The sequence below is a fragment of the Sycon ciliatum genome, chromosome 1, assembly GCF_964019385.1.
Source record: "Sycon ciliatum chromosome 1, ocSycCili1.1, whole genome shotgun sequence".
NCBI lineage: Eukaryota > Metazoa > Porifera > Calcarea > Leucosolenida > Sycettidae > Sycon > Sycon ciliatum.
In genome coordinates, this window is record NC_088643.1 from 49939141 (window position 1) to 50010975 (window position 71835).

Consider the following 71835-nt stretch of genomic DNA (forward strand, 5'->3'; position numbering starts at 1 on the left):
GCCCGTTGCAGGAGAAGCACGCAAATCTTCAAATGCACTGGATGTGTACCCACAGATTTCTCTTTATAGCAACGATAGGGGATCTGATTCTGATTGAAACAGATCAAGACAAGCGCCAGATAACTGTCTAATCAACACAACTGGCGAAGCCATGTGAATCGACCCCCCAATGCACACTTGGTCTACACCACACGGAGTACATCGGAATAGGACGGCCAAGACAGTCACCTATGCACACCCTACACTTGCTGGGGTAACCAATATAGACAGCACGCTGCTTTGATAAAAGCAGACACTAGATGCACTGGTACCTTGAAGTGAAATTGGAGTTATGTTACCAACCAGCCTCGGCAACTGGGTACTGGGAACCCAGGGCCAACAGACGTACCAACAACCTCAGCCATGAAAGCTTTTATAGTAACGACACACTGGATTGTGGAGCCGAAACTACAGTCCATTCAGAAAAGATGAGCGCTGGCTTGGGAGAGCTCCCGTATTTGGCGATTTTGTGGTACACTATGCAGTGCCGCGAGATTCGAAACTTGAAAAAGGGTCCAAAAAAGGCACGTCAACTGGGGCTCGAACCGCAAATGTACTGTTATGCAAGTGGAGTGAACGGCCTGGATTTTCATGGTTTTTCTCCAATTCAGTGCTTTGGGGACAAAACCTGGCCGAAATCCTATTCTTGTTATGGCTTGCTTTTTGGAGAAATAGACTTCAAAAACACGGCTGGAAGAGCATTCCATGGGGATTGCCAAAAAAATCGTGCCGAAAACTCAAAAATTTGCCCCATTTATGGCCAAAAGCTAGGATATTTTTTTCTGAATGGACTGTAGTCCAACTTCCGAAATGCTTTGGCAAGAGGGTAGCCTTCCGACAGGTTGGACACACACACACACACACCATTGACCATTTGACGCCCATCGCCGGAGGCGATGATAGCGATGCTACAGCAGAAGCCATAGCAGCTTGTGCTGGGATTGCACCATTCAACAGCTTTCAAGGCTAAAGAATTGACCGCCACTACGAGGTGATTTGGCTTTTTTTAACATGGTTGTAAAATGACGTTTTTTCAGTCACTTCTAGACAAGCTACGTCCAAATGAATTGTTGCAAGTGGAAGTGCTATCCTTCATGCCCGTTGTGTCCAAAAATGGGAATGATCCCACTTTGGAAAGTGTCTTCAATCATGTCCTACTTTAAAAGTATTCTCAGGATTCAAATAATTGGTGTGTCATTTTTTAACAAATTTGTAAAATGGCATCACAAACTGGGATATTCGGTCATCAATGTTCTGAAGTTGATAGATATCACTTCAAGGATTGCTAGTGGATGAAAATTAATCTGTCACCAGAGGAGTGAACTGCATTGTGTGCTGCGAAAGCCGTGTTTTTGTATTTGTAACTAGTGGCTGTGTTATACGGTGGAATTGGATAGGTAGCATAGCATAGCAGCCATGTTTTCGTTCTCACAGAGTGTATTCCGTGACCTACTGTTCTTCATTACTGTCTTTAGTGATGGCAAGACGGCCTGACGTCGTCCAAAGGCCCTGCGGAAGCAATTCACTGCCCTCCTCGTCCAATCAGGGGCTCATTTTACACATTTCACACAAAATGGCAAAGCACCCACCACTAGTTACACCGACGTAGCAGGGAGAATTAAATTATATGCACCAAATTTTCTGGTCAATGTTGATCTACGATAAACTGGCTCTCATTTGCCACCACCCATGTTTCGATACAGCCATTCGGAGCAAAGAAACAGCCAGAAGAAAAGCAAATTTTACACATTTGTTAAAAAATGCCAAATGTTAAAAAAAGTCAAATCCCCTCGTACTCAGCATGATCTGCACCACACAGCTATGAAGTGGCTTTTTCTGGCCAGTGAATCCCTACTTTTTGGTCTTTTTCATTTTTTTTCACGGACACACATCACACCACATACTCCGGCATGCACTGGCTGTTGGTAACCACCCAGGAGAATGAAAGAAAAGTCAGGAGGAGTCTGAGAAAGAGAAGAAAGATGCGTGTGACCATAATCGTCGGGAATCGAACCCGCAACCTCTCGATTGGAAATCGCTGCACATACCACTGCACCATATGGCACACACACACACACACACACACACACACACACACACACACACACACACACACACACACACACACACACACACACACACACACACACACACACACACACGAGCATGTGCGCTCACACATACAAGCACACACACACGCACACACACACACACACACACACACACACACACACACACACACACACACACACACACACACACACACACACACACACACACATACACACTACTACTACTACTATCAATCAGCTACCCCTTGGGGTCACGCCGCCCTCCACTCAGAGAACTGAGCGCAAGGCAGTGGCACAAACAAAACAGAAAGTACAGCAAAATGAATTGAAAAAAAGGAAATCAAAACAAGCTGCCATATTGGTGGAAAGGGACTCACAAACAGAGGAAGGAAATATCACAAACCAGATGAACAGTCTGCTGTAACGTAGGTCCACTATAACATGCAACGACTGAAGAAAGGCACAAAATTAATGTGAACATGATACAACATACACACACACACACACACACACACACACACACACACACACAAGCGCATAACTATGCGCCGAACATGCATTTCGGATAAAGGAAGCGCCATGTGCCGACAGGGTTCGGAAATGGAACAGATTCAACTAAGATACTCAAGTATGTGTATTTTCTTGGTGACATTCATGATTACATTGCAGCGTTGGGGCTAACAGAATCAACAGTGTCCTCCTTATCATGTGTGAAAACAGATAGGCCCACTGTGTATGAAAGAGACTACAAATAGTGACCCTATTTTACCGGATGTCCTGGTCCGCGGATTGTTTGAGAACAGGACTGGTGATTTTACTTGGCACGGCAAACATGGTGTTTCTCTTTGCTCTTGGTCTTCTGCTCTGCGCATGTATCCTATCTGCTCTGTGCACATGTCCTATCTGCCATAGGTCCCGGTTGCCGTTGCCAGGCCGGTGTCGAGCAGCACTCAGTCGATGATAGCGCCGGTCACCGGCAACAATGATCGAGGCATGCTTCAGTCAGAGATCAAACAAGGTAGCGGTAACTGCATTGCTAGTATAGGTCTTGTTCTTTGTCTTGTGTTGTGCTCCTATGCCTGGCGATGTCTTGGAAGAATGGGGGTACTGACAACCAAACAGGTTGTGCTGAAATCATCACTTTTTGCTGTTGTTGCAAACGCTCTCTCTCTCTCTCTCTCTCTCTCTCTCTCTCTCTCTCTCTCTCTCTCTCTCTCTCTTTCACTCTCTCTCTCTGTGTTTCCCACTCTGCTTCTGCCTCTCGGTCTATGTCTCTGTCTGTCTGTCTCTCTTTCTCTCTTTGTCATTAATTTTTATCAATATTATTGATACTACTCTCTCTCTCGCTTGCTCTCTTTTTCTCCCCCATCTTTGTTTTGTCACTTACGCAAGGTCTTCGACCCATTCTCCTCTGCAAGGATGTAAATGGAAAAGCTGGCTTGGCCGTAGCAGCTATCAGCAAAGGTATATTTGTGGCGTTCGTCTACAGAAATTCACCGGCTGCTCAGGTCGGACTCCGCTTCGGTGATCAGATTCTGCAGGTGAGCCGTCTGTTTGTTTGTGTGTGCATTCATCCATGGGTGCATTCATCCATGGGTGCATTCATCCATGGGTGCATTCATCCATGGGTGCATTCATCCATGGGTGCATTCATCCATGGGTGCATTCATCCATGGGTGCATTCATCCATGGGTGCATTCATCCATGGGTGCATTCATCCATGGGTGCATTCATCCATGGGTGCATTCATCCATGGGTGCATTCATCCATGGGTGCATTCATCCATGGGTGCATTCATCCATGGGTGCATTCATCCATGGGTGCATTCATCCATGGGTGCATTCATCCATGGGTGCATTCATCCATGGGTGCATTCATCCATGGGTGCATTCATCCATGGGTGCATTCATCCATGGGTGCATTCATCCATGGGTGCATTCATCCATGGGTGCATTCATCCATGGGTGCATTCATCCATGGGTGCATTCATCCATGGGTGCATTCATCCATGGGTGCATTCATCCATGGGTGCATTCATCCATGGGTGCATTCATCCATGGGTGCATTCATCCATGGGTGCATTCATCCATGGGTGCATTCATCCATGGGTGCATTCATCCATGAGTGCATGAATTTATACGTACAGGAATCTGTAGCCGGTCAAGTCAGCATGAACTGCTCAACCTTGCCCCCGGCTTTGCGCCTCATATGGGCGACTGTTGATCTTCAGCGATTTCATCTCTTCAATTGCCTGAAAGGATGCCTTGGACACACACACACACACACACACACACACACACACACACACACACACCCACACATGCACGCACGTGCACACACACACACGTGCACACACACACACACACACACACACACACGTGCACATGCACACACTTGCACAAGGAAGGTGGAATGCAATCTAGTTGCAAGAGAGCCTCGGGAAACCGCACTAATTGCAACTTCTCTGCAAGGATTCGCAGCGACCCGGTGTTGGGTTCAGTTTTTGGACAGGGTAACCAATACTAACCATCCTGCTACATTGACACAAATTATAATGGTCCCAAGTTTGAGTCCTGGTGGATGACAATCGGGTTTTCTTCTTCCGAGTTTCTTTCCCCTTTACCTCCATCCTGCTGATGAATAGCCCTGTATTGGTATGACTGTATGACTGAGTGAACAGGTGAATGCTTTCAGTTGGAAAACACACTAGGGATTGAGCCTGTAGTACATCGTGCTTCATGAACTCCGGCATTCTGCCCGCTATACTCAGTTCTGGTGTTCAAGATACAAACATATACCGGATTTTCCGGAGTATATAAGGTGCGCTTTGAACACCAGTTAACCCCCCCACCCCCAAAAAAGTCGGTGCAGCTTATACTACGATGATCAAAATAGCGGTGACCAATAGGGTAGATGTCTGTATTTTGTGACAAACAATCTGGGTGCGGCTAATACTAATAAAATGCTAATACTTCGGAAAGTATGGTACAACAAATAAGGACCACTTTCATGATGTGTGTGCATACTGTAATGTCACATATTTTCAGTATACCTTTATTTTCGGTACTTTTGGTGCATCTGTTTCATACCTAAAATTTCAATACACCGAACAAACACTAACACATATAATCCAATGAGGAACTGCTTCCCTGTACCGAAAATTTCAGTTCACCTAACCTAGCCTTTTGCTCTCATACCGAAAATATTGAGCACCGAAAATTTCTGAAATTAGAGTACCGTAAAGTCGCGGATAAAAGCCGGGCTTATAAGCACATAAGCCGGTTTCTGCATCAGGCTTCAATGCAAACCAGGCTTGTATGCAAACCAGGCTTATATGCACCACTGATATTTTTGCCAGGCTTTTATGCACATCGGCCGATCCGGGCTTGCATAGAACTTACTTAGAAGCCAGGCTTCTACGCGCGACACGCGTAGATCTACCACTGACTACCGGTATGGCGGCCGTTTTACTATGCACTGTACATAGTGCATGCACTCTTGACCTACCCGATCCGCGCTTGCATAGAAGCCAGGCTTCTACGCGCGACAGGCTTATATGCATTTGACCCGTTTGATTTTCAGGCTTCTATCCGCGATGTGCTTGTATGCAAACCCGGCTTTTATCCGCGACTTTACGGTATGTGTGTGTGTGTTTGTGTGTGTGTGTGTACATTTATTTTACCTGCGACCTTCTTCACTGCAGATCAACGGGAAAACGGTTGCTGGGCTGAAGGCCACGGCCGTTGAGAAGATCTTCAGCGAGGCTTCTCCAGAGCGCATCGAGATTGCTGTCAGAGACAGGTGAGCAGTTGTTCATGTCAAGAGTGAGGCATCATACCACTCAGTAGTTGCCAGAGAAGACATACAAAATAGGCAAGCAGCATACTATATATTGCATTCCCAACTCATCACAACCACGCGCTCTTCAGCCGAACCATACAGACACCAGCAAGGACACTTCCGTTGAGAGATAATATTGTTCCACGCCTTTCGACAGCTGTTTCGCTCCCTGTCGGAGCTCATCAGTAGAGGATGATAATGATGATAATGGAGGAATGATCATTCTTATACACCAGAAATGGCGCAAGTGCGCGTTTTCCACATATAACAAGGGCATATGCAAGCTGCTAAAATGGTAAAGTGTGAGAACAGTGATAAATATTCATAGTACGCGTGTAGAATGTGTATACTATATAGGTGCAATAAAGAGTGCGTAACCCCCCCCCCCCCCAAGAGTGTGCAACTCCCGCATACCCTGTTGTCGCGACAGAATTCCAAGTTGACGTCATGTTTATGACACCACAAGTCCATGAATCACCAGGATACGTCTCATCATGAAAACGACGTCAACTTAGAATCTGTCAGGACAGCACCCATAGCGGAGTTGCAAACTCTTGGGTGTCGTAGTCTTGGTGCAATCAGGATTACACCCGTATGGCTGCTACGGCTATCACCCTGGGAAGTATGGGACATGTTCATGGTACAGGTGAAGCATCAGTCTGAGGAAATCAGCACTAGTATATGACTTCGTTATTCGAGTTGCTTTGTTGCTGATTCGGTGAACAAGATCCTGAGAGTGTATGCTGTGGTGGGGAGTTTCAGATTTAATTAAGTTTTTCAATTGGCTAAAACCTGCTGGCTACCCTTCTTCATATCATGTGCATTGCTTCCATTTTTTTAAATCTATTTTATACAGATATCTTGCTGTGGTAGTTGTGATTGGTGTCAACATTGTTATTGGTGTTGTGTATGTGTCCCGTGCAGGCCGTTTGAGCGCACTGTGACCATGCAGAAAGACGCTATGAATCACGTCGGCTTCGTGTACAAGAGGGGTCTCATCACAGCCATTGTCAAGGACTCTTCTGCCGCTCGGTATGTACATACATGCGATAGCAGCGCAGTGTACAATGATCAGCCGCTGTCTATAGTCGGGTGTGCTATCATCCACCAATGTGCTCTTGCCTGCACTGGTGGAATGCTGATAATTCGAGCCGCGAATTACCAGGGGAAAACTTCTAATTATCCGGATATTCTAATTCTCTGAACATGTAGGCACAGCACATCGTGCATGTCAAATAATTAATTGCTTGCATTGTCACATAGAGGTCTGATAGTGCACTATAGACACTGGGTCCACATGCTCTCAACTAGCCAGTTCGGCCTGCTGACGGGCATTGAACTCACCATTACAGTGTGCAGTGAGCCGTGATTTGCACCCTGCTTGCTAACTTCAAACTATGCTGGATGATAGCCACACACATTCTATGTAAACCAAGAATTACGGTACAAGCGTGGGTTCGCGCACAGCCAGTCTCCAGAATTGCCGGGCACAAACACAGGTTGAATCATGTGGTGCTAAACAAACGAACAAAAAAACAAAAACAAAACATGGGTATGTGCACATCTCTACCCTTACAATAGTGGAGCCCATACTTCTAGTAAGTTGCTACCCTCGCCCTTTCCTGACACAGTAACTCTCTTCTTTGGTCCGGACTGAGGTTTGTTCTTGTCATTGCTGTGCTGCTGGCTGTGAACAGAAACGGTCTGGTCATCGACCACTATCTAGTGGAAGTGAACGGACAGAACGTTGTCGGAATGTCCGACGACGACATCTCGAAGATCTTTGCCGTCTCCCTGCCGTCAGTGACCATCACCATCATGCCAGACTTTCTCTACAATCACATGGTCAAACAGTAAGTCAGAGAACAAAAGCTGATGTGCTGATGCGTGCATTGTCTGCTTGCTGCCATTGAACTACTTCATCTTGGTTGTACTGTTCAAATTGGCTGATTTGAATATGCTACATTGAATGGACATTGAATGGACTACAAGAATATTCAATGGATCTGATCTTTGACCTCAATTTAGCTTGTCTTTGGGTCGATTCTAGGCTTGAACTCCTGGAATCCTTTAAAAAAAAGCTTGGGTCGAAACACCGGCGCTCATCGAGGTGCATGGTCTACTGTAAATCATATTATTTTAACGACCCGCAAAGTTAACGATTTTCTGATTTTCGAAGGTTAACGGTTTGAAAAGTTAACGGTTTTTTCAGACAGATGCAATAATACTAGGAATGCTCGTCAAGGACATTCATTGTTGTCCATCACACAGTATACCTCGATGTCAGGAAAATAAAGAAAATGAAATTTATCCAGCGCAAGAGCGTAAAAAATTCAAATTTTTCGATCTCCTGTCGCTTCGTCAAAATTCATCTGAGAGACTTCGGAGTTGTTCGAGCCGACTGCTGAACGTCTCTGCTATCATCTAGATCTTTCGATTGTTGAATTCCGTTGAGAATTGACTGAGTTACGATCCGTTGAACACACGCTACATGCCATAATGTGAAATGATCGATTTCAATCGTGCGAGGCCCAAATCATACGACTTCTGCTAACGAATTTTAAAATAACGACAAATCTTTGCTCGTTAACTCGTTAGATTTACTTGTTCGTTACATATTCATGATTTACAGTATAATTATGCTACTTTTTGTGCAAGTAGTATCGGCACCAGGGCCCAAAGTTGAGCATTGTCCAACTTTCAGCTTGCTGGCCCTTGGTGCTTTACCGTCCGGTTTTTGGTACACATTGCATTGGTTCACACTGCCACGTTCTGCTGGGGAGGGGGGTTACAAGATGCGCTCACCCCTTCCGTGTACGTACTGGAAATGTGTGAACCGACCCTAACCTCTTGAATTCAGCTCACAGTTCCTTTCTGCTATGTTTCTATTAATGTGCACAGCATCGGAAGTCTCAAGAAGTACATGGATCACTCCATCCCGGAGATCTGAAGCGAACATGAACTGTGCGTCTCAACATGACAAACGACTTAAAAAGTGCAGTCTTCCATTTCTAACAGCACATATTCGTGTATACTCAGGACATTCGTACAACCAACATTGATCTATTACTCCCCATTCCCTTTCATTTGGTTGCACTCGACGTTGAGTTAATCTGCATGCGGTAATAGTGCAAGAGTCAATACTGACGCTTGCAGACAAAAACTTCCCGTGCCCTGGATTGGCTTGGCTTGGCTTCTTGAGAGCGTATTGGCTAGGTTCTCTGCTGGCTCTCAGCCTTCTTTTACTGAATTCTTGTTGCCACCATCTCTACTTAGGCATCTGCATTTTTGCTGTAAGGCTAGAGGTATATGGTGACCACGGCCAATCCAGTATGTCGTATAATATACGACATGATAATACCTGATAATTTTTAGCAGCACAATATCATGATACATGTACATGTAGCAGCATAATCATCCCCATTTCCTATAAACATGGAGACCAAATTTCTTTTCAAACATCAAGGAACAATATTCTAGGTCTCTTCCTGTGCAATAACTAACTTCCGCGTTGAGTGTCAAATCTCCCCATTGCTGAAGACTGCAAGCTGTTTTTGATCAATAAGGCCTCACCAGTGCAAGTCTGACTTACTGATGCCAGACAGTCGTGGGTCTGTTGCCAACAGGCTCGGAAAAGCTCTTGTGTAATCAACTACTATATTGAGCTTATAATTATCAGATCCACTCTGATCTAGCTATCAGTACTAGCAAGAGTACATAACCCCCAAAATTGTGTGCAACTCCACTATGGGTGCTGTCCCGACAGAATTTCAAGTTGACGTCATTTTGATGATGCAATGCGCACTGTACACGGATTATCAGACGAATCCGGAACCTGTGGTTGACTGAAGCCGATCGATCCTGTACAAATTATTGCAAAGAAAAACGTGTGATGCGTTGACACCCGTACACATGTTGTAAATCACTGGTGCAAGGAGCATTGCGTCATAAATAATGACGTCAACTTGAAATTCTGTCGGGACAGCAGGGTATGTGGGAGTTGCACACTCTGGGGGGGTTATGTACTCTTGGTACTAGCAACTATCACAAGTATAGCAAGTATAGTGTGTTCTGCGTCTTTTGCAGGAATGCTTGGTAAAATATTATTTTCATTATTAAATTTTAAAATAACGACCTACTTCAATACGTACGTAGGGATGTCAATGGAATTTTTTTAATTTTTTTTATACGAAAGTCCAGTAAAACCATGAGGAGGGGGATGAATAATAGTGAGGAACGAGGACAATGGGTAGATGGTTGTGAGAGAAGCAGAATGAGAGATAACATCACATTGTGGGGAGGAAGGAGGGAGGATGCTAGTGAGGCGCTGGTCTAAACCGTTTCATAGGGCGTCGGTGGCTGTCTGCCAGTTCAGGTGCAGCAGATACTTGTTGCACTTTCCCTTGAAGGACTGGAGCTGTCTGGGTTGCGGCCGTGCTGGTAGGGTGGTCGCTGGTAGGCTGTTCCACAAGGGAATAATTCAGTCTGAGTAAGAACCCCGGAGGCTGCTACGAGTGCGCACGGGCAACGTTGACTTGAGCTGGAGCGGATCGCAGTGGGCAGTCTCTGTTGCTAACCTAGTGGATCGACCACCCACTGGGCGGGGGTTGGCTGGGGGTGGCAGGATGGGCTTCAGAGGGCTTGTTGTTGGGAGGCAGGACAGCTTGAAGGTGAACGAAAGCGCAGCAACCAGTCGGTGATGTTTCAGGCTGGGGAGCCTGGGACAATAACCTTCAGTGCCTTGTGCTGTATTTTGTCCAGCCTGGATGTGCATGAACCCATCCACACCAGGCAGCAGAATTCCATCATTGGCCGCACGAACTCTTTGTAGACCGCCGTGCGGCCGCTAGAGTCCAACAGGGGCGCAACCTTTTTCAGGAAGTGAAGGCGTTGGGCTGCCTTTGAGGCCACGACCCGCAGGTGTGCTGAGTAGGACAATTGCGAATTGAATGCTATGCCCAGAAGTTTGATTTCCTTCTCTTCAGGAACAGTCATGCCATTAAAGAGCACTGGTGGGGGCACTGAGGGAGGCTTGCGGTGGTCAATGATGAGGGCCTGAGATTTGGAGGGCTCGAAGGTGACCTTCCACTTGGAACCCCAGTGGAGATGGCGTCCACTGCTTCCTGGAGTTGTGTAGCAGAGTCGGATATGCTGGCGGTGGCAGAGATGGTACAGTGTCGTGTCATCTGCATAGGTTGCAAGCTCAGCACCAGCAGGCAAGGTATCCTCACAGCCATTCACATACAGGTGGAATAACGTAGGTCCAAGGATGCTACGTTGTGGTACCCTGCTTGGATGTGGTGCAGGGAGGACTCTTGGCCGCCCACAACAGAATGCAGGCGCCGGTTGTGCAGGTAGCTTTCCAGTCATCCGAGAAGCGGGCCGTCTAGATCGTACACAGAAGCCTTGTGCAGCAGGCCAGCATAGCTGACTTTATCAAAGGCACCTGCTATATCTATCGCCAAAAACACGGGCGGCTCCTTCTAGGCCGGTTGCTCTGGACCATTCACAGTGGAGCTTGATTAAGACGTCAGCCGTGCTCAGGCCCCTTCTGAACCCGAACTGTTTCGCGGAGATGACATTGTAGGACTTCAGGATTGAGAAAGAGAGAGAGTACATGAGAGCGTGTAGTTCAGCAAATTCATGTAGCAGGTTTACAAGGCGTCGGTTGCTTGCATCCAGTTGCTGGTCAACAGGTGATGGTGGACCATCTTCTTGAACTGCAGCATCCCGTCCTTGTATGGCTGCTGTGCGAGGATTCTCAGAGGCAGGGAGTTCCACGTGCTCAGCACGCAAGCAGGGAAAGCCTTGGCCATGGTTGAGCGGGAACGGCGAGGCAGGCTACACGCCAAGGGAAAGTGGTGTGACTGGCGTCGCTGGGCGGAGAGACGGGTGCTGGGGGTTTCATCCGCCAGCTGGAGAGGTTTGGGCATAATTGCTTTCAAGGGGCTCGGTGGGAGGAAGCAGAGCTTGTACAGAAAGCTCAGGGCAGCCACCCTGCGCCTATGCTCCAGGCTTGGTACGGAGACTCCAGGGCATATCAACTTTAGTGCCCTGCGTTGTACTGCGTCCAGGCAGGCCAGTGGAGCCCCCCATCCAGACTAGGCAGCAGTACTCCATGGTTGGTCGTATGAAGCCGTTGGCGTGAGAGTTGGGATCATCGGGAGGTGTCTCTGCTGCTGCCATCTGCTTGTTTGATGGTAGACCACCACAAACGGTCACCCAGGCTAGCTTTGGGGAGCTTAGTGCGCAGGGTAGCCATACGGCCCATTATCCTATCCATGATAGGAATTGACTGTATTGCGTGACCGATCCTTTCAATGTTCTTATTGCTTCTTATCTTTACTTTTACTTTTCCATCTGGATTCCTCTTTGGTTCCTTTCTTCTCTCTAGCTATTCTCTTGCACCTTCTTGCAATTATTCACTGGTGTGCTTTGAACGAGAGAGCTTGGAAGCTCAGGTCCCTACGCTATGCTTTTTTGCCTTGATGACCTAGACAAAAAAAGCATAGGGATGTTATAAATTCTTATAAATTTCTACTTTTTGTTTTTAGACATAACCTGGGATTCGAACCCGCACTATCGCCCTGCATGCATCCCCCCCATACACTTCGCATACATACTAATTCTTCCAAGTTGCTTCACGTAATGATCTTGTATTTGAAAGCCCTATTTGAATAAGCATTGTGGCCAGCCGTCTTTGATTGGACGGTACGGTACGGGACAGGTACGGGACAGGTACGGTCGAGGGTGATACGACACCATCTACCGCCTTGATGACGGCAAAAAAAGAATAATGGAAGTTTCCGGAGGAGGAAGGAGGAAACTGTAGTTATCACCAACCCTCACCGCGCCCAGCTCACGCCGCTACGGTGTGCGACCTGAGCTGGGCGCCCTGCCCAGTATGGAACTGTCCTCAAGCCAGTCACGTATTTGGCAGCCCAGTGAGCTGTCTACCGGATCGCAGCGTTTAGAAGCGCCAAATGCGGCAGGGCCAGTCTCAGGCTGGTCGCGTAGGCGGCAGGCCGGCGGGCGACCGGCAAGGCTGCATTCGCATTTGGATCACCGAAGTGATACAGGTGCTTCGACGGCACTCCGTGGCGCATCAAGGAGGCATCTGGGGCCCAGGCAGCCCACCCGTAAGCGCACCACCGTATCAGGTATGCGCAGGTGGAGCAGCAGAGCAAGATGTGTGCCGGACACTCACCATCATCCGGTCGACTGCATGGTTGTGCGACTTTACACAGCCGTCACTCATTACTTGCTATTGCTTGCAGAAGGCCAGAATTTCCCCGGCCGGCGCATGTGTTGGCGCACGGGAGACGATTAGGACAATACGGCGTGCGGAATACTTCGAGCTGGCCACAATGCTTCCTTCCTGTCCTGCCCACACGCAGCCAGCAGCCAAACGTGTTAGAATCGATCAATCCGATGGCAATCACTGAGTGGAATTGTCATTGGCGGCTCCTCTTCTGGCAAGAGAAAAACTGAATCTCTAATCTACTGGGTCGAGGCCTGGCAGACTTTCAGAACCATCGCGCCTTGCAACACGAGCTTACGCCCTCTGGGGCCCTAAGTAGTCCGACAAGAAATTCATACTGCACGGCGACAAAAAGGCAGTTGGAGCAGTCTGAAATCCGGGACTTGCCGAAATCCAACCGTGACGGAACTAGCCCACTTCAGCCCCCGCATGGTAGCAGAACACAAGGCTTTATCTCGCTGACTACCCATATTACGGCCGCGGACGCTCTTTCACGCGGACGATTAGTCCATTTCCTCTCATCGGCTCCCTAATCCAGCTGCTGGACTCGGCTTAGTCCCGAACTCATGCTATGCGGGAGCAACTAATCATGGCAGCAAACCGGCTGAACTTCTTCTCAACCAATGCGTGCCTCCTTTTTCATTCGCTGTGTAGTCTATCTCTCTCAGCACACGTGGGTAAGCACGCAAGCACACACACACCCACGCACACGCGTACATACATACATACACACAGACATACATACATACACACACACACACATACTCTCTCTCTCTCTTTATCCTCCTCTCCTCCATCCCTCACCCTGCTTCGCCTCTAATTGCTGTCGCTCCCCTCCCCTTCCTACTCGTACTAGGCGGCATTACACCAAGTTTCAGCATGTGGGGTCTACTTTGCTGTTTTGGGGCTTTGTTTGGACATGGCGAGCTGTTATCTTTTTCCTTGCGGCTGTCGTCGCTGTTGCCATTGTTGTTTAGATACCACGGCGAGCCGGCAGTAAGTGCCGGTGTTGGCGGGCTGGCGACCTTGTCTTACTTTCAGTAATTAACACTTTACCCGAGGTGCGACGGATTAACCCGTCACGACCGCGCAGGGCATATTGCAGACACGCGTATGTGCGTTACACACACACACTCACACATTATGCGCACCCGGCAGGCAGGGCGATTGGCCCATGCTGCTTATTCAGTTGTACTAGCGGAGGCAGGGGCAATTCCCCTTCGTAATCGCCCGTGCGGCGGAATACCCGGCGGCCTGATACGGCGGCGGTGCGAGCAAATGCAGGGGTGGTTCCCTTTTGAGCTCTGTTTGTGGCGGCGGCAGAGGCAGGGGCAGCGCCCCTAGCCCATGCGGCGGTTGACCCGGCGGCCCGACATGGCAGTTGACCCAGCGGTCCGATATGGCAACTGACCCGGCGGTCTGATATGGCGGCTGACCCAGCGGTCTGATATGGCGGCGGCGGCTGACCCAGCGGTCTGATATGGCGGCTGACCCAGCGGTCTGATATGGCGGCTGACCCAGCGGTCTGATATGGCGGCTGACCCAGCGGTCTGATACGGCGGCTATGCGAGCAAATGCAGGGGCAGCGCCCCTTTGCGTGTGTTGTTTGCGGCGGCATTGGTCAAGGCAGGGGCAGCGCGCCTCGCTTGGGTGGCGTTATGCCCGGCGCTGCGGCTATGTTTGCAAAACGCAGGGGCCGCTCCCCTTTGAGCTTTGTATGTTCACAGCTATGTTTGCAAGATTCAGGGGCAGCTCCCCTTGGGGCCTGGTACAGTTATGTTTGCAAAAAGCAGGGGCAACTCCCCTCCGAGCCTTGTATGTAATCGTTTACAGCGATGCTTGCAGAAAGCAGGGGCAGCTCCCCTTAGTGTGTGGTATGTTTACAGCTATGTTTGCGAGGAAAAAACAAAAAAAAGGGCTTGGAGCTGGGCATGTTTACGGGCCACGTTTGCAAAATGCAGGGGTAGCTCTCCTTGGAGCTTTAGCTAGTTGACAGCTACGCGACAAAATGCAGGGACAGCTCCCCTTGGAGCTTTGGATGTTTACAGCTATGTTTGCAAAATGCAGGGGCAGCTCCCCTTGGAGCTTTAACTAGTTTACAGCTGTGCGGACAAAATGCAGGGGCAGCACTCCTTGAAACTTTGGATGTTTACCACTATGGTGGCTAAATGCAGGGGCAGTTTCCCTTGGGGCTTGGATGTTTACAGCCAGGTTTGCAAAATGCAGGGGTAGCTCCCCTCAGAGCGTTGTAGGTTTACAGCTAGGTTTGCCAAATGCAGGGGCAGCTCCCCTTGGAACTTTGGATGTTTACAGCTATATTTGCAAATACAGGGGCAGCTCCCCTTGGAGCCTTCTACGTTTACAACTATGTTTGCAAAATGCAGGGGCAGCTCCCCTTTGAGCTTCGTAGGTTTACTGCTAGGTTTGCAAAACGCAGGGGTAGCTCCCCCTTGGGAGCTTTGGATGTTTACAGCTATGCTTGCAAACTGCAGGGGCAGCTCCCCTGGGAGCTTTTGAAGTTGGATGTTTACAGGTGTGGTCGCAAAATGCAGGGGCAGCTCCCCTGGGAGCTTTGGATGTTTACAGCTATGTTTGCAAATGCAGGGTCAGCCCCCCTTGGAGCCTTGGATGCTTACAACTATGTGCGCAAAATGCAGGGACAGCTTCCCTTTGAGCTTTGTTGGTTTACAGCTAGGTTCGCAAAACGCAGGGGTAGCCCCCCTGAGCTTTGGATGTTTATAGCTATGCTTGCAAAATGCAGGGGCAGCTCCCCTTGGAGCCTTGGAAGAGTTTACAGCTATGTTTGCAAAATGCAGGGGCAGCTCCCCTTGGAGCTTTGTATATTTACAGCTAGGCTTGCAAAAATGCAGGGGCAGCTCTCCCTCGGAGCGTGGTTTGTTTGCAACTGAGATGGGGAGTGCAACCGAAGATCTCCTTTCGAGCTTGCTTGTTCGCATTTGCTTGTTAGCACCGTAGCTCGGGCACCCAGCAGGTCCTGACTGGCCTCTAGCGCATACTCCCACTGCCACATTTATTGCCTGTTGCAGGATAGGGGCCTCACCCCATACTTTTTTTGGACGATCGGCGGGCGGGAAGCCGTCATCGACCTAAGAGGCAAAATACAAGAATAACTGAGAAACTAATAATTGTATACAACGCGCCAACCCTTTGGCTCTGTTGTCGGCTCTGCGGGGGGGGGCACCCAGGTATCCCCCTCGTGCGAACACCACCTGTGGAAGCGGAAAAGTTGTGACGGCTTATTCATGAGTGCCCAGCACCAGCAGGACCTACCAATCAGGGGAAAGCCTAGCAGTCCTTCATGGCAATTCCCTTGGTAGACCCCCTCAAGCTGACACAGGATCTGGCCACCAGGAAGGGGCCTGGACGGCAGCTCCAGGTCACCGGAAGGTGGTCAGGGTTGACCCGCAAGAGATGCATATGCGGTGGAGCCTGTGACTAAACGGCCACCCCTTGGGGCCAGAGAAAGCGGTATTGAGGGGCAGGTGGTCCTTAGTTGGAGGCTTGCACCGCAAACTATGAATGTGTGACCTTCCGTGCCCGGCGAAGGTGTCCATAGTACCAGGCGGGTAGCTAGTCACACTTGTATCCAACACGACAGCCCTTCGGCTGTTGTCTGCCCGGCTTGGGGCGCCCAGGTATCCCCCCGTGCGAACACTACCCGCGGAAGCTGACAAGTCGTCAGCGTATGGAGTAGTGCTCAGCACCAGCAGGAGCTACCAACCAGGGGAAAGCCTAGCAGTCCTTCATGGCAATGCCCTTGGTAGACGCCCTCAAGCTGACACAGGATCTGGCGGCCAGGAAGGTGCCCGGACGGCAGCTCCAGGCCGCCGGAAGGTGGTCAGGGTTGACCCGCAAGAGATACATGTGCGGTTGAGCCTGTGGCTAACGACCACCCCTTGGGGCCAGAGAAAGCGGTCCTTAGTGGCAGGTGGTCCTTGGCTGGAGGCTTGCACCGCACAACCATTATGAATGTGAGACCGTCCGTGCCCGGCGAAGTGGTCGGTAGTACCAGACCGGTCGCTGGTCACGGTGGTCTTTAGCTACTGGTTTCACTGTATACCGAATCAGGCATGCCATCACAGGTCTACAGCGAACAGCACAGAGATCGACGGGACCAAGAATAGGGGATAGCGTGCGGCGAGGCCACCCCCATTATTTTTGGAGGCACGGCTTCACGTTAGAGCAGTAAATTGCAGTTAGGGACTCAGCTGAGTCAAGCTGGACTCAGCGTGTCAAGTTTGGCATAATACAATAAGCGCGCTATCCCCAAACAGTTGTGTGGTTATTGTGTGAGTGTATATGCAGGAGTCCGCGGTCACGTGAGGGGGGAGTGATAAGGGATGTTATAAATTTTTCAATTTTCCTATTTTTTCAGGCATTACCTGGGATTCGAACCCGCACTATTGCCCTACATGCATTCCCCCAAACACTTCGCATTCATACTCATTCTTCCAAGTTGCTTCACGTTATGATCTTGCGTTTGAAAGCCCTATTTGAATAGTGCGGCCAGCTGTATGTGGCCAGCTGTGTTTGATGGTACGGTACGGTACGGGACAGATACGGGATAGCGCCAGGCGTGACACAAACACACAAACACACAAACAAACACCAAATTAAAGCTATGTGGACCCTGGCTAGCGCCAGACGTTACTGAAGTAACATCTTCAGCATAGCTACGGGAATAAATCATAGATTACTACTGCAGCAAGTATTACCTTCACTGGGGGCAGTTGGATGCAGTTGGATCCCGGGACAGATACCCTGATGCGTCAATCCTTTTTCTGCACATTGTCCTCACACACTTACTGAAGTACTGAGGTCTCAGGTGTGGTGAGCCCATAAGCTGGATCATTTCCAAGTCCACCCAGAGTTTGGGGTGTCGGCCTTTGAGCGGTTCAATAGCCAACTAAGTCCTCTTTCTTCTGTGTGCGTGTGTGTGTGCGTGCGTGCGCACGCGTGTGTATGTGCGTGCGCGCCCACGCGTGTGTACGTGTGTGTACTCTAAAACTAAAAAGCGGATGCAACACAACGTAAAAGCATTGTCATTCTAACTAACTACGTACTTACTCGGCCTGGCATTTGGAAGTCAATTTTTCGTGTCCACCGACGCAGGTGCATGCGACCGCATTTGTCGAACAGCTGACAACTCCAGTTCAGGAATACACCGCGGTACCGTCATCCTGCTCCTTTTGTTGCCAAAACTACATGTATTAAAAAATTCCTTCGTAGTCTTACTTTTCGAAGAGACAGACTGAGAAATCTGGCGTCTACTACGCGTCCTCAAACTTCCTCCACCAATGCAGGGATTTCGGGTATGACTACCTGCTTCAACGGTTCCTGCAGCCACAGCGACTCCGAGCCATCTAGAGGCTAGCGGCTTCACTACTACTACTTACTAGTAAATCTACTGGACAGCGCTCGAGGAATTATTTCTTTTGCTTTCGTATAATCATGATAATGGACTGTAGATCTACATCAAGCACCGATATGAGCTACACAGACACAGTACACTGGCTGTAGATTTACATCAAGCACCGATATGAGCTACACAGACACAGTACACTGGCTGTAGATTTACATGACTGTGGACTACATGATTCAATCATGATTGTCATGGTGAACAGACTGAACCAACGCCTTGCACTGTTGTAGCCGCGTAGGTTTACCGGGTTTACGCCGAGCTAGAACTGTAGAAGTGCTAACAATAACAATGTAGATCTACAGACTATAATAATTATACAGTACTACAATTTCATGTAGTTCATCATTCTGTTCACAATGTTATGTACATCATCATGACATGTATGTACATCATCATGACATGTATGTACAGACCAGGAAGTGGATCTACCCTGGTTTGGTGGATCACAGTCTCCTGACGAATGCGTGCGCCATAACAGGAAACTCTGAGTTAGACTGTTACTGTGATGGAGATCAGTGGACTGATAATGTGGTATCTGCGCTGGAACTTGTGTGAAAGCAACAATTTGAGACTCTTGTGACTCAGATGGTGAGTCAAGGCTGATGTACATGAAAAGAGGGAAACCTGGGAGGGGGGGGGGGGGGGGGGGGATTATTGGAACAGCATCTTTTTAAAAGCTGATCCAGAAATCAGGATATTTGTATGGACTCAAATGCAAACAAAACTCAAAGAAAAACAAATGCTATCAGGGGACCCGAGGGAAAATCACAAAACAAGAAAACAACAATATGAGTCTATTTTATGACCATGATAGTATGAGTAAGAACACCAAGGCAAATCCAGAGAAGGAATGAAAACGGAAAGCATGATGGACCAATGGCCAAGCATTCTGATTCTGAATGCCATGCCACCAAAAGGAGAACATTATGGTCAAAATGAACATGACATCTGCTGGCGTTGCTGTGTGCGTGCATGGATTTTTTGGATGGATTCGGTTGTGAGCTGCATGGCATTAATGATTATTCATGGAACTGTTACTGGGAGGTGTTGATTAGTGTACACGTCGAAGGCATTGAAAGACTCAATGCTGTGATAGAGATCACCTAAATTCTGGTGAAGGTGAAGTGAGAGCTACAGGCATACTGTCTAGATGTCCGCAGTCCGGAGTGGCTGGTTAGTCGGAAACCATGTTTCAAAGAAAAGCACAAAACAGCATCATGAAAATGAGCAAGAACACTAAAAGAAAATTCAGAGAAAGAACAAAACGAGACAGTGTCATGAACAAAGCTACAGCTCCGGATGGGATGATGCGAACATAAGGAGAACATAAGGTCAGATGTGGTATCTATTGGCATTGTGGTTTTCGTACATGGCTGCATTTGATGGTTGCTTGTATGAGCTTCATGGTATTAATCATGGCACTTTTACTGGGAGGTGTTGATTGATGTACACTTCGTCGTTGTTGGAACACTGCATGTCTTGGTAGATATCATCTTCCTGTAGAGGCGGATGGAGAGCTACGGCCAAACCATCACAATTTCCCCGTGATCCATTACAAGTACTGCTATTGGCATCGAGAGCTGTAGTGGGCACTAGGGGTTTCGTATGGGAAGCGCAGTTATTGGCGAGAATTGACGCAGCGTTGATGTACTCCCCGCCGAACGCTTGTTCACCACAGGCTGTAAACTCACCCCTTGCGCAATAGCATACGCCAGTGTCGCCGTTAGATGCGCCCAGTGCACCATCACCAGCCCTTGCGCCGTCGGTCATTGCAGCGTAGGAGTCTTCATCATCGTCTTGCTCTGCACAATTGCTGGAGGTCATGGTGGAACTACATGTATCTCTATGGGCAGTAGCAGCTCTACCACATGCTGGCACATCCTCTAGAAGCAGATTTCCTCCGACATTGCCTGATTTCCCATGCGACATGCTGTCCCCAAAACCCAGTACTGTGGTGGTTGCCGCCTCTTCTGTAGAATCTTGGTCCATTCCAATATTCCCAGCAATCGGTAGTGAGGTAAACACCGTCGGAATGGTTGTGTACGCATTTCTTGTCACTCGGTCCATGGGTTCATATAGCTCCAGACTTGGATAATCACTGGGGGCTTCAAGAAAAGTAAACGAGTGCAGATAGCAGCGGCAAAGGACACAAAAAACACTAAAATTCACTACATGTAGTCCATTCTGATAGACAAGTCCCACTGGCTTTGAAAACCAGATTTCGTGGGAATAAATTTACAAATGTAAAAAGGTGAGTCTCAAACCAAAGTTTGTAGGTCACGTTTTCTAAATTTGTAAATCTGGGGCTTTCATCTCCTTCTGCTTGCTTTTGCTGCGGTACTAAATTTCTACAACCCAACAGAAATTTCTAAATTGTTGTGCCCTGACGTTCCACCCTCAAATGTGGCAAGAACGAACTGCATGGGTAATACAATGGAGGCTTGCTTGTTGTATCCTTGGCTTTTGGCCGTTACTTTATCGCCATCATAATATTGGGCACCATTGCCCGTGTGGTCTGCGATACAAAATAAAATTTCAACAACAACAACAAGGTAGAATGTACAGTTGCTTTCACTGACTGATCTGCAACTACACTGTACACAGCAAACAGTCCAGACAGCAAACAGTCCAGACAGCAAACAGTCCAGACAGCAAACAGTCCAGACAGCAAACAGTCCAGACAGCAAACAGTCCAGACAGCAAACAGTCCAGACAGCAAACAGTCCAGACAGCAAACAGTCCAGACAGCAAACAGTCCAGGCAGCAAACAGTCCAGACAGCAAACAGTCCAGGCAGCAAACAGTCCAGACAGCAAACAGTCCAGACAGCAAACAGCCCAGACAGCAAACAGTCCAGACAGCAAACAGTCCAGACAGCAAACCATCCAGACAGCAAACAGTCCAGACAGCAAACAGTCCAGACAGCAAACAGTCCAGACAGCAAACAGCCCAGACAGCAAACCGTCCAGACAGCAAACAGTCCAGACAGCAAACCGTTCCCATGCTAGCTGTGTTTCCTAGCAAGCATATTGGATTAATTTATGAGAAATACTGGAAATTGTAAAACCAATAGATATGGCACATTGCAAATATTGGTTCTGCTTTGGATTTGTATAGCACAACTTTATCGTACTGACAATTAAGGGGATAGGAAAGCAAATGAACTGACACCACTGATTTTCAGATAACCGGCTCAGGGCACTGCTTGTAAGAACGTACACGTATATATGATAGCAAAGGGGTTTCGGGTTATCTCTGCTATTTCAGTGGTGTTTACTCTCATTCCATTCCGTGTGTCTATCGTAGATGGCTTCAGTGAGCTCCACATAATAATCTCAAACTCCCACACCATGCACCCGCGTTACTTCTAGGATATACGCAAACTCCATTGCAGCTAGCTATACATTACTCAGTGTGGGCAGTCTGGGCAGTGTGGGCACTCACATAATCATTATGTATGGCCTCTTGGTCTCGCTGCAAAAGTTTCACTCCATTCACCGACTATGGATAAAGTAATGATAGCTGCATGGACCTTCAAAATAGCCCCTCCACCCTTGGAGTTCTAGTCTAGAATTTAGAGCAAATTTCTACATTATGAATCATTCTTCACTATGTTTGATTGCAATATTAGAAGACATCAACATTGTTCATAACAAGCCATTTCAGATTTTCGAAACCTGCCCAAACCTTGAAAAACCACAGTACTCGTAGGTGCACGAAAGACAATTTCATCCATTACAAGCAAACTTAGATGAACCAACTTGTTGAAGATGGCGGAGGGAGACCTGGCTAGGCATATGCGGATAATGCCGGCAGAAAAATTGGCAGAATTCGGTACTTTTTCTCGGAAGTTTCATGCATGTTTGGTATGTGGATAAAGAAATGGAGCAGAATTCGAGGAATTGCCCGCCATAAGGTTTGTATAGTTCTGCCAATTTCACTGCTTTTCGAGCAGAATCTGCCACCTTTTCGAGCATTATCCGCCAATGCCTAGACCTGGCTTACCTGCATTTTCGTGACGCTGACTTTGACATTGTTGTAGTGTACCTGAGTGACCGTCGTCGGTGGTAGTTACAGCCAATCTGGATATGCGAACGACAGATGAAAATAATAGGCACCATGCTAATATGCATGCATGCCGCCTGTGAATAACTTTCTCGGAGATGGGAAGCTTATCAAGGAAAGATAAACTACAACATCTGATCCCCTCACCACCACCATCAATCAGGACTCAGAAATTTCACAGACCAGTTTTCGGGCATTCTCTTCAAGCGAAATCAAGCAACTAGCTCTTCAGTTACAGCCAGTGAAACCCATGGACCCATGGATAGCTACTACGACCACTGAAATAGTGCAATTGTATGTACGATTCAGCGAAAATGTAGTTCACACTTTTCCACTTCTGAAATGCAGTTTTACGAACTTCGACGTACAGATGTTTTGCAGCACATCCGGTTACTCTTGAATATGGCATCCTCACCTTTTCTTTCGTCGCCGGCCAACAACAGCCAAAGTGACAATGTTAACGAAAACACAACATACTACTACTGACGATATTGCTACAACGAGGATAAACTGGCTTGGACTGCTTGAAGTGCTTGCAGATGTGCTAATGCCTGAAGCACAACATAAAATACAAGACACTAAGATGAGATCAGTCCGAAACTATAATAATATACATGTATGCTAGCGAGATCCTTTAGGTCTTAGTGATACATGAGCTGCTGTCTCTCAGTTCCTCACCAGTTGATGCTGGGTAGGGCAGTGATGATGAAGACACGGATGCCACTAGCGGTGTCCTAGTACTAGTGAGGATTATTGCTGATAATGTCAATGGCATTACTGTGGTAGTACTAGGCTTAGTTCTCGGCGTGGCAGTCACTATGGTCCCTGGTACATTGGTTGTTGGTATTGCAGTAGGAGTAGTAGTCGGTGTAGTAGTCGACATAGTTGTTGGTGTGGTAGTTGGTGTAGTAGTTGGTGTGGTAGTTGGTGTGTTAGTTGGTGTAGTAGTGGGTGCAGTAGTCGGTGTGGTAGTTGGTGTGGTAGTCGGTGTAGTAGTTGGTGTGGTAGTCGGTGTAGTAGTTGGTGTAGTAGTTGGTGTAGTAGTTGGTGTGGTAGTTGGTGTAGTAGTGGGTGTTGTAGTCATCACCGTTGTTGTTGGTACTGTAGCAAACAGGAAAGAAGTGACATTGATTAATTGAAACTCGGATGTTGAGCAAATACTTGAAGTAGTATTAATATGTCAAGAGAAAAGGACCTATAAGTTACTAGTTATGACTAACAGTCCACCAAGGTTACAAGATAATATACAGTCAGAGAGTGCGACAACAAGGCCAAAAACTGACAAGGGAACTTTCCGCACCTGAGCGGCTGAGCCTTTCAAGTAATTGTTGGAAGGTCGTTCGTTGGTTTGCGCTTCGTAGATGTGTTGGAGCTAGGTGTCAGGTCGTCGAATGTCTCACTATCCTTGTCAGTTTTGTGCCTTCTTGTCGCACTATCTGATTGTATAATTATGTACGGATGATCAGAGGATGGAAGAGGAATTGGATGACGGAACGGTTGGTGAAGAGACAGAGGACGAGGCAGATGATGGTAGTGATGGTGATCGTGAGGATGATGAGCGGAACGAGGAAGAGGACAATGAGATGGACGAGGAGGAGGAGGATGGGAAAAAGCGAGATGAGGCGGATGAATGTGTTCATCGTAAGAATTCGGCTGTGTATCTACACTTGTTATCTCGTCCTGACTGTCTTGGTGTGTATGATGACTCTCATTTTTCTGTACTGTGTCGTGCGCGGTATGTCCAACAGATGAAAGTCCTTGAGGCAGTTTGTATACGGATTCATAAGCCTGTTTTGTGTAAGCAGAAAGAGCACGTTGTTGCAAGGAGGTTATAGTCGTAGGTTGACACTACGTTCAGTGCCTTCTCACCTTTGGTTACGTAATCTTGTTACCTTTTTGCGTTTCCTCTAGTGGGTTTATAGCACTTGTATCGTGATGTTATTTCTAACACCTTTCTATACAGTACTTAACTTCAGTTTCTTTGGTTGCATCCTTTAGTTCCGTATTTTTCCCACTGATGATAGGAACGAGAAAATCGATTCTGGGTTTCATTAATTCCTAATAATTATATTGATGAATTGATTCATTAATTATTACATTTTCATTGGTTTGAGGGAAACGGGAAATTACATTTTCCTTCGGACCTTTTCCGTTTTCAACCGAATCCCTCAAATTTATGATGAATCTGAACACATGGAAAGCAGTGAGGCACGCATATTTCCTTGCCTCACCATCTGAGTTATAATTGATTTCCATGTGAATTACTGGTCGTGTTTACATTCGGATATTGAGCCCAAATTAATTAGAGAAAAGAAAGAACAATGGGGTGTGCACAATGAGCTACGCTGCACGAATTGAACCTTAAAATGAACACAGGAACATGGTCCTCTTCACAGGCACATGGTCCTCTTCACAGGCACATGGTCCTCTTCACAGGCACATGGTCCTCTTCACAGGCACATGGTCCTCTTCACAGGCACATGGTCCTCTTCATTGTCCATTATTATTTTAAAACGCTACTCACGTTGTCTTTGGCAAACAAATTCAAGTGGATGGCTGCATTCTCTGTCATCCCATCGAGACCCATATGTATTGTGGCTTGGTTTAAACCACATTGTTACGCACAGTTGTTGGACATACTCATTAGAGTTAGGCTCTCCAACAGTCCAATGTGAAAAGTTGATAGGACGTCCATCATCTTCAGTGATCCAGGTGAGATAGGGATAAGGCTGGAGTGACCGAATTCCAATCCAGGTAGTTGTATTACTTGGTTTAGTCTGGTTAATACATTGATTCTCCATGGCATTGCGTGGAGTAGCTAGCTTGCTGTCATTTCCCATACTCTTGCAATAATTCACTGACTCATTAAACGTCTTTGCAACATCAACATAATATGTATACTCTATTCCATGTGGACCAGAAGGACACGTCATCCAACCTGAACGGCAATGATGGGTAGGCAGAGAAAAATGAAAGGGAAATTGACTCAATGGAGTGACTGCTAGCAGGCCAGAGCAAGTATGTACGCGTCCAGATTCAGAACCAAGACACTGAAAAGACAAGTGTCACAACCCTTCAAATAAACATAATATTAATAAACATCTACATGTACTTGAAGTACTACCATCGCACCAGCGGCGTATCCTGGTTGCAGATTAAAAAGTTTTTAAAATCGTTATACAATGGAGCTAAAGTATAGCTGGCCACAAGAGTCTCCTGGTTCACTTCCCAGTAGCGTCTGTTAATTTACCTTGGCCCATTTCTTCAATACCGTCTCACTTTTACTATAATCTATACCTTGCTGTGATGGAATAAGTTTTCATTTCTAATACTTGTACTTTAAACATGAATCCGATAATCACAACTGAGAACGAAAGTACATATCAATATTATTGTACACAATGCTGCAGACTGGACTCGGACGGAGAGCCGAAGATTAATTTATAAAAATAAAAAGGACCAAGGAACTACAAGTTATGCTATAATGTCCACTAACACCACCAGTTACTAAACAATCAGCTCATGCGATATCATTGCACGACACTGACCGACGGTACTGACGTTCTACAACTAACTGGCTAACACTAACAGCTGTAGCACATCTTGGATGCGCACTCCAACAGCCTTTCAACTTGGAAGGTTCCAAGTTATAAAAATAACATAAGGAGGGGAAGGTGAGCGCAACCAAGATAAGCACGAGCTGAAAGTCTCAGCTGTGAAGGACGTTAGCGGATGTTCATGCATGTCGATGACGATACTGGCGAGACCATTGGACAATACGGTCAAACCACGATTCAACGACGCACAGCAACATTCCACACAACATGCGTGGCTCAAAAGATGCGAAGATCAAAAAAAGGGGAAGCTATGCGAACAAGAATCATGCATAACCGAAGGCCTCAGTAAAACAGCACTGTACTTCGACGATGACAATTTAGATGGACAATAAGCAGCGCTATCGGTAACACGCAGCAATTTCACACGACGATCCTTTCGCCGTGTACGGTATAGATAAGGACGGCTCATCAGGTGTGCAAGAATGGACTCGGATGGAGAGCCAAGGACTAATTCCTAAAAAATTAAAAAAGGACCAAGGAACTACAAGTTACGCTATAATGTCCACTAACACCACCAGTTACTAAACAATCAGCTGATGCGATAACATTGCACGACACTGACCGACGGTACTATGCCGTAGAGAGCAATATTATTGTAGATGGTCATTCATTTTTTTCAATTCTCAGCAAGGTCTTCAGAGAATCAGAGGTGACAAATTTCCCCGATCAGTCGGAAGATCTCCCGATTTTTTGTTTGTTTTTGACATAATCATTAATCAGTCATCTCCCGATCTCCCGCACAAAATGAATAACAAACCTCCCGACTTTCAGCCGATTTTTCCTCAACTTCGTCAAGCATGCATACACACACCCGGTACCCCAGTACAGGGAAAAAAGAGAAGAAAAAAAATTCTGCACTCGAGTCGTCGTCATCTCTCTCGGGTCGTTTTGTCAGCTCTTTCAGCCTTTCTCCGCTTCTTTGATTGCACTCCGCTGAACTTTGGTGATGGCACCGTCGTTCAAGTAAACTGACGGCTAGAGAGGCCAAGCAGCGCATTATGTCCTCGGAGAAGTGACATTTCAGTTCCGCTCGTCATGGCTGTCATCACCTATGCTGCAACAGCATAACCATTGATTCCGCTAGATTTCTTGTGAATGGTCGCTTTCTTTGCATCGTTTCTCTTTCTTGGCAGGCGATGCCGAGAAAGTAATCGTGACTAATTTCACCGCAATTTCACCTCCTCTTAGCTCCACTCGTATACTCGTGCGAAGTGTTGACACATACTGCAATGTAGGAGTTTTGTTGAAATATGTGGCGGGGTTTCTGCAGTCCATTCGCAGTTTCAGAGTACACTTCTAGTGCCCAGGGAAATCACATACCGCTGCTTTAGGTTTGTGCTGTTTTACTTCAACACTTAGCTTCTGAGTAGGCTACACGTCCATGGGAAGTGACATATTCCAATAACTTTGTACTGCTTTACTTCGATGCCTCGTAGACTCCACTTACTTCGAAATACTGTTTGTGATTAACCTCGTAGCATGCACCAATCATTTATTTATCATAATGAGGTAGAGAGAGAGAAGAGAGAGAGAGAGAGAGAGAGAGAGAGAGAGAGAGAGAGAGAGAGAGAGAGAGAGAGAGAGAGAGAGAGAGAGAGAGAGAGAGAGAGAGAGAGAGAGAGAGAGAGAGAGAGAGAGAGAGAGAGAGAGAGAGAGAGAGAGAGAGAGAGAGAGAGAGAGAGAGAGAAAGAGAGAGAGAGAGAGAGAGAGAGAGAGAGAGAGAGAGAGGAGAGAGAGAGAGAGAACGAAAGAAAGAGAGAGAGAGAGAGAGAGAGAGAGAACGAAAGAAAGAGAGAGAGAGAGAGAGAGAGAGAGAACGAAAGAAAGAGAGAGAGAGAGAGAGAGAGAGAGAGAGAGAGAGAGGGAGAGAGAGAGAGAGAACGAACGAGAGAGAGAGAGAGAGAGAGAGAGAGAGAGAGAGAGAGAGAGAGAGAGAGAGAGAGAGAGAGAGAGAGAGAGAGAGAGAGAGAGAGAGAGAGAGAACGGTCTTGACGGCCCAGGTTTCATTGCTTTGAAAGACACAGAGAGAGAAATCCTTTTCAGAAACACCAACAGTAGTACATGTGAAATTCAAACAATACCCATGCTTACCTGTATCAGTACCATGGCTAGTCTGTACTTGATGTAGTAGAACTGCCACAACAAGTATGGTCACCAACACACCATATGTGTACACCTGCATTGTTGTCTGCTGCAGAACCACTTCTTTCCAGAAACAGGTCAAATGTCTCCTCGACCATGTAACCTCCGCTAGTTTATAATTACATCTATCCAGATAATAGCGAAATAATATCCAGATCTATGCGAGTGTTTGATCTATTGTTAGATCTAATAATATTGCGCTAGACAAACTGATCGAGTGGTGTTTCGGATTCAATCTTCCGAGCTCAATTTTCGGGCTGAAGTCTTGCACTGGGGGCCCGAGAAATCAACTCTTCGTCGCCACAGACCGCGGATGCGTGGGACAATACTGCCGATAGAATGGTGTTTAGGATTCACTCTTCATCTTGCACCACGGATCTGGGAAGCCAGCTCTTTATCTTGCACCACGGATCTGGGAAGCCAGCACTTCATGGCCAGACCGAGGATGCGTGGGACCACAGACATGCAACTAGCAAAGACATGAATACACGCTAGCAAACCTAGAAGTACATCATGCATTCCTCTTTCCCTCTTTTACTGCAGATAGAATCCGCTTCTAGTCTTCTTTGTATGCATCACCGACAGATTGCAAAAGCTGGCGTCATATCAGCTACCCGCCCTCAAGCTTCCTCCAACCAATGCACTTTGTAAGTATTACTACATGCATGTGACGGCTGCTTGAAGAGTAGATAGGCGCTGCATTCACATGTACACAGTTAGAGTAGATAGGCACTGCATTCACATGTACACAGCTACAACCTTAATAGCATCATGTGCTTTCACTGTCCTTATAGTATTGACACGCTGCACATTGGGGCTAGACGTACGATGCTCCTATTGTTTATATTTTTTATCCTTTCCAGCGTGGATATACCTACGAGGCTCTGGTGGCGTGTTCCCAACGCAACAATATCACAACAATGGCTCACCACTGCAGCTCTACACAGGCTAGAGAAGTACGTCGCGGCACACTGTGGGCATATCTCATAATCGACCAATGCACCCACCAGTGAAATGTGCACAGTCGTGCAAATACCATCACCCCTTTTCTGCATACCAGAAAAGCGTAATGCAACCCCGTCCTCTTCCGACCCTGCTTCACCCGCCAACACTGCAGGCGTTTCTCAATTGGAGATATCCACTGATGCAGTAGATGCAGGCAGTAGAAAAGTTTTAAAAAACCCACTAGACCTATGTCCAAGGTCTTAGAAATAGCGACTCCAGCGGTACTGGACCAAGTTGGTTGCTCCTGCGCGGAGCGCACGCTTCCTGCCAAATTATCTGACCATTTTGATTTAGCTAGCTAGGAGTATTTCGGAAACGTGGCACGATTTATTCAACAATTCAATCTTCTCTGATGGGATGTCAATGACGGAAACATCCGTCAGAAGAGATTCGGTGTTCAGAAGGAACCTCTTGCTGTTGTGTGAACCGTGCGTGGTCGGCCGCATAGCGCAGCGGTGGTCAACTAACGTGGAGAGTTAACGTGGAGAGTTAACGTGGAGAGTTAACGTGGAGAGTTAACGTGGAGAGTTAACGTGGAGAGTTAATGTACCTACTGTGAATTTTCAAATACCTAACGCTGCTGCTTACCTTCTGCAATACAATACAAAGCTGAAGCAGAATTCGGTGTACAATGTACTTTGAACTGTACATACATAGTAAGTCAGTTCACACTTTGTCGGATGGTTCTGCATCTACACTGCATGATGGTGTGAGTACCGGTATATACAGGGTAATATGGGTTATAAATGTGGGAATCAAGCACAAAACAAAAAAAACAAAAAAAACAAAAAGGCAGTAATGGTATCAGTGAACCCAAGGAAAAAGCACAAAACATCACAATGACAATGAGCAAGAACACCAAGCAAATTCAGAGAAAGAACAAAACTCGAACTCAGATGGTGAGGCAATGTAATCATGAATAAAAAGGACACAGTGTTACGAACAATCTGCGAGGAGATAATTTGAATATAGCTATGAATAGGATGAGTGACTGTTGCGAGTTATGACTAACTGTCCACCAAAGTAACCAGGTCTTATACCGTCAGTGAGTACGACAACAAGGTACAACACTGACAGGGAGTATTGAGACATTCAGCGACCTGACACCTAGCTCCAACAAATCCACGAGGCGCAAATCAACAACCTTCCAACTTGGAAGGCTCAGGTTAGGAAAGGTCCAATGAGGGGAAGGAAAGCGCCGAAACGAACGAAACGAGAAAGTGTAGTGAACAAAGCCAAGCACTCAGGAAGTCGTGTAAACATAAGGAGCATGTAAGATTTTAGCAAGTTCTGGAGACAGCCGCTACAAGAAACGTTTTCTTCTATCTACTGCTCAACCGAAGTTCGAGGTGGTTCTTCTGTCTTGGGTGTCTCCATCACTCGGACTTGCTTCTTTACAGTACGCTTTTCAGAGCGCTGTGGTGCTGGCCGGCAATTTTTTTAGATGTGGTGTCTTTTGGCATTGCTGCTTCTTCCGTGCGCGGCTGTGTCGATGGATTCGGTTGCGCAATGCATGGCATTAACCATGGCACATACGCTGGGAAGTGTTGCCTTTAAACGTACACTTCGTCGTTGTTGGAAGGCTGCATGTCTTGGTAAATATCATCTTCTGGTGGAGGTGGAAGGAGATCTACGGCCACACAATTAAGATTTCCTTGGTCGGGATGTCTACTGCCTGGAAGTCCATTGTCCGGACTGGCTGGTTTAAACCGTGTTTCATTACAGGTATTGCTGTTGACATAAACAGCTGTAGTGGGTACCAGGCGTTTCGTATGGGGAGGACAGTTATTGGTGAGAATTGACGCAGCGTTGATGTACTCCCCCGTGAAAGCTTGCTCACCATCTGTGAACTCATCCGTTGCACAATAGTAGACGTCAGTGTCGTCACTAGGTGCTCCTAGGGTATCACCGCCCTTACTTGTACAATCAGTCATTGTGATATAGGTATGTTGATTGTCTTCTTGCTCTGCACACTTGCTGGTGATCATGGTAGAAACATCTCTCCTAGCCGTAGCAGGTCTACCACATGCTGGAACATCCTCTAGAAGCAGATTTCCTCCAACATTGCCAAATTTCCCATGCCAGTTGCTGTCCGCAAAACCCAGCGTTGTGGTGGTTGCCGTCTCTTCTGTAGAGTTGTGATCAATTCCAGTATTCCCAGCAATTGGTAGAGCGATACTCTCCGTCGGAAAGGTTGTATAAGTATTCCCCGTCACCGTGTCCATGGGTTCATATACATCCAGACTTGGCTGACAGCCGAGAACTGCAAGGTTGAGAAGCAGTGAGAAGGAATACAAAACATTATTATTTCAGTTGGTTGCATCAACAGCACATAGTACAAATGTCTAGGGGGACGACCGAAAAGAGAAAAGTAAAAACTGATCCGAACGGAAGATGTACATGTAAGGTTTGTTGTGTTTATTCATTGTATTTATTTGTGACACAATTTGAATATGTGAACCAATATATGGGCGCGATAAATTTATCGGTTCTCTCTTGGCTTCTTGTGGCAAAAATTTATCTAACTGACAAGGAATTAGCCTATCGTACTGACACAAATGATCTTTTAATCACTGACACTGACCGAGGTACATGTATCTGTGTTACTCGACTGTGAAGGATATGCCAGTTCAGTGGCATTCATAGTCTGTGTTATTGTGTTGATGGTTGCCAGTAGACGCAACATCTCTTTCTCCCATACCCTAGACCCTTGCCATTTCTTAAGGGCGGAAGCATTATTCGCATTTATTGACAAAATTCGCAACCTCCATTTTAGCCATGAATGCATTACTTAGTCTGAACCTCACACGTATGGTCTACTTCCTGAGAAATTCTCTCCTTCTTCACCAGCCATGGATAACCAGGATAAGGATACATGTAGTTGGACCAACCTTTACAATAGTTCCCCTGACGTTCTATTTCACCTTGTACCTACGATTTGAAACTTCATAGTATAGCGTGGAAATCAGGTCATCATTCTGTCACCTTCTATGCCTGCATGCTGCGTGTGATTTTAATACTAGAAGACATCATACTCTGATGATTCCTCATAGTAAGCAATTTCAGCTTTTCAAAACCTGTCCAAACCAGAATAAACTGCAGAGCACGAGGCGAAAGGCAATTTCACCGATACCAACCTATGACTTTACTTGTTGAAGATTGAAAAGTATTGGCAGTGGAAAGAGACCTGGCTTACCTGCATTTTCACACTGATTTTGATACTGTTCCAGTGCACGTGAAGGACCATTGCCGGTGATGGGTACATTCATTCTACATAGATGTATAGGTGAACAACAGATGACATTAACACCATGCTATGTATGCACTACGCATGTCAACATACCACTATTCAAAGTGTGTGCGAGTTGAAAATTCACTCCTGACGGGCTGGCCAGGGAAATAATTGCTGATATAGCTGGAAACTACTTCGAAGTACTTGCATCGTTAGAGTAAAATTAAGCAAAGATGTATCAATCTGAATTCGGAATACCATACGGTGAAGCTATTGCGATCACAGAATAAAAATTGAAATTGTACTTGGAGCTCTGCTAAATTGTGCATGTTTCGTACTTACGCGCTCCTGAACTTTAGCTCTTACCTTTTCTTTCGTCGCCATCCTACAAAGGCCAAAGTGATGATGATGATGGCGAGAACACAACATGCTGCCACTGTTGGTACTGCTACAGCGAGGGTAGACTGGCTTGGACTGCTTGAACTACTTGCAGATGTGCTGATGTCTGATGCACAACATTAAAATAGTTAAAGAGCCCAAGAGAATGATTTCCACTGAAAGCCATGAAATCATTCCAAAAGCTATGCTAGCACAATGTTCTCAGGGTTAGTGATAAATGAGCTGCGGTCTCTCAGTTCCTCACCAGTTGATGCTGGGTCCGGCAATGACGACGAAGACACAGATGCCACTAGCGGTGTCCTAGGATGGATCATTGCTGACAAAGTCGTTGCTAGTGTGGCAGTATCCTTAATTCTCGGCAGGGTGATTGATTTGGTAGTCCCTATGATCTGTGGTGCAGTGGTTGCTATTGTGGTTGGCGTAGTAGTTGGTGTGGTAGTTGGTGTTGTAGTTGGTGTGGTAGTTGGTGTTGTAGTCGGTGTTGTAGTCGGTGTAGTAGTTGGTGTGGTAGTTGGTGTAGTAGTTGGTGTAGTAGTGGGTGTTGTCACCACTGTTGTTGTTGGGCCTGCAGCTAACAGGAAAGAAGTGACATTGTTTGATTGATTGAATCCATTCTTTCCGAATGTAATCACACTCAGGTTATTTGTTGATAAGCTCTTATTTCTTTTCTCCCATTCGTTATGCTGTGTTTGTGACATACTCTTCTCCCATGCCCGCTCCATTCTGTGTACATTAACTAAGAGGAACTTGATTTTGCCAATTTTTCACCATAATTATCTTAAGGGGGCAGCCTACCCATAAATTTCATATGGCATTCAATTGACCGTAACTTTGGTGTTTCTCAATGGATTTGAGTGCAATTTTGACCACACACTCCTGCCACTATGCTGGCCCTCAGGACATGATTTACAAGTTCTTGAGTCTCACTGACAGGCTTTCCAGGCCGGAAAAACTCAAATTTCCGGCATAGTGCCACGGTGTGCGAGCCACCCAGGAGCCAAACAAGTGCATTTACAATTTTTTCACATGTTCGTGCTCATTCTGTTCGTGCGCGGGACTCAAACCTAGAACAAGTCCAGAAGCAGCCATGGGTGATGGGGTAGGGCCCCTCAACGAGGCCCTGGAATCTGTCACAACGGAACGAGTGGGCGTTCTCTCACACACTCCCACAGACCCAAGTCAATTTTTGAATTTTTTTAGGTTTAGCACGTGCTACGAGGTCGTACCTTTGATACAACATCCAGTGCTGGGACCTCCACAGCAAGCCATTTCCACAGCGCTGCACACCAAATCCAGGATACCCTCAGAAACCGGCAAAGACTACCACTCACGTTTCACTACTGCCTAGTACTGAATCCTACCTGACTTCTTGACACGACTCAAACTTGCCAAAGTCACTAAATCAACGTCAACTACAATAATCAAGCCACATATCTGCAACGTCACGAGGGTGCTGGCAAAAGTCCTGCTGCACGGCGGCGGGCTTCGCCCGCCTCCGTGCAGCCCAATACGTGGCTCAAAAACCTGATTTTTTGGACTTGGAGCAAAATTCTGCACACTTTCACGTGTTTCCATGATACGACAAGTTGCGCACGGTCTGCTCACATTCAAATACAGTGCTGCCAACAAATGACAGCGTGCAACAAAAAAATCTTTCCTTGCAAGGGCACATTTTCGGCCATAACTCTTGAACGGCCGGTCAGATCGGGACACAATTTTCAGAGAATTTGCAGCTATTCATGGTCTTTCAACTGACGTAGCACTCAGTATGAATTTACAAATTCGATTTTTCAGCGAATTTTTGGGTAGTCTGCCACCAAGAGAAAGGAACCTACATTGTACATGTATAAGTTACTAGTTATGACAAACAGTCCAACAAGGTAACGAGATAATGTACAGTCAGATAGTGCGACAACGAGGCACAAAACTGACATGGATATTGAGATATTCGACGACCTGACACCTAGCTGACACCTAGCTCCAAGCCCCCAACAGCTCCAACATATCCGCAGGCTAGTTTTAACTATATTCCTATTGGCTCAGCATCCGAGTTTTTCACCAGATCGGTTGTGAATTAATTGCCTTTTGTTTACTAGGATTTCAAAGCCATATTTTAAAGGGGTTTTGTCAACAAACAGCTGCTCTCTCTATTCACTTGTAATGATCGATTATCTCACTTATTGGCGGAGCGTAGACTGGGTAGCTTTCCTCCATTTTCCTTTCATTCCACTTTTTCTTGTTTTTTTTGTTGTTGGACTTTTGCCATGGCTGGGTATTGCCCTCATCTCTGGGATTGCTCAGCATACTAGCGTTGCATACACATGCTATGAGATTGAGTTGAATAAAATTAATGAATAATTGCTTTTCACAATCTGCGCATACGCTGCATTGAAAATTCTTTTATTGTGATGTTGAAAAAATTATGACGTTTCGGGCCAGCAGTCGTCAGAAGTTTTGACTTCTAACGTTGTTCGGAACGAATACAATCATGCATATGTCCTCTTAAAGGGTAGCTTAGACAAAAGATATCATACTAAGTCCATATTCTTCGTGGTCCGTTGCATCCACAATATCTGCAGTTCACTCGATCCTCTCTGGCATGTTCTCCCTTCGCCGTGACTGCGCTCACACAGATAGAGTAACCCGCGGCCAAGTCAATTATTCCCTTTCCTTACCCATTGTGCAAGCGCAAGCTGGATACAGATCTATTTCATTCCTTGGTGCTGACCGCTTTAATGCGCTTCCCGAATCCCTTCGCACAAATCATATCCCCAATTCATTTCGCCAGGAACTTAACAATTTCATTCATCTTGGGCACCCTGTAAGAAGACCTTAGGGTCTGTTGGGAATGCCCAAGTAAAATAATAAAATACAATACAAAAAAGGGGAAGTTAAGGCTAAAATCTAAATTTCACCAGTTGTAGTCTTCGGGGTGCTGAGTCGATTGGTCTTGGTCCGAGAAAGCTGAGACGCTCCCTTCCTACTTGAATCCCAATCTAACTCGCGAACTTCCACCGAAACTGGGTGACTGCGCCCTACTAGATGGGGATTTGTATGCAAAATGTCACTAAAAGCGCCATTTCGTTCTTATAAAAGCACGGATGACTGCGATTGGCCCATATGTTGTAGTCTTTTGGACGCTGAGTCGACTGGTTTTGGTCCGAAAAGACTGCGGTGCAGCGTTCCTCCTTTATTCCCAATCGAACATGGGTGAACAAGCGGTCATGTGCTCCTCAGTGCCCAAATCACCTGGTCACCACGCCAGCAGGCGACAAGTTACTTTCACACCAAGGTTCAACTCGAGTTCAACTCGAGTGACAGGACTGCACCCAAAAAAGGTCAAACAGGCTAGTAAGTTGTACCCTGCAGGTGTCATGACCGGGAAGTGGGCCAGACATACTATCAGGATTCTACAATTCCAGGTTCTTTACGGAAATATACCAGGAGTCCAGATACCCATTCCTCACCCTCACCACAGAAGAAGACCAAAGCTACACTCTAGGACCAAGTTCCAAGCAAACGAGAAGCAACAAGAACAACCAATCGACGCAAAGCATCGACCTACATGTATATACTGCTATAATTATGACTGTACTAGTAGTAGCGTGCAAGCTGAAGGAGCGAAGCGAGCGAGCAGCAAGCCAGCAAAGCATGAATAGTGATAGGTTTCCCAACGCTATTCATAGACGAGACACATCGACGCCACGGCAAACACTTGACAAAGATACATGTAGGAGCAGACGGAATACAATACAGATAGAAACACACGGACACGACACAGGCACGGTGACCAGGTGACTGGTGTACACAGGAGCACGTGACCGCTTGTTCAACCATGTTCGATTGGGAATAAAGGAGGAACGCTGCATCGCAGCCTTTTCGGACCAAAACCAGTCGACTCAGCGTCCAAAAGACTACAACATACATGTATGGGCCAATCTAGGCCTCGACCAAATATGCTTGCGCATATTTCCGCATATTTTGTGAGACAGTTCATATATGGCATATTGAGCGACAAAGGGAATATTGGAATGAAGCCAGCATATAATTCAAATATTCTGAAGAAAATGAGGACAAAACATTCATATTATGGACAAAATGCGTTCAGAAATGCCTTTTATGGATGGATTTGGAATGGTTGAGGCGTTTGCTACATTTCCCCATGGATGAACACTATCGCTACGGTTGCTGGGGACACACCACAGCCATACTATTCTGCATGTGTTTTGATTTGCACCATAAGCATGATAGCCGTGAAGCTAATGAATATTCCAAGATTGTAATTTTACTGAAATGATCTACACTTTCTGCTTATGTCGAGCATTTTTTGGGATATTTTGGCATATCTTTTGGCATATCTTGCTAAGCCTTTGGTATATTATGGACGTTTTTCCTGATATGCGACGAGCATAATATGCTCTTTTTTTTAGCATATTTGGTCGAGGCCTAGGCCAATCGCGGTCATCCTTGCTTTTATAAGAACGAAATGGCGCTTTAAGTGACATTTTGCATACAAATCCCCATCTAGCAGGGTGCAGTCACCCAGTTTCGGTGGAAGTGCGCGAGTTCGATTGGGATTCAAGTAGGAAGGGAGCGTCTCAGCTCTCTCGGACCAAGACCATTCGACTCAGCACCCCGAAGACTACAACTGGTGAAATTTTGATTTTAGCCTTAACTTCCCCTTGAATTTAGGAGATTGAGCCAAAATATAATTACAGTCCAATTAGAATGTAGTGCAGAGGAAGAACAATGTGCAATGAGCAACACTGGACACATTGCACCTGACAGTACACTGGCATGAGCAGCCAGATCCAATGTTTGTGATTGGAATGTACACATGAACAGAAACAGGCTCCAGCCCGACATCAGGAAAATCCCGCAGTACTATTGATTTATGCTATCCCTCCCAGCACATGCTGCTTTTCAGTAACGCCACTGCCCGCTTTATTACCATTTCCTTTACTGGAGTAACTGGCTTTTAATACTTTATCACCCACTCTATTCAGCATATTTACCTTGACTGGCCTTTTATACTCTCCTTTTAGTCGATATCACGTAATTAGGCAAATTTGCCTGTTTGTTCTTCGACACTAAATAAAAAAACAACAAACAAACAACCCATTACTATGAAGCAGGGAGCCGTAAAACACTTCACTACTCCCAGCTATTAACTGCCTAAATACTCACTTTGTCTTTGGCACACAAACTGAGCATGGCCGCTGCATTCTGCATTATCCCATCGAGACCCATATGTATTTCGGCTTGGGTTATACCACATTGTTACGCACAGTTGATGAACATACTTGTCTGAGCTTGGTTCCCCAGCAGTCCAATGTGCAAAGTTAATAGGATGCCCAGAATCTACAGTGGTCCAATTGAAATCGGGATTTTTGGGAGTTGTCCGAATTCCAATCCAGGTAGTTGTGCGACTTGGTTTAGTTTGGTTAGTACATTGATTCTCCGTGGCATTGCGTGGAGTAGCTAGCTTGCCACCGATCCCGAGATTCTTGCAATGAAGCACTGCCTTATCAAAAGTCTTTGCAACATCAACATATATATACTCTATTCCATGTGGACCAGAAGGACACGTCATCCAACCTGAATGACAATGATGACAAGAAAGAGATAATTGAAAGGGAAATAGAGGGCTTGCAAGCAGGACAAGACAAGACAACACAGTACATGCATGCATGCGTCCCTATTCAGACCCAAGTGCCATTAATATAATAATAATAATATAAAATACAAACCCGGCAGGCGTAGCCTGGTGGAAGATTACTTCAGTAGTTAAAGGGGAATATAAAATCTTGTAGGACGCATCACGCAGCTTCATAAGTAAAAAATTGGTTGTGAGCAACACTGGCTCACACTCAAATAACTGCTTTTCACCAGAAAAATATTATATTTCAACGTTTCGGTCATGAAATAACCATCATCAGGAATGAAGTGGGCACACCGGTTAGGATGGGTTAATATACGAGGAGCGCTGCAAACTGATAACAAATCACACCTGCATGCACTATGACGAGAGAGAGAACAAAAGGACAAAACATCACCAAAAAAAATCCAGGTATAGAAATAACGCAATACGCGACAACTCTAAAAATGGCACAGGTACAAGCAACAAACAGAATGTACATGTGCACTAGGTGCGTGCAGACATGTAATTGCAGGCGCTAGCAACAACAGTAGTAGTAACAGTGCACTAGTTCAAGGGGTGCTAAACCACCACCATCCAGGAAGAGCGAGTATCAGGGCCAGAAATATGTACAAGGCCTCACCAGAGAATTCACAGGAGGTCCCACCCTGCGTTATTGTTTATTATTATTATTATTTGAGGGATTCCCCAAAGGCCGAAGCCTAAATCAAGGGGGTCTCCGAGAATAAATATACGTGTACAATGCGTGTGCAATAGGGTGCAATTCTTAAAAGAAAGAAAATATTACAATAAAAAAAGATTAATGTGAAGAGGTTAAATAAGAAATCGTAGAAGCAAGCGAAAAGGGTACTGGTAAAGAAGGGGGGGGGGGGGTAATCAGGAAGTGAGAAAACCTCGAGGATGGAATCTATACCTGTGGAAATGGGACTTAACGTGCCGGCTAAATACACCACGGGTTTCAGATATCCTAATCTCGGTAGGCAGGGAGTTCCACGTGGTGATCATGGAATGTAGTAGAGTGGATCGGAAACAGGGACCAGTGTGAGTGGGCAGGAGGTAAAAGTGGGGACGTTATGCTGGGGCTCGTGTCGCGAATTTGTATTGCTTCGCGTATTCTCCTCCTGGCCCGATCCGACTCAGTGGCAAGGACGCGAACCTCTGTGAATGCCGACTCGCCAAGCGGCAGTACCTCGTCGCCATGGTGAAGTCGGTAGTGCTCGCCCAGGGCTTTTCCAGACGTCTTGTTGCGTGAGTTATCATTGTGTTCTTTTGTTCGCGTTGCTACACTGCGGCCAGTCTCTCCAACATACTTCTCCGAGCACTTGCAGGTCAGACGATAAACCACGTTGCGTCTTGTGCATTCTACCTCGCTCGATTGGCATGCAACGCAGGCGGCTTTAGGCCTTCCTCGTCGCCTCGGGGCAGCGGGATCCACCCACTTACGGCAGCAAGGTCCAGTGAGGCTGGACTTAGTGACGCTGTTGGAAAGCCTCGCATTCTTGTAGATTATCTGTACATTTAGATTGTATTTGTTTAGAAGACGGTGGACCCTGTAGTGGATGGCATCCGTTTTGAATGGTAACTTCAACGTGGATCGATAGTCTTTCTTCTGTTTAGCAGGTCGTCTGGCTCGTTCATGAGCAGTCGCGATCACTTTGTCAGGAAAATTGTTGAATTTTAATGTGTCAATAACCTTTTGCTCACTTCGCTGGCGGGCTGCAGGATCAGAGGAAAGGCGGGCCGCGCGGAGGAATTCCGAAGACGCGATGGCGAGTTTTTGCTGTTGCGGAACGCAGGAGTTGAAGTCTGAGACGAGGCCACTGTGGCAAGCTTTGCGGAACAGCTCGAATGATATTGCGCCCTCGGAGGAGACATGAATAGTCGTGTCCATAAAGTCAACCGACCCAGTTTCCTCCGAAGATTGATACGTGAACTTGATGCTCGCATTGGCGGTATTGAAGAACGCAATCAGCTGGCGGAGAAGCGCGGCCCCCAGTGTCCACAGCATAATGATGTCATCAATATAACGCTTGTAGAGTACGGGAGCACCAGGCGAGTTTAGCAACAGCGAGGTTTCGAGGTCATGCATGAAGATAATCGCAAACGGGGGCGCTAGGTTGTTACCCATGGCGATGCCTTCCCTCTGGTGGTAGACCTTCTCACCAAATCTGAAATAATTGGATCTTAGAACGAAGGTTAACAGCTCTTCGATCTGCTCCACGCTTAAACCAAATGTGTCAACAGACTCGATGTGCTGCTGCAGGACTCTAGCAACCGCCTGCACCCCTTCAGCGATAGGGATACTTGGGTAAAGAGCGACCACGTCCATCGTAACGATGATGGTCCCCGCTGGGGCTTGTAGGTCGGGATACACTTGCCGGATATCCTCCAGTGCTTCCAGCGTGTTTTTCAGATGTGCTGGGACATACTTCAGGCATTGGTTGAGTATACGCTCCAGGACAATAGAAATATTGGTCACCGGGCTATCAACAGCTGACACAACTGGCCGAAGCGGTACCGTGGCTTTGTGGTCTTTAGGTAGGCCATACATCTCCGGAAACCTGTTGTCGCCAGGGAGTATGGCTTGGTACAGGTCCTTCTCTAGTGTACCACCACAGACGCGTTGAAGGATGGTGCGCGTTTGCTTCTCCCAATCATCGATGGTGACACTGACGGGTGTGAACTTTGTCTCATCTGACAGGATAGTCTCGGCCTTATCAAGGTACGTTGCCATCTTCATCGCCACAAACGTATTGCTCTTGTCGGACCTCTTGACGACCACGGAATCATCGTCGCGGAGGTCGGTAAGCCGCTCGCGGTCTTTTCGAGACATGTTAGGCCGGGGAGCTGACGCTGTTCGGTAGATATTCATGACCTCGCGCTTGAAACTGGCCAAGCCGAATTCTTCTTCCCTTGGCAGCTTTGGACCCTGTTCAAAACCGTGGGCTTTGATATGCCAAATTTTGCTGTCGAATGTGTCCGGTTCTGCATTGGCCTGGTTCTGCCGCTCCACATTTGCGTTCGCCCACCACCGTAGCGAATAGGCCAGGTGTGATTTGTTATCAGTTTGCAGCGCTCCTCGTATATTAACCCATCCTAACCGGTGTGCCCACTTCATTCCTGATGATGGTTATTTCATGACCGAAACGTTGAAATATAATATTTTTCTGGTGAAAAGCAGTTATTTGAGTGTGAGCCAGTGTTGCTCACAACCAATTTTTTATATTTTGTTAAAGGGGAAGTTAAGCCTAAAATCAATTTTCACCAGTTATAGTCTTCGGGGTGCTGAGTCGAATGGTCTTGGTCCGAGGAAGCTGAGACGCTCCCTTCCTTCTTTATTCCCAATGGAACTCGCGCACTTCCACCGAAACTGGGTGACTGCGCCCTACTACAATGTAGATGGGGATTTGTATGCAAAATGTCACTAAAAGCGCCATTTCGTTCTTATAAAAGCACGGATGACCGCGATTGGCCCATAAGTGGTAGTCTTTTGGACGCTGAATCGACTGGTTTTGGTCCGAAAAGGCTGCGATGTAGCGTTCGGCCCTTATTCCCAACCGAACATGGCTGGACAAGTGGTCACGTGCTCGTGCTTACTCCAGTCACCTGGTCGCTGTGCCTGCATGGTCGTGCAGGCTACGAGACAGCATGTTTGAGCGAGTTTCTGTCACTCGAGTCGAGTTGAACCTTTGCACCTTCGAGTTGAACCTTGGTGTGAAATTTGTCGCCTGCTGGCGCGGTGACCAGGTGACTGGTGTACGCAGGAGCACGTGACCGTTTGTTCAACCATGTTCGATTGGGAATAAGGGCCGAACGCTACATCGCAGCCTTTTCCGACCAAAACCAGTCGACTCAGCGTCCAAAAGACTACAACATATGGGCCAATCGCGGTCATCCGTGCTTTTATAAGAACGAAACGGCGCTTTTACTAGTTTTAGTGACATTTTGCATACAAATCCCAATCTAGTAGGGCACAGTCACCCAGTTTCGGTGGAAGTGCGCGAGTTCGATTGGGAACAAAGGAGGAAGGGAGCGTCTCAGCTTCTTCGGACCAAGACCATTCGACTCAGCACCCCGACGACTACAACTGGTGTAAATTTGATTTTAGGCTTAACTTCCCCTTTAGCACACTGATAAGGCCCTTGGCTGGAACGTCGCTGATTGGTTGTCTCCTGGACAATGAGACAGACCACGTTCTAAACTTTAAAATAGTGCTGAATGCGCCTGGCCAAAAGAGGTTACTGGTTCACTTCCTGGTACGAGTCTCGCAGCGTTATAGTTAATTCCCAAAGCCATGATTTCGCCAATGGCCCTTTATATATATAATACTTTTGGCCGTTAGCGTCTATTCTCACAATTCCACGTGCACTGACACTGACTCACACTGCTGCTGCCGGCCTGGTGCTCGCTGCTCACCAGGTGGGGGGTCGCGCAGGATACGGAACGTCACTGTATCTAAGGCTGCGTTTGCACGACAACGATTGAAAACGATTTGCGTTTACACGACAACAAAGTACGACCTAAACGGAAAGAAATCGTTGCGTTTACTACTATCGTTTACACGACAATGCCCGAAAAGGATACCTAAACGGAACGAAATGGAAACGCACTTCAAAGTGTTTTCATTTTCAAAACGTTTTCGTTCTCGTGTTAACGGTGAAAACAGTGAAAACGATTGGAAACGTAGCGCGGTCATGGAAACCAATCCGCGCGGGACTATATTTCGCGGGAAATACCCAACCCTTGCGACCACCAGCATGTACCAACCCCAACTTACGTATTCCTTCCCGCCCTTGCGCCAGGCCGGTGCATGTTTACTCCAGCCTGATCGCCCGTTTTCCGTTTTCGTGTAAACGGTTCAAAACGATTTGCGAGAGAGAGAGAGAGAGAGAGAGAGAGAGAGAGAGAGAGAGAGAGAGAGAGAGAGAGAGAGAGAGAGTTGGAGAGAGAGAGAGAGAGAGAGAGAGAGAGAGAAGCAAAATAAAAATCAACAACAACAGAGAGAGAGAGAGAGAGAGAGAGAGTGATAGAGATAGAGATATAGAGAGAGAGAGAGAGAGAGAGAGAGAGAGAGAGAGAGAGAGAGAGAGAGAGAGAGAGGGGGGGAGGGAGAGAGAGGGGGGGAGGGAGAGAGAGAGAGAGAGAGAGAGAGAGAGAGAGAGAGAGAGAGAGAGCGAGAGAGAGAGAGAGAGAGAGAGAGAGAGAGAGAGAGAGAGAGAGAGAGAGAGAGAGAGCAGTCTTTTAGGCCCACGCTTCATTGCTTTGAAAGACGCAGGAAGAGAAATCCTTTTCAGAAACACCAACAGTAGTACATGTGAAATTCAAACAACACTCATGCTTACCGGTATCAGTACCATGGCTAGCCTGTACTTGATGTAGTAGAACTGCCACAACAAGTATGGTCATCAACACACCATATGTGTCCACCTGCATTGTTGTCTGCTGCAGAACCACTTCTTTCCAGAAACAGGTCAAAATATTAATGTCTCCTTGATCAAGTAACCAGCATGCACTAGTTTATATGATTAGTACATCTCTTCGGACATCAGCACAAATATCATTATGCAGATCCATGTGAGTGCGAGATCTATTTGTGCTAGACAAAACTGATAGAATGGCGTTTCTGATAAAATCTTCCATGCTCCTTGTTCGACCCGATGTCTTGCACTGTGGTCCTGGGAGGTCAGCTCGTCGTCGCCAAAGACAGCTGATGCGTGGGACAACACTACGGATAGAGTGGCATTTTAAAGTAATCAATCTTCGAATCCGTGCTCGGTATCCCGGCCCGACGCCTTGCACCGCAGATCTGTATGGTAGCTAGCTCTGCGTCGCCACAGAACAGCAAATGCGTGGGATGCAGCTAGCAAAGACATGAATACACGGTAGTAAACCATGAAAACATTATGCATTCCTCTCTAAACCTTATTACTGTATTGCTGATAGAACCAAGTCCTAGTCTTCTTTGTTTACATCACCGACAGATTGCCAAAGCTGGCATCATATCTACTACCCTTCCTCAAGCTTCCTCCACTAAAGCAGGGAGTAAGGTCATGCTTACATGCACATACCCGCTACTTGAAGAATACTGCTTGTACCAGGTATAATGTCATGTAGCTACGGCAAAAAAAGTCATTGGTCTGCTTCCGTTGGGCTTAAATTTGACATGCTACTCAGCGGAACTAGACAGTGCTCTGTTTTTGAGCTTTTCGGATGCGGATATGCGTACGGAGGACCTGGTCGCTTACTGGTACTGCCAAGGCAACCATGACACGACAACGGACTCTGCATTGTAGCTCTACCCATCCTAGAGAGAGGCCTGTGCCTGTGGAGAATCCATAAATACAAAATACAAATACAAATAGATGATAATTACGATACGGGACACTGTAGTCATAGTCGGCCAATGCAGCTGCGAAGATACTCAGTCGAGACAAAATTTGACCCAAAGGCCCCTCTAGTTCTTCCTTCAGTCTAATTAAATTCTCGCAGTCGTGCAAATATCCTAAAGTCGATGGAAAAGAAACTTTAAACAAATATACACTCCTAACGTTGGAACTGAGAAGCAACGACTTCATCAGTAGTACGAAGGTGGTCGCTCATACCAACTTCGCTATCGCTGAAGACTAAACTCGTTTCATCGAGGTACATGCCCATGCATGCAGGCACATAAGTACCCAAACTCCGTGGGATGGTGGAGGAAGCTTGTGGAACGATACTGTAAAATGTCGCCAGCTTTAGCAATCTGTCGATGAACTATACAAAGAAGACTAGGACCTATTTCTGACGTCATAGACTCATGGTAAGGTTACTGATGGTCTGAGGAGCGCATGATTGTATCCATGGCATGGGTTTGATGGGTTTGTTTGCTGCATATCCGTGGTCTCATGCATACGCGGTTTGCAGAGGCGAACAACTCACTAACTTCACAGACTGGGGCCGTTGAGGTGCAAGACAACGAGCCGAATACGGAGCACGGAAGACTGGTTGCGAAGTGACATTGTAGCAGCAGTCCCTAACACACAACACACTACACCTACATGTAGTTAGGCTAGAACACGCAGTCACGCACACACGTAGACCAGCATATTTGTTGTGGTAATCTGGAGGTACAGTTATAAACTAGCGTGGGTTACATGGTCGAGGAGACATTTGACCTGTTTCTCTAAAGAAGTGGTTCTGCAGCAGACAACAATGCAGGTGTACACGTATGGTGTGTTGATGACCATACTTGTTGTGGCAGTTCTACTACATCAAGTACAGGCTAGCCATGGTACTGATACCGGTAAGCATGGTGTTGTTTTGAAATAATAGCTTACATCTTTATCCTCACTATGGCCTGTGGCCAATGAGAGGTAGTAGAGCAAGATTTATATGACATAGAGGGGGTGTCAGCGCTTGATCAAGGGAACTGCATAATGGCTTAGCTCTCCCCCTCGCCGACCCCCCCCCCCTCCTGTATGTACTCCTCCCCACGTCTTTGTGCACTGAAGTATCACTGAAGCCGAGACCTCAGGTCGGCGGAGATACTCCAGTTTCACCACCACAGCCACCTCTATCATACAGTATTTTGTTCTCGAGGTGCGTGGTTTCTCTTCAAAAAGGAAGTACATGTATTAGCTACACTGACTGTGACAACTAGCCCTTTCCCAAAATATGCTCGCCACTTTTTTTCGCAACTTTCTTCATTTTCGCGAATTACTTCGCCCATGGTCCATGGCATGGGGGTCAAAAGGTCAAATCCCAGACTTGATGTCGGACAAATGCGTACTCGCTCATTTCCCGCGTGCCTTCAGGTTTCATGCTCATTTCAGAGAAGCAGTAGATCAATGGTAGTTACGTTATGTGCATTGCCTTTTGCGTGCACTGAAATGATAGAGGATGCATTCAACAGGCTACTTGCACTGTGTAAAGTTGTGATTCAGAGCGAGAAGGGGTATAGAGTTTGCTGTAGTTGCACTTCTGCTATTCCCGCTTTTTTGGTGGTTTTTGGCATTATCGCATGTACAAGAACTCTTTTTTCAAAGTAGGTAGTTGCGATGCTAGCAACTTTAGAGCTTTTCATGAGAGAATGGGTGCGATTTCAGCAACTTGCACTTGTTTTGGCAAGGTTGCGAAAAATCATAACTCGCGAAAAATTATGGCATCTTTGGGAAAGGGCTAGTAACAACACCTTATCAAGAGAGCCCACATCCCTGCCCCAGGACGGTATCTCGACGCCCACGGACACTCACCAACACGGTCATCATCCAGCTTCCGTTCAACTTGACCCATATAGTTTTTTCCCATGCAGATCAATTGCCCCTGTGCCACTAGTCCTTCTCCCTGAAGCTGTGACCACGACGCATACACTGAAAAGCAGCCGTAGCTTCCACAGCCACAAGACCGAGGAGAAAGCAAAATTAATAGAATTGAACATTATACCGATCAACATACGGCCAAAAGTCAGGGTTTGGCAGGTGGGGTACAGACTGCACCAACGAAAGGCCACTGCGTAATGACAGGAATACGGTCATTGATCAGTTGCATTTTCTGGTAAAATAAGAGCCTTTGCGAGGTGATTTGTAAAAAGATTACATGCCATATTAATTTACAAATCGAGTAAAATATCATTGTTGAGGGCGATAGCACTCTTCCCATCAAGTGTTTTTGTTAGTTTGACAGACTAGTGAGTTGCTACTGTATAGTAGTTTGTAAGCATCAGCAGCGTTTTGCGGAATTGTTTTCTTCCACGGCCTTGTGAGCCATCAATCATGGCTCGAAATTCGTAAATTTATGATCAATGTGGTAAAATATCCTCAATGGATACTTGAAGGACGTCCAAGAGCCAGCGGGCATATTCTACGGCAGGTGGAAACCCTAGGCTGGTTCCCGAGATCGGCATTGAGTCTGCCACACTGTCAAAAGTAGCAGGGCTGAAGAAGGGATTAGCCAAAAAGGTGAAGGTCAGAAACTGCAATGTTATCAGTACAATGTACATGTACTTCAAGAGGTGTACTTCACTCCCAGCTATCATGAAAGGTGATTCAAATCCAAGTTCGAAGCTGCTGATGCTTTAGGCATACAGGTGAATAATTAGCTGTTCAGTACGTATGTCGGAAACTCAGCTTGCTACCTCAGAAGTGCTGGTAGAGATTCATGATGGCAAATGGCAAGGGCCGGAAATGCTGGATGTTGACGGCGGAGCACCCACTGAGGGTGGTCTGCAGTCCAACACAGAAGTCTATATGAGTCAGGTGAAGGAGTCACTGCACTTGTCTTGGAGAGTATGGAAGCCACGCCACTGTCAGTAAAAAAAATAAAAAAAATAAAAGTAAATTATCGTGTCCGTTCCCGAAGGGAACTCACGACGGCCGCTAACTGTCAGTATGTACGGGTTAAGTGCACTGTGGCTCAGATGCACGAGGGCACACTGTTGCGGGACTGCCGGCAAGCACCATGGCTGGTATCTTTGATTAGTGTGATTATTTCACACATGACGATACACTGGAAGTTAAAAGAAGTGAAGCAGCAAGATCAGGTCTGCGTGCTCATGCTCTACAATGCCGGCAGGCGGTCAAATTTAACCGGAGTTGACGGCGAACATGTTGGTCTACCTGCAAAACCAATCTGATTTCTCTGTATGTGACTTGCTTCAGATGTATCTTCATTTCCCATTTTTTAATTGCAAGCTTATTGATACATTTAGGTCATATTATTACAAGTAAATTTGTTGATGTTAGACCCTATTTTACTGACTTGTAAAATTTTGTACACACTTTTTCTGTGTGAAAAATGCATGTAAAGTAACCCCACGCGCAGTAGCCCTTTCCCAAAGATGCCCGATAATTTTTTGCAACTTATGCTTTTCGCAACTGTGCTAAAACAAGTGCTAGTTGCTGAAATCGCATCCATATTTTCAGAAAAAGCTCAAAAGTTGGTAATATCGCAACTCAAAATTGGAGAGTTCGTGTGCAAAAACCTACAGAAAAGGGAGCAGAAATAGCAGAAGTGCAGCGACAGCAAACTCGTACACCCCTTCCTGCTGTGTTTCACCACTTTACACAATGCAAGTAGCCTGTTGCATGTACAGGTATCCTACATGTACAGTGCACGGAAAAGGGAATCACATTATCGTAACTACCGTTGATCTACTGTTTCTCTGGAACGAGTCTGAAGAGTGAAGGCAGGCGAGAAATGAGCGAGCACGAGTGTGCATTTGTCCGACATGTAATCGGTGACTTGACCTTTTGACCCCATGCCATGGGGCCAATTGTGCCAAAGTTGCGGAAAAGTTGCGAAATAGTTCCGGAAAATGAAGAAAGTTGCGAAAGTTGCTTAAGGCCGCGGTCACACATGAAAAGCTTGCACCACTTTTGCGGAGGCAAAAAGCGTAACTACTGCAGCCGCTTTCGCGGAACACACTATGCAGCGGTCGCACATACATGTAGACTACAGTGCTGATCAACGCTCCGCTTTGGCGCAGGGAATGCAAGTGCAGCATGTCCTATGCAATTTTAGATGTTCTTGTACGAGTTGAAGCGACCTTCGCTTCTACAAGTAGAGCTTTCGTGGATCGCTGACAGGCTGCTGAATGTCTCCTGTCAAGTACACTCGTGGATTTGGGGCACATTCACTGCAGCCCAGTACGGGTGTATTTGAATATTAGTTTAGTTTACATCAATATCAAATAGTTGTATAGCAGGGTGTCATTGCCTCCTCCATGATCCATCATCGACCCCAGCGACGACGGGGATGCCTGCCGTTGCAGTGATGGTGTGGCAGAGTACTCTACTACTCCCTGGTGCAGTCCCAGTGCTGCATACTGTGGTGGACGCATTGCTTGGAGAGAGAAGGAGAGAGTTGGAGATCGTCCACGATCGGGGCCAAGGAGTTGGGAGACGGATTCCCTCACGAACTATCCGCTCATAACGATGCAGTATCGTTTGCGAGATCTCCAGAACGCACAGTTCATTGGCAAAGAAGAACAATATGAAAACTGAATACCAAACGGCAACCAAACAACACCAGAACTCAGTGCAGAAGCAGCACACCAAACTCCAAAGCCATCACCATGCAGGTTCCGCCAAAGCGGATCAGCGAAAGCGGAGGTTCCGCTCTCATTTTTTTGGCGTTACGAAATCCAAACTTTCCGCCAAAGCGCAACTTACGCCTCCGCCGTTGCCGAGGCAACGACGGAAGCGTAAGTTACGCTTTGGCGGAACCGCCAAAAAAAGTGCATGTGTGACCGCGGCCTAAGTTGCGATTTCTTCCTAAACAACGAAAAGTTGGCGAGCATCTTTGGGAAAGGGCTAACGCGGTCTCTCGTGTTTATGGTGTGCGATCAAGAAGTCCATAAGTGGATAGAGGACATACAGAGTGACAGAATGAGACCTTGCACACTTCAAAACTCGCCGGGGCAACGGAATGATAGCCTTTTTTACTTTCATGTAAAGTTTTTACAAATCACCTCTCAGGGAAATCTCAAAATTTGCGTGCAGTCTGAGCAACCAACTAATGTTCAAGATATTTACGAAGACACAAGCTTTCCAACTCTCTTCTGCCGTTGGAAATCGCAGATTTACCCTTCCGTTCTCGATTGTGATGATTCAAGCTGTAACTACCGTTCAAGCTGCGATTCGATAAATAGCAAGTGAAGCTATACTCCATCGCCGGAAGGTATTATGGGAATGAAGTAGGAAAATTGGCGACGAAAAATTTACTGAAAATAACCGAGCCCGTCCAGGGCCATTGCTGCTTTTCACGCAAACTCTCAAGCTAAGTGTATGTACCGTGATCATGAAGAAGAGCTGAATTGATATAAGGTTTGAGTCACCTTATGGTACCATAAATATCTTTCCTTTGTTGTCCAACTATCATTGTGATGACGATTTCTGATGATTATCACATGGAAACGACGTTAAAATTTTAACATTTTGTTCAATTGTTTCTCGTGGTATGAGTGCGCTCATTTTACTTTCGTCAATATTATGTTTCTTGTCTCCACGTCGACTTTTGAATTTTTCCTATATAAATTGCTATTCATTTGTTATCTACCTCCACTGATGAGCTCTCAAGAAGCGAGACAGCTGTCGCGAGGATATGGAAGATCTATCCAAGAGCGAACTTACTCTCTACGGTGTTGTGAATGTTGGCCAAGAGCGGAGTGTGGAGAGGTGGACAGTTTCAAATTATTACACCCTTGCACATTGTTACACAGCCTGAGTGCATGTGATCTTCACCAAGGTTACGATGCGTTGTAATTTGATGTTAATGTCACGTGTCCTTTCATTGCCCCTGGGTCTGATTATGGAAGCATACAATCATATTCAATCTTTCCTGCTTGCACATTCCGAATTTTCCTTCCAATTGGCTTTCTGTCTACTCATCATTTCCATTCAGGTTGGATGGCGTGTCCTTCTGGTCCACATGGAATAGAGTATACATATGTAGATGTTGCAAAGACGTTTGATGAGGCAGTGCATCATTGCAACAGTCTCGGGATCGGTACCAAGCTAGCTACTCCACGCAACGCCATGGAGAACCAATGTATTAACCAGACTAAACCAAGTGGCACAACTACCTGGATTGGAATTCGGTCAAACATGGATCATCCAAATTTCAATTGGACCACAGTAGATGATGGAAACAATATTTTGTTTCACCCTTGGGCTGATGGACAACCTAACCATGGAGTATATATTCAATTGTGTGTGACAATGTGGTACAACCCAAGCCACAATGCCTATGGAGCTCGATGGGATAATCTACAATGCAGCCTTCATTCTCAAAAATCTGTTTGCCAAAGACAACGTGAGTGTTTTTCAACATGCAATTCATAGAATCATATTCGCACTCATATTGTCAACATTGGATCTGACTGTTCATTTTCTGGTTCAAATCATGCCATGTAGCGGACTTGCGACTATTGTTGGAGGTGAATGGCTAATACTCTCAAGGTTTTTTTTTTACCACTCCCTGACAAAATTCTGACTCACACTGCTGCCTCTGGGCTCTGGAAACGGAGCGTCTCTGGAAGCTTGTAGCGAACTTTGTACCCCTGGCCTGGTGATGGTTTGGCCTGGAGAGCCGTATAATTATAAGTGTTGCTCTTCAAGCACGATCTTCCTCAGCCTACTCAAGCTCAACTGAGGGGAGTTGCAGAACGTCAGTGTCGTGCAATGTTATCGCATTAGCTGATTGTTTAGTAACTGGTGGTGTTAGTGGACTTTATAGCGTAACTTGTAGTTTCTTGGTCCTTTTTTCTCTACTACAAAACTGAAGTTAGACAATTCTTGGGCAGGGAGGATGTTCGTTGACAATTGACCAAAACAATTATTACTCCATGTCACTTATTTTCTGTTTACTGCAGAACCAATAACAACAGTGGTGACAACACCAACTACTACTCCCACCACAACATCAACTACTATACTGACTACCACATCAACTATGACACCAGCCAATCCACTAACCACTAATCATGTGACCACACTAGTGACGACTTCACCGGAAATAACCCAGCCTAAGACATTACTCAAATCGCCTATGTCTTCATCGTCACTGGCGGAACCAGCGTCAACTGGTGAGGAACTCAGAGATAGCAGCTCATTTACCACTAACACCTAAAGGATCGCGCTAGCATAGTGTTTGGACTGATTTCATGCCTTTCAGTGGAATGTATTCTCTTGGTATGTGTGTGTGTGTGTGTGTGTGTGTGTGTGTGTGTGTGTGTGTATGTGTTGCCGAGGCTGGTTGGTAAAATAACTCCAATTTCACTTCAAGGTACCAGTGCATCTAGTGTCTACTTTTATCAAAGCAGCGTGCTGTCTATACTGGTTACCCCAGCAAGTGTAGGGTGTGCATAGGTAACTGTCTTGGCTGTCCTATTCCGATGTACTCCGTGTGGTGTAGACCAGGTGTGCATTGGGGGGTCGATTCACATGGCTTCGCCAGTTGTGTGGATTAGACAGTTATCTGGCGCTTGTCTTGATCTGTTTCAATCAGAATCAGATCCGCTATCGTTGCTATAAAGAGAAAATCTGTGGGTGCACATCCAGTGCATTTGCAGATTTGCGTGCTTCTCTTGTGACGCCGGGCGTATACATGGTACATGGTGTATGTGTGTGTGTGTGTGTGTGTGTGTGTGTGTGTGTGTGTGTGTGTGAATGCGTCTCTCTCTCTATTTCTCTCTCTTCCTGTCTATCCTCCCTCCTCCCTCTCCCTCACCCTCACTCTCACCTTCACCCCCTCTGGCTCTCCCTCTCCCTCTCCCTCTCCCCTCTCTCTCTCTATTTCTCTCACTCTCTCACTCCCTCACTCTCTCGCTCTCTCACTCTCTCATTTTCTCATTCTCTCTCTCACTCTTTCTCACTCTCTCTCACTCACACACACTCTATCTTTTAATTTAATGCTGTGCGTCAGACATTAGCGCAACTACAAGACATTCAAGCAGTCCAAGCCAGCCTACCCACGTTGCTGTAATACCTTCAGTGGTAGTATGTTGTGCTCTCGTCATCATCATCACGATCATCACCTTGGCTTTTGTGGGTCGGCGACGAAAGAAAAGGTGAGAATAGAACCGTAGCACGGGGATTCCAGGTGGTCTGCTCAAATTGGATACTTGACCAGAGGTGAACATTATTGATGTAACCCGTCTTGCAAGAATTGGACGGGTCAACCTTTTTCGCAATAAGGTCCGGCCATGCGCGAACCGGCCAGGCCGGGTGCTACAGCCCTGTGTTACAGCCCTGGAATATGAGATACTCATTAACTGGACGTGCTCCAAACCATCTGCAAGTTGAAGGTTTATAATTATGGCTGTGCTTCGTTTTCACTGAGCCCCACAAACAGTTTCAGTTCTTCAATGAATCTGTGATCGCAGTAACTTCACTGTATACCGTCGCTGTATAGTATTCCGAATTCATACATGATTGTATCGATGCATCTTGGCTTGATGTGACTGTAAAAGTGTGATTGGTTTCCAGCTATCAGCTACTATTATCCCTAGTGTGCCCTCCTTGAATTCTTCATGGTGCTATGTTAACATACATACTAACATGGTGCTAATGTCATTATTGTCGTTCACATATCTAGAATGGCTGTAACCATCACCGACGATGCTCCGTCAAGTACACCGCAACAATGTCAAAGCCAGTGCAAAAATGCAGGTATGCCCGGTCTCTCAACACTGCTAAAGTGCTAATGTATACGTACTTGTACAGTCTTCAATAAAACTTAGTTGCAGTGCCACAGTTGCAAAAGAAAAGAAGAATTGTTTCAAAACACCGTTTTGCCAGCTTCAAAAAAAATTCACGGTTCGCAGTTTTCCACATCCGCAGGAACGCCACCACCCTCTTGGATCAAGGTGCAGATGCAGTTTCCAAGCTGTGGGAGTTGAGTAGATCAGACCCACCACAAAATGGTCAAAGACCGAAAATTCCATTCACGGCATCCATGTTTCCCTCGTGCCAGGCCAATTAACTGTGGGTCGCAGCACGCCTGAAAAAATCCAGCATCAAAACAACAGGAAACTCGTGATCACTTTCTGCATAATTTTTCCGAAATTGGGAGTTTCTTATCCAATTCCTAGCAATCTACATAAGAAAAATTGGGGTAACTGCCTGACCAGACCATGGCCGCTGATGAGCGTCACGAGAAAACGTTTTGGTTACTCCAAAAATGACCTGCCTTGATATTATGTGTGTGTGTTTTAAAAGTGAGTTTAATCCTAAATTCTGCCACCATCTGGTTTTCATTTCCTGTATTCTATCCGAATGGGCAATTTACTTACTGTGTACGTATTTTATTCTTTCTCACTGCTGCCTAACCACCTTGAAGCCCTTGGCTGTCTACCAAGTCTGGATGTATATGAACCCATGGACCCAATGACAGGGAATACTTATACAACCTCTCTGACGGAGAGTGCCGCCCTACCAATTGCTGGGAATACGGGAATGGATCAACATTTTACAGCAGAGGCAGCAACCACAACAACGCTAGGCTGGGTGGACACCACCCGGCACAGGAAATCAGGCAATGATGAAGGAAATCTGCTTCCAGAGGATATGCCGGCAGCGTGTGGTAGGACAGGCGCGGCTCACGTTGATGCTTCTACCATGATCACCAGCAAGTGTGCAGAGCAAGAAGACAATCAACATACCTACATGTATATCACAACGACTGGTTGTGCAAGTAATGGCGGGGATACCCTAGGAGCACCTAGTGACGTCACCGAAGTCTACTATTGTGCAACGGATGAGTTCACAGATGGTGAACAAGCTTTCACGGGGGAGTACATCAACGCTGCGTCAGTTCTCACCAATAACTGTCCTCCCCCTACGAAACGCCTGGTACCCACTACAGCTGTCTATATCAACAGCAGTGCCTGTAATGAAAACCGGTTTAAACCAGCCAATCCGGACAATGGACATCTTGACGATGTGCCCCTAGCTCTCCTTCCAGCGCCACCAGAAGATGATCTTTACCAAGACTTGCAGCCTTCCAACAACGACGAAGTGTACATCAATCCATACCTCCCAGTAAAAGGGCCATGATTAATGCCATGATTAATGCCTTGCAGCTCATAGCCGCATCCATCAAATGCAGCCATGCACGAAAACAGAAAGCCAGTAGATGCCACATCTGACCTCGCGTTCTAATTATGTTCACATGGCACCCGGAGTGCTTTTTAAAGCATTGTTCATCAGCCTTTCTATTTTCATTTTTTTCATTTGAGTTTCCTTGGTGTTCTTTCTCATAGCCAAAATGTTGTTTTTGAGATTTTTCCTTGGGTTCACCGACACCAATTGCTTGGATTTTTTATTTGGTTAGCATTGATACACCCTATAAGTGCATGACTGTATATAGCATTTCCTGAATTCTCTACTTCCTTGCATTTAAAGAGATTTTCCGGAGAGCCCTGCCAGGAAGAGGTTTGAGCAGCACTGCAGAAGCGAAAGTTCAAGCACCAGCCACCTCATGGGGAGAACACTATGCCGTGACAATGTCACCAATAGCAAGCTATAACCTCTACACACATCTCAGGAGCATCATTTCTAATCACACAGTTGTCCCTCGTAAAGTATCGCATGCGTGAAGCAATGGTCGTCGGTGCACTGCTGGACACAGTGCGGTGCATTTTGGTGTAGTGATGGACTGTGATTTTGCATACAATGGCACATTAATGTTTGGTGTATGTGTGTGCTAGCTCAGTCATTATACCGTATACTCTTCCGGAAACAGTTGTCTACATCTTTGACCCAACACCTATTCGTATGATTCCAGCTACATTCTGATTCTATGTTGCACTAACACGTTCACACACAGACATGGCTCTCTGAATCTCTCCCACCTTTTCTTCCAACACCTTTCACCAGTGCTGCTATACAATCCACAAAACACACACAAAACACACACACACACACTCACACACACACGCACACACACACACACACACCTATTATATCTGGCCCTTTTGTTTTCTTCACCTGCATTCTTCTCATCACTTTCCTACAGCGCCCCACTGCATACTAGTAAACTTGTCAATTCCTTGGTAGTGTGCATTTTTGTTTCACTGTTTCAACTATTACTTTAACGATGGGCTACACCCCGAGAATTTGGTGAATATGAAGTGACACGTGACATGTGACATGTGCAGCAGAAAGACCGTGCATGATCAGTGTTTGGATTGTGAAAGATTGTTTTAAATGTGTAAAATAAATGGCTGCAATGGAGTTTGCGAATTCTCAGAAAATTATAAAATAGCTGGTACAAACCGAAGAATTCATTGTGTTCACACATATATCATAGGGTCCAGTGGAAATCCCAGTCAGTCTCTACTCAGAGTTTATTGCCACGACGCAATCACTGGGAGATTATCCTTAGCCAGACTCTATAGTGAACAAACCCACTGTATAGTGGACTGCACAGTGGACTATATTCATTAAAAAAAATATCATGTCAGGTGGCACCTACAACTAGTAAGGCTACAAGTCGCAACATAGTGCATGAGCGATCAGCGCAATGTTGTTTGCTGGAAGGCACATACATGTACATGTTACAGATAGGTGTGGTGGCTGGTCACGGGTAGGATGCCAGGTGTAGTGCTGAGCCTGCACTGCTGCACTGCTCTGCACATGCCCCATCCGCTTTCTTCACTGACCTATTTATATATGGAGTATTATTGGAAAGGCTTCCTGTCTGAAGCCTTTCCATACTGGTACTCGATGTTCCAGTTTTGTGACACGAGAATGGCACGAGAATTAGTGTACCGCTGAGTGTACCGCTATACACGTGGTCGACACGTAGTCGACACGTTGTTGATACTTTTTGACACGTGACCCCGTCAACGGTCTGCTTTGTGCCAATGCCACTCGGTAAACGCCGATGTCGCGTACGACAAAGACCACTATCCCGTACGCGAAATAGTTGAGAATTGCATGACGTGGACCTGACGGCAAGGACAACTGCGAGGAGGCCCCTTTCGGTACCCCTGACGGGAAGGAGAACTGCAGAAGTCGACGAAGTCGAACGAGGAGGCCCCTTTTCCGTACCCCATACTGCAAAGTGCCATTGATGGATACCTTTTGCACCTGGAACGACCCCTTAAACGCTGTCGCGGCGACTATCCCGTACGCGAAATAGTTGAGAACTGCTGACGTGGACCTTTTGCACCTGGAACGGCCCCGTAAACGCTGTCGTGTCGGCGGAGTGAATGTGCAGGGTACTACACGTGTGGGGTGAAAAGAATTGCTGCAAAGACGTCCCCTCTACTATACTAGGCTCTAGGCCTTTGCCTTTGGAGACATCGTCGGCGAACTGAATGCGCAGGGCGAAAAGAATTGCTGCAAAGACGTCCGCTCTAGGCCTTTGGAGACATCGTGGGAACTCCTTCCGGTACTATACAAACTGCTGACGTGGCCGTGGACATGTACATGAAGAGTCATGGTGGGACTTCATGTACATGGATACATGATGCGAATTCCTTCCGGCACCCTCGTACCGCAAAGCCAACGGTGGGGAAGGAGAAGTGCAGACGTGCAGGAAGACGAACGAGGAGGAACCAGCACGAGCGAGCAATGGCAGGACTAGCTGGACCGTAAGTAATAGCTGAATTGTGCATGACAACTTGACATCCATGCGGCACTCGCCACTTGCCACTGCATATTTCTTGTCCACTAACAATGTCTCTCCTCTGCCCCCTGTGTGTCCACGGCCCCGTTTCTGAATTGGCCCGATGAATCGAATGTCTTCCGCAACTGGAACGGCCCCGTGAACGCTGTCGCGTCGGCGACTGAATGCGCAGGAGGGAAAATATTGCTGCGAAGACGTCTCCTCTAGACGACGGTAAGGCACCCCATTGATATGTTGCCAGTGTGTGCCAGGGTATCGCGCGATGGTGAATGAGGAATGATGAAGGGTACGGTGGGACTGTAGACCTGTTACCTTCTACTACTGTAACACGTTATCAGGTGGAGAGTGTCTTGTACTCACGTTATCAGGTCGAGAGCGTATTGTAGTCACTCTCTCTATTCCTGTACTTCATTACGTTTAAGGTGTACGTATAACTTCTCAAAAAAAATTAATGGTCTACAGTCGTGTCGGAAGGGTACGGTGGGACTGTAGACATGTTACCTTCTAACACGTTATCAGGTGGAGAGTGTCTTGTACTCACGTTATCACTATTATCAGGTCGAGAGCGTATTGTAGTCACTCTCTCTATTCCTGTACTTCATTACGTTTCAGGTGTACGTATAACTTTTCCAAGAAATTTAATGGTTCACGTCTTCAGATAGAGAGCGTATTGCACCCACTGTCTAGTCTCTGTAGTGCATTGAGATTTTGTTGATCGAACATGAAATGGATACACAGACAAAGCCAGGCCAAGTACATGGCGAGATGTCGCCAGAAGAACGTCTTCAGGTAGAGAGCGTATTGCACCCACTGTCTAGTCGATTTTGTGGATCGCACATGAAATGGATACACAGACAAAGCAGGCCAAGTACATGAGAGAGTGGACGATGTGCAGATCGACACGGCCTGCGGGTACTTCATTAAAGTTACCCGTGACATAACTAGGATAAATGTTAATCACTGCAAAAACATTGCCAAGTATGTGAGCACTTTGGACTTGACAGAAGAGTGCATGGGCGACGTTGACAAAACATACAGTGGTGACTGTCACTATCATGACAGCAGGGGCACATCGCACGCAGCATCGCAGATCGTGTCGAATTGCGCATCATAATATTGCAAAATTGCTCCTGTGCATGCAAGTGGATTTCATTGCACTTCTCAGTTTGGGAAATGCTCGATTATGACAATTCTCCGTGTGAGTGCACTAGCCCTGAACAGACATGTAGGTGAACCGTTTGTGGTGTCTCATAGCCTACCTCACGACCTTCTGCTTTCTTGCTTCATCACTTGTATCTTGCAGGTATATCATCCCGTGACGACCACATTGAAGTCTGAATTTGAAGTGTGAAGATGCTTCAGCAACCACATCGTACTTTTCCATTGCTTTCATTGTGCTTCTACTGTGCATGTGTGTAACTTGTGGGGTAAACATGTGATGACATTGTATGCTGGCGACACGGTCAGATGTTCATGCGTCTAACGTACACCTGCATGTTATGCATTGAAAAGGGTTTGCCACTTGCGATCCTGGGACGAGTATCAGGTCCGCTTTGTCCTATGTGGGCTGTATCAGATTGCTGTTCACTTCTCTATCTGTTGGATATGTGACTTTCTGCAAGTTTCTGGTGTATGGTGGCCACGTCCTTGCTTGTCACTTTGTATGATATTACATTCTGTATTCGCTGCTTCCATGGCATGGTCTGCAAACTGCAATCCTTGGGCAAATGTCATGTTTGCTATGTTGTGCTTTGGCCGCCAGCTTGTCTACACGCTGTAGTTGAATTATTTTTGTTTCACAACTGACTTCCTCAAGTACGGTGGCCACTGCTTTGCATGGCATTATACATGAAGAATTTCCTGTTTGTGTCGTGTGCATGTGCGTATGTGTGCGTGGCCACGTATGTGTGCCGTGTGCATACACATGTTTGTGTATCTGTGTGCGGGGTAGCGAGGCGGGGAGGGCTGGTATGTATCAGTGTGTTATTGCAGTCGCATGGCTACATACAGTACATCGCGCGCGTGGTCATCATGTTTACCTTCGGGGTTGGGGTGGGGAGGGAACGGAAAAAGAGCTGAAATTATCCATATAAAAATCGCTCTGTGAGCGGTTCTGAAAAACCTTTACTGGTACTGCCCCGTCGTAAAAGTAAGAAATTAGAACTGGCCCATTGTCCCCCCAAATGCGAACTGATCCACCTAAATCGCGAATGACGGGACCCGAACGCACCAGTAGCACGAGGTTTCTACCCGTGGATGCAGATGGGGACGTTGGTCTGGACCATAGCGGCATAGGCCATGTACTGTACTAGCGGTAGGCTTCCCTATCAAAATAATAAATTCTACTACTACTAGTGTTACCCTATGATCCTGTGCCCTCCCGACCTCGTGCTACTGGTGCGTTCGGGTCCCGTCATTCGCGATTTAGGTGGATCAGTTCGCATTTGGGGGGACAATGGGCCAGTTCTAATTTCTTACTTTTACGACGGGGCAGTACCAGTAAAGGTTTTTCAGAACCGCTCACAGAGCGATTTTTATATGGATAATTATCATTATGCTAGGTGAACAAGAGAAAGAGTACATAACCCCAAGAGTATGCAACTCCGCATATGGGGTCTGGTGCGGGGCGCTGCCTGCATTACGTAGCCACGGAATGTGTGCCATTGCGTCATTATTGATCTGCTACAGTTTCCAGCTTCGAAATCCGCTTTCCTCGGAGACTTTGGACGATGCTGTTGCTTTTGTGTGTGGTGATCCGTCACGCATATAGGCGCTGCCTGAGTTTGAACTTACAGTGTTGCACGTGAAATTGTATAGGCTAAACCGTAGGAAAACTCAAATCCAGGCAGCTGGATCATCATTTTCACAATGTAATGCAGCCAGCGCGCAGCAGACGGCACGCATAGCTCGGAGACCAGGAGTTGCACACTCTTGGGGTTATGCACTCTTATGCACTCTTGGTGATAGAGCTAGTTGTGCTGTAGGATGAGTCATTTGTAGAAGGAAACTATGAGTGATAGCAAGTAAAGACTGGAGTGATAGCAAGTTTTTTTTAAATTTTATTTATGGATTCCCTAAAGGCCGAGCTAGAGGCCTAAGTCGAGGGGGTCTCCGTTCATGGCTTGCTGGGAATATATCTGCAAAATTATAACATAATTATAGATTGAGAAGAGGAAGGGTTACAACCAGGGAGTAGTAAAATACAGGGAGGTGACACGAGCATGTACGGCCAGTTTGACGATTGCCTCAGCACCGTTTTCACCCGGCGGGTGAGATTGGGGTACTATGGGTACCGAAGTGTGTAGACATGCGCGCGCGCGGATCAGGATTCTCTTGATCAGGGAGTAGTAAAATACCTACCGTCAAAGGGACTCATACTGCAGCCCGTAGAAACTCAGCGCTGAGAATTTCTAACAATTGTCTGCCTTCACAAAGTTTGGTAGTCGACCAAACTACCACTATGTCAGGATAGAAGTCCAGCAAGAGTGGTATCACTTTGAGAGATATCCCTGCGTGCCGTAGATTTTTCCTGTATCGATACAAGCTGTTTACGACGACGTAGCCCGCATTTCAATCCTTGACAAACTTAGGAACATTTCATTCCGAAAAGTGAACTCCCGAATCTCTAGCATACCATAATATGAAATGCTCATCATCACAAAGAAGGTAGAGAAGTACTGGTTGATCACAACTAAGGAGAAATTAGTGCCGATCATGTGGTGTCCTAGAGATTTTTTCGACTTCGAAATCGGTGCACTCGCTTTTCATCTCCAATCGTACACGTATTGTTCTCAAGGAAATCACCTTCGTTCTATTGCTCCATGCCGTCGATCGGGACGAATTTCGGAAGGGTGGTACGAGGTGATTTGTAAAAATTTTACATGGCATATTATTTTACAAATCGAGTAAAATATCACTGTTGAGGACGATTGCATTCTTCCCATGAAGTGTTTTTGTTAGTTCGACAGACAAGTGAGTTGCCATTGTAATGTAGTTTGTAAGCATCAGCAGCGTTTAGCGGAATTGTTTTCTTCCACGGCCTTGTGAGATGTCAATCATGGATCGAAATTGGTGAATTTGTGGTCAATGAGGTAAAATATCCCTCAATGGATGCTTGAAGGACGTCCAAGAGCCAGCGAGCATATTCTACGGCAGGTGGAAACCCTAGGCTGGTCACCGATGCCAGCATTGAGCCTGTCACATCGTCAAAGTAGCAGGGCTGAAGAAGAGATTAGCCAAAAAGGTGAAGGTCAGAAACTGCAATTTTGACAAAAGGTGTCTTTCACTCACCTATCATGAAAGGTGATTCAAATCCAAGTCCGAAGCTGCTGATGCTTATGGCATACAGGTTAATAATTAGCTGTTCAGTAGAGCTGCGTATGAAACTCAGCTTGCTACCTCAGAAGTGCTCGTAGAGATTCACGATGGCAAAGTGCAAATTCAGGAAATGCGGCATGAATGTATGTTGGGTGTTGATGGCGGAGCACCCATTGAGGGTGGTCTGCAGTCTTCTTCCAACACAGAAGTATTATGAATCAGGTGAAGGAGTCACTGCACTTGTCTTGGAGAGTATGGAAGCATCAACATTGTCAGTATGTGCCGGTTAAGTGCACTGTGACCCAGATGCACGAAGGCACCCTGTCGTGGGACGGCCGGTGCGCATCATGGATGGTATTTTGCTTAGTGTGGTTATTTCACGTAAGAGGATGCACTGCAAGTTGAAAGAAATGGAGCAGCAAGATAAGGTCTGCGTTCTCATGCTCTACAATGCCGGCAGGCGGTCAAAGATACCCTACCGTTTGGAACCGCAGTTGACGACATACAGAAACCAATACGTAGGGCAACCTGCAAAATCAGTCTGCTTTCTCTGCATGTGACTTGCTTCAGATGTATCTTGATTTCCCATTGCAAGCTTATTGACACATTCAGGTCATATTTGTTGATGTTAGACCCTATTTTACTGACTTGTAAAATTTTGTACACACTTTTTCTGGGTGAAAAAATGCATGCAAAGCAGCCCCACACTGTGTCTCTCATGTTTGTGGTGTTCGATCAAGAAGTCCATACGTGGATAGAGGACATACATAGTGACAGAATGAGACCATGCACACTTCAAAACTCGCCAGTGCAACGGAATGATAGCCTTTTTTACTTTCATGTAAAATTATTACAAATCACCTCGTACCTTTCCATATGACGATGACACAGATGTATCACAAGAGCAAAACAAATCTGTCCCCGGGGAAAATTGCGGAAAAAAATCGCAAAAAACGCGGGGGAAAACGCGGCATAATATGGCATAATTTGCGGTGAATTTGCGGTAAATATGCGGTGAATAATATCATTGTATTGATGTGCGGCAATTTTCAGTGAGTATGTAGTGAAATCAATTACAAGTCTCTGGTGTAAGCACTCGTCATATTTGAGTAAAAAGCCGCCACGATGAGACGTTGCTGACCGAACAGTGCACTCAGTCCATCCTCGAGCGTTCGATCGAGACTTACACTGATTTTTGCGATCTTTTTCTTGAGAACGATTCTCACCCTGAAATGACTTTCGGCGACTGACGTGAAAGAACACTCATGACACCCACCTCGTCGAATGGAGCATGCATTGTTTGTGGTGTATGGGTGCAGGAAGGTGGTATGTTCGCGAGGTGCATATCGAAAATGATCCGAAAGACTTTGTGATGGTGCCGTTCGGCGGAGAACATTTGAATTTTTCGTACGATTCAGAGCAGTCGGCGAAAACGAGCCAGTAACCTGAAAGGAGGGCGTGAACAGGTGTAATTTTCGACAATGTGGTTGCCCTCGACCCTGCTCTCGGACATTCGAGTAATGGTTATGGCAAAATCGATGGTGCTCCAGGTTTTTCAGACGCATTTCTTGACCATACTCAATTCCGTAGATAAACCTGTGCACAGAAAGCACACAAGAGTTCAAACTAACTCCACTGTATTCAGTTCACGTGTTTTCCACAGATCCAAAACCCTCCTGGGACCAGGAAAGTGAACAATACGCTGGAGTATAGATGTGCACACTGCGAACACGCCCACGCGCCACTCCTGCACACCCGTGTCGGACATCACATACTGGCCATGTCACGGTGCCGCAGACGTAATGGGCGTGCCCCACACGCTTGCGTTTTAAACACGTTTAGATCCTACATGCACACATGGAACACAAACATGTCAAACATGCGTGCCACGGATGCACACACATTGTTCATACATGCCGGATACACTTCGCATACATCACATGTGTGTGCGCGCACGTGCCACACCGTCGGAGGAATACAAACGAGCACGGATACGCACATATGAGGGTACCTCACCAACAAAGCCTAGCCAGGTTCGCACTCGGTTTCCCTATCAACAATAATTTCTGGCTAGAACAGTGCAGTAGCAATAGCCGAAACAGATAGAACGCAACACGGGTGGCCGAGCAAGTGACATACAGCATAAACAAGACAAACGTACTTTGTACATTCACACACAGTCAACTTCTCTAATAACCACTGCGTATATAACGACAATTCACAAATACGACAGAATTTCTATGCCCAGAGCAAAGTGACACACAGCATAAACAAGACAAACGTACGTTGTACATTCACACACTTTTAAAAGTTTGTATACATGTATGTGATTGCATTGATATGCTTTGGTTTTCTTTCCTCAAACTCAGACTCAGTCAGAGTCAAAGGAGAAGTGACGCGTGCATCATAGACCGTTGAAGTTCGTGTGAATGCATCAGACGCACACATGTACAGGACACTTTGCATTTTTCAAACTGAAACCGTATACATAAGCATGCGTGCGCGTGTGTGCGTGTGTGTGTGTGTGTGTGTGTATGTTTGTTTGTGTGCGGGGGGGGGGGGGGGGTACGTGTACGTGTGAAGAGCAAAAACCAGTACTGATAAATTGATAATGCAGGCCAAGCAGAGAGGAACGCAAAGCAGACAATCACCTCTACATTGTAATCTTCTACAAATAACACATACATGTACATGTAGCTTCATAAGCAGAAAACGAGATATTGTGAGCGCGACAGACTCACACACACACACACACACACACGCGCGCGCGCGCGCGCGCACACACGCACCCCCCCCCCCCCCCCCACAGACTAGGGTCCGGCGGATTCTGCCGGCAGAAAATTGGCAGAATTCGGTACTTTTTCTGGTAAGTTTCATGCATGTTTGGTATGTGGATAAAGAAATGGAGCACAATTCGAGGAATTGCCCGCCATAAGGTTTGTATGGTTCTGCCAATTTCACTGCTTTTCGAGCAGAATCTGCCACCTTTTCGAGCAGAATCCACCGGTTCCTACCACAGACACACACCACGAGACCATAAATGTGAAACGGCATGCATTTTGACACACACGCACACATGCACACACGCACACACACACACACACACACACACACACAGTCACACACACAACACACACACACACACACACACCACGAGACCATACATCTGAAACGGCATGCGTTTCGACAGGCTTTAGAAGGCCACGAGTTAGGTGATCCACATCAAGGCAATACGCACCACCAGCCCAGCTACATGTACCGATATCTCATACTAGACAGCAACTGAACGCGGCACACATACTACACACAAGAGCGCGTACAGCGGCAACTTTCTCCTTATGCTTACGGTTGTCGAATACAGCATTGACGACACACCGAGACACACAGAGGAACACAAACTAGGGTCTACAATGTACATGTATACACAGCTATGCGTTTGCGTGTTTTCATGCTCCCTTCAAAGGTTTATGTATACGGCATGTATGATTTATGTTGCTTGAGTACGCCCACTTTGAAGGTCGAAGTTGGATTATACAGGGCGTGAACAGGTGAGATTTTTATGTCTAGCTGTTAATTACCCTTACCTTAGCCCACCAAGGAAATCGGAATAATCAAACTCGATGGTGCTCCAACTTCATTTCGACGTAGAAAATTCGCTGTTTGAACATCTCAATTTCAAAGGGTAACCACTGATTTCGATGTGAAAAACGTTTCCTGATCGCCATAAAAAAATTCCTGCCGACACACACCGTCACAAGCTCCAAGTTCACAAACAGTGGCCACAAACGGTTACTCGTCATGAAGGTGGTTCGACACTTTCGACCAAATTCGTTCACTTCCGTATTCAGTTGACAATTATTTTTTGCCGTCATCAAGACTTATTTGGGCCCAAAAGCGCAAAAATCAGTGTAAGTCTCGATTAGTGGCAGAGATATGTTTTTTGCACGCTTGAGGATGGAGTGTGAGATGGATAGACCTTTTCACGGAATTAGTTCTTCAACAAATACTCAAGATTGATTCAGCAGATCATCTTTTTTTGCGAAAGAAAAAAAAACAGGCGCGAGGCACCCATCAAAAATCACGATTAGCGGCGTGTCACCTCCCTGTATTTTACTACTCCCTGGTTACAACAAAATTAATGCATACTGTAGAAACAAGGCCGTCACAGCCGGGGCGGCTGAGGCCGCCCCACTTTTCCGGCGTTTTTTTTTTTTTTTTTTTTTTTGGAGCACATTCCAACAAAGCCGCTTAGCGCAAACGTGACAAATCCTTGTCCCCGATCGTGGTTTGTTGCAGAAAAAAGTCTCTCATTGCAGTTACACTGAAATGGCACCAAATGCCAGCCTGGAAATGCTTGCAATTGGCTTCAATTTTTGAATTTTTTTCCCGGGGGAGGGTAATGTTTGTCCCCGATCGTAGCGTCTTCTTCGTTTGTTGCAGAATCAAAAAGACTTTCATTGTAGTTACCGTACACTGAAATGGCACCAAATACCCGGAAATGCTTGCAATTGGCTTCAATTTTTGAAATTTTTCCGGGGGACGACCCCCGGACCCCCCTTCCATGGCCGCCCCACCTCCAAAGTCGGTGCGACGGGCCTGAGAAATCAGCCATACCATTATTTACTATGTTATAGAAACTCTGGAAGGAATGAAACCAGCGGGTTCGAAGTAAAGACTGGAGACTTGGTTGTGCAGTTGTTGTGTGATTGCTTTACATTATACTTCAAAGTACTGAAGAAGACGTTCCATTTGTATGCTGATGCCGACCCAAACCTCCATATTGATGTCAGCCCTAAAGAAGTTTAGCAGGTGAGAATGACATCGGACAGTTTTGATCACAGTTCGAAGCAATGGCAAATGGTCTCGACAAAATGCGCGCAGGTGACAAAAGCAAGTACATCATTCAATGTCAGTATAATTATGGATTCAGCATTTTTAAAAAGATCTGTGGAGAAGAAATAAAGGGTCAAGAGTACAAATTCATGTGCGTGGTCGAGTGTCCATACAAACTAGATTTATGGTGCATCAGTATACATCAAAGGTAGAGATATGCATGTGCAATAGCTACAAGCAGGCATACCAAAACTGGAGAAAACTCACTTTGCATTATATAAAAAAAAGTAAAATATCGTGTCCGTTCCCGAAGGGAACTCACGACGGCCGCTAACACCCGATTAACCACAGCGGCAGATGCAGCGCCTAACGGTGGGGGTGAGTGGATAAGTCTCACAACCACTGGCACAAGTGCCGAAAACGACCCCATTAGCATTAGCATTAGCATTGCATTATAACTCATCATTAAATTTTCCAGTCCCAGCAATGGCTGGAGCAGCAGAAAATCAGTGCTTTTGCAGAGGCAGATTGTGCAGTTTTCATTTATGACAAGACCACTGTCAATCCTCACGCCATATGACCTGGAGGGTTCAGTTTCATGTACACTTGGTCGTCGAGGGGAGCCTGCAAGCTTTGGTAGAATTCACCACCTGGTGGATCGCGAAAGAGTAGCTGTACGGGCACAACACCAAGGCTTTCTCTATCCGATTTGCCTGAGTTCAACTGTGTTTCATCACTGGCACTCCTGTTAGCATAGATGACTAAATTACTTGCTGGAGGAAGCTGTGAACTGGCAGTATGCTGTGATGGGCTCTGTATGCCTTGATCAGCTGGATGTGCAGCACTGGCGCCTTCATTGAGTACACCAGCCTTGTCAACTGAGCAGCTGGTCATGAGCACTGATGCAGTGTTGGCGTATTCGACGTTGGAGACAACCTCAATGGCTGGCTTGGTGCCAGTACTACCACTGGCAACTGTGTGTCCACCATCTGTGAACTCATCAGTAGAACAATAATAGGCTTCGTTTTCACCAGAAGGTGCCAGCTGTGTCTCACTATGTGTGGTTGCCCAACCAGTCATCGCAACGTATGCATCGTCACCATCTGGGGTCCCTGTAGATGTTTCTCCTACTCCTGCATACTCAGAAGGTGGTAGACACGTCATTGTTTGCAAGGCTGTGTAGGTGTCCCCTGTTTGTGTGCCCATGGGTGCGCAGTCATCCTGAGTTAGATGATTACAGGGACCTTAAAGATAGTTGAACATTGGTGGCAAAATAACACACACACACACACACACACACACATACACACACACATACACACGCACACGCACACACACACACACACACACACACACACACACACACACACACACACACACACACACACACAGAATAGTCAAAGAGGCCACAAGGAGACAGACATTTAAAAGATAATAATAGAACAGGAACAGATCATTTGTTGCAGTTTGTTTCTATTTCACTTCACCAGATACACAGGCATTCCTGCCGTCTAGACTCTCGGTAAAGGAAAATAAAGCATATTCTGCGAGGAAAATGATGTGAACATGAATTGATGATAGTTACTATTATGAGTGATGAAGATTCGATTGAATGGAGGGAGATGGATGCCGGCGGCGACCGCATCATCTAAGGCATTGGCCAAGCCAACAGCAGTGGGTAAGTCAACTAGCCATGACTGTGATATCGAACGAAGGCATTGGCCAAGCCAACAGCTGTGACTAAGCCAACTAGCCATGTGATATCGAGGGAAGGCATTGGCCAAGCCAACAGCTGTGGCTGAGTTGACTAGCCATGTGCATGATATTAAACTTGTCCATCGCATAAGCCGATTGCCATGATGTTAGTTCGGGTAAGTGAGCCGTCCATAATTAATTTATCATTTTGTTCGTGCATCCTGAATGTTGTGCTGTGTATCCGGATGGTTGTTGTTCCTTTTTCACGTGTACACAGTTCTAAGCTGTTGAATAGTTTAGAAGCTGTTTACAAATAGCGGAGTCCTCCGGATCGATAGAGTGCTCAATGCGGAAGCAGAGCAGTAACACATGTTACCTTCAAAACACTAAGGCAACTGCTAATTCGTTTATTATGTATTATCATGGAAAAAGACCAAAACATGCCAAGCTGAACCAAAACTAATCTCTCACAGGAGACTCCAACAAACAACTAAAAAAGGGCAAAACACAATGAAGGAAGAACAACGAGAAGCGTAACACGCATGCGTACTAGTACTTCATGCATAGTACAATCATGAAACATCACGCGATGACTGCGTTCCCACGCCGGGGTAGCTGACCATGCAATCAATCATAGTAGACAGAGAACATGCACAAAGAACTACAACAATACATCAGACAATCATGTATAGCGAGTGCACTGATGCGCATATAAATCTAACATTCCTCCCTCTCGAACGAATATGCTATCATGCAATATGAGTGAGGCCCAAACAACAGTATAGCAAACAAAAAAGAACATAGGAAAGATGATCGAGAAGCATTGTAAGTTATGCGACACCATTACTGTTACATTGGCTGCTATTGTCATGAGTGATTCTATCTGTGACACTCCGTCTTACTTATTCACCAGTGGCACCTTCGACTTCAAGTGGAACTAGTCGATGGACTGGCCGTTTTAAGACCTTGCCCTGGATGTTGACCCCCACCACACGGACAACGTCATCCTTACATGGGTAGGTTGCCGTAATTCTAGCGAGTGGCCAATGTGCTTGTGGGACATTGTCGTCCATGACCATGACGATGTCACCAACTTCCACGTTCCGCTGCTGCTGAAAAACCACTTCACTTGCACATTGAGCTTCGGCACGATCTCCTTCACCCATCGTGCCCAGACCTCCACAACGATGCGTGGCACGTACATCCAGCGGCGACGAGGATGGACCGTGTCTGCTGGCTGGACACCCAACTCTGCGGCCAGTGTGGTGTCTGCGTGGCCCACGAGGAAGTGCTGCGGCGTCAGGGGCCGAAGATCATTCGGATCAGAGGAGATGACGGTTAGTGGTCGACTGTTGATGAGACCCTCCGCGTGTACCAGCGCCGTATGCAGCTCCTCATCCGAGAGGTCTGTCTCTGGGATGGACTTAAGCACAGCCGGTGAATTGCTGAGCCACTTCCGTAGGTGGAATCCACCGCGCGTGGTGATTTCCTGGAGATCCTCTCGGGCAACTATAGCTGATGCTTCAGTGGCTGTCGACATCAACAGGTCGTCAACGTAGAAGTTGTCTCGAACGGCGTTGAGCGCCTCGGGACCGGCAGTATCTGCAAAGGTCTCCGCCGTTGCTTGTAGCGCTCGGCCTGCCAAGTACGGTGACGCTCTCATGCCGAAGACAACGCGGCAGAACTCGAAGAATACGAGTGGGTGGTGAGGAGACTCACTCCAGACGAACCGGTGGTACTTCCGGTCATTGTCACGGAGCTCAACTTGGAGAAACATCTCCGAGATGTCGGCAGTGAGGGCGATAGGGTGATGGCAGAAGCGCAGCAGGACCTTGACCAGGTCACTCTGCAGCTTTTGTCCAGCGTGCATGCGGTTGTTGATGCTGTCACCCATGACCTTCGCAGAACCGTCGAATACGATTCGGACCTTTGTCGTTGACTTGTCGTTGCGGATGACGGGGAAATGCGGGAGAAACCATTGGTCGGTTCCGGCATCTTCCACCTCTGTGGGCAGGACTGATCGAATATACCCACGCTCCAGGTACTTCTTGAGCACCTCAGCGTACTGCAGACGAACCTCGGGTTTCCGCTCAAGGATGCGATGTAGGGACTTGAGCCGTTGCTCAGCGCACTGCCGCGAGTCTTGACGTAACTCCGGCTGATCTGCACCACTCCGCCACGGGATCCCGACGACGAATCTGGTGCCATTGTGGTGAATGCTCCGCTTCGTCATGTCGTCTGCTGCATGCTCGTCAGGGGTTAGGTAGTCGGAGCTGGTGGTCTCCATGCCGACACTCTCCAATTGCCAGAACTTGCTGACAACTTCTGTGAGCGGATCATCAGAGGTTGCCACTAGCGAACGGTCGTCAAACTTGCCGGCGGTGTGGGCAGACACAGAACCAAACACCACCCAGCCAAGGAGTGTCTTCCTTGCAATGGGACCTCCCTCGTTGGCAAACCTCTCTTCCAGAGACGTGTGGAGCCAGGGCGCATTGAGGCCGACCAGCAGGCCTACGGGAGCTGCTTCGGGCACTTTGGGGAGTGGCACGTCAGTGAGGTGCGGCCAACATCCTTGTTGCTCTGTCCAGTTGATGGTAGTGATGGGGTTCATGATCTTCGGCAAGACCCAAGCCGAGAACTCACTGGTTCCTGATCCATCAGAATGACACAGCTCAACCGTTGCGTACTGGTTGATAGGGCACAGCTTCTCGCCGCCGAGGACAGACGTCTCGAGGGATCCGAACTTCACAGGCAGCGCCAGACGTTCAACGAGGTCTGCGCTGATGAAGCTGCACGACGATCCGCTGTCGAGGAACACCGTTGCCTGGGATGGCCCGTTTGGCCCATTGACGGTGGCTGCCACTGTCATGAATGCAGTGGTCTGGTCACGTGACGAAGAACTCGTGGCGGTCACGCTGCAGGCACTCTGCGCCTTCTCAACTCTGCCTTGGGCTGTGTTGGCACATGGTGCTCTTTTTGCAGACTGCACTGGTTGCTTGGCGATTGACTTCTGGTAGTGGAGAAGCTCATGGTGCGGCTTGTTACAGAACCGGCACCTCGGTTGTCGGCAGTCTTTGCCTTTGTGGCCAGGCTTGAAACAGCAGATG

At 46.7% G+C, this 71835-nt stretch overlaps 5 protein-coding genes across 5 annotated transcripts in view; 2 read left to right on the top strand and 3 right to left on the bottom strand.

The window, feature by feature from the left end:
* Window positions 1-9508, top strand: part of LOC135830879 (syntenin-1-like) — a 10503-nt gene extending 995 nt beyond the window's left edge. The window contains exons 3-8 of the mRNA XM_065343092.1: window positions 3024-3129; window positions 3504-3652; window positions 5815-5912; window positions 6876-6983; window positions 7649-7804; window positions 8853-9508. Of these exons, the coding sequence (XP_065199164.1) occupies window positions 3024-3129; window positions 3504-3652; window positions 5815-5912; window positions 6876-6983; window positions 7649-7804; window positions 8853-8901 (666 nt within the window). The 3' untranslated portion in view covers window positions 8902-9508. The remainder of the gene's footprint in view (window positions 1-3023; window positions 3130-3503; window positions 3653-5814; window positions 5913-6875; window positions 6984-7648; window positions 7805-8852) is intronic.
* A 9797-nt stretch (window positions 9509-19305) lies between these two features.
* On the bottom strand, window positions 19306-28929 carry LOC135807024 (uncharacterized). Its single transcript, XM_065321117.1, has 6 exons — window positions 28428-28929; window positions 25244-25657; window positions 23398-23820; window positions 23135-23270; window positions 22660-22736; window positions 19306-20760 (listed from the first exon to the last, which is right to left on the bottom strand). Exons 1-6 carry the CDS (start codon window positions 28516-28518, stop codon window positions 20069-20071), a joined length of 1833 nt encoding a protein of 610 aa, XP_065177189.1. The 5' UTR covers window positions 28519-28929; the 3' UTR covers window positions 19306-20068.
* A 1235-nt stretch (window positions 28930-30164) lies between these two features.
* On the bottom strand, window positions 30165-44426 carry LOC135807025 (mucin-2-like). Its single transcript, XM_065321118.1, has 6 exons — window positions 44116-44426; window positions 38302-38712; window positions 33359-33685; window positions 33082-33220; window positions 32680-32753; window positions 30165-31746 (listed from the first exon to the last, which is right to left on the bottom strand). Exons 1-6 carry the CDS (start codon window positions 44204-44206, stop codon window positions 31037-31039), a joined length of 1752 nt encoding a protein of 583 aa, XP_065177190.1. The 5' UTR covers window positions 44207-44426; the 3' UTR covers window positions 30165-31036.
* A 6798-nt stretch (window positions 44427-51224) lies between these two features.
* Window positions 51225-56358, top strand: LOC135807026 (mucin-2-like). Its single transcript, XM_065321119.1, has 5 exons — window positions 51225-51562; window positions 52122-52334; window positions 53174-53318; window positions 53846-53919; window positions 54590-56358. The coding sequence occupies exons 1-5, from the start codon at window positions 51286-51288 to the stop codon at window positions 55303-55305; spliced, it is 1425 nt and encodes a 474-aa protein (XP_065177191.1). The 5' UTR covers window positions 51225-51285; the 3' UTR covers window positions 55306-56358.
* A 13328-nt stretch (window positions 56359-69686) lies between these two features.
* On the bottom strand, window positions 69687-71339 carry LOC135805100 (uncharacterized). Its single transcript, XM_065319098.1, has one exon. The coding sequence runs from the start codon at window positions 71337-71339 to the stop codon at window positions 69687-69689; it is 1653 nt and encodes a 550-aa protein (XP_065175170.1).
* Window positions 71340-71835: the final 496 nt, after the last annotated feature.

Coding starts and splice junctions, on each gene's coding strand:
- LOC135807024 (XM_065321117.1), bottom strand. CDS start 28,518: ATGCAGGTGTACACATATGGTGTGTTGGTGACCATACTTGTTGTGGCA. Junction 22,737..23,134: donor GGCCGGCGACGAAAGAAAAG/GTGAGGATGCCA, acceptor TCGCATATCCAG/ATTGGCTGTAACTACCACCG. Junction 20,761..22,659: donor TCAGCGTCACGAAAATGCAG/GTAAGCCAGGTC, acceptor CTTTTCTTGAAG/CCCCCAGTGATTATCCAAGT.
- LOC135807025 (XM_065321118.1), bottom strand. CDS start 44,206: ATGCAGGTGGACACATATGGTGTGTTGATGACCATACTTGTTGTGGCA. Junction 38,713..44,115: donor TAGCCATGGTACTGATACCG/GTAAGCATGAGT, acceptor ATTGTCATTCAG/GTTGGATGACGTGTCCTTCT. Junction 31,747..32,679: donor AAATCAGTGTGAAAATGCAG/GTAAGCCAGGTC, acceptor TCAACCTTGCAG/TTCTCGGCTGTCAGCCAAGT.
- LOC135807026 (XM_065321119.1), top strand. CDS start 51,286: ATGGAGAACCAATGTATTAACCAGACTAAACCAAGTGGCACAACTACC. Junction 51,563..52,121: donor ATCTGTTTGCCAAAGACAAC/GTGAGTGTTTTT, acceptor TGTTTACTGCAG/AACCAATAACAACAGTGGTG. Junction 53,319..53,845: donor GGTCGGCGACGAAAGAAAAG/GTGAGAATAGAA, acceptor TCACATATCTAG/AATGGCTGTAACCATCACCG.
- LOC135805100 (XM_065319098.1), bottom strand. CDS start 71,339: ATGAACCCCATCACTACCATCAACTGGACAGAGCAACAAGGATGTTGG.